The 71,695-nt window shown below is 50.8% G+C and overlaps 1 protein-coding gene across 1 annotated transcript; it reads right to left on the bottom strand.

Moving 5' to 3' along the window:
• Positions 1-48,051: 48,051 nt before the first annotated feature.
• Positions 48,052-53,911, bottom strand: LOC144157941 (putative exonuclease GOR). Its single transcript, XM_077688654.1, has 3 exons — positions 53,692-53,911; positions 49,189-49,391; positions 48,052-49,092 (listed from the first exon to the last, which is right to left on the bottom strand). The coding sequence occupies exons 1-3, from the start codon at positions 53,909-53,911 to the stop codon at positions 48,052-48,054; spliced, it is 1,464 nt and encodes a 487-aa protein (XP_077544780.1).
• Between the last annotated feature and the right edge of the window lie 17,784 nt (positions 53,912-71,695).

Genomic DNA, 71,695 nt, shown 5'->3' with positions numbered 1-71,695 from the left:
AAACAAAAGCGCAGAAGGAGATGCAAACACAGATGCCAGTCGAAGTAATTCGCTCCTCAAAAAAAAAGAAGAAAAAAAGGGAAGAAACAGGCGCAAATACGATGTAGCAATATAACAGTTGTTCATAGATCTCGTCAGGCTCCCGCTTTCAAAACACGTAAGCAGACCTAAATGCTCGAGGAATTTTTTCCAGACATTGTAAGGGACGGTTACTCCAAGAATAAAGAATCAGCACTGCCAAACAGAGGTGCTTTTACGGGCCAGTTGCTCCCTGCTCCACCCCGACAACTTTCCCTACGGTTGAGAGAACAACAAAAGCGAAAGCCCCTCTTTAACTCTAATAACAGAAGGTGACCATAACCAGGGATTAACGAACCGATGAGTGCACGACGACCGTACAGGCAGGTCAGGGTATGTATCTCAACGCTGAGGGCTGGAGTATGTTAAGTACAGAAAGTAATGCAGGCTAACCATTGTAACCGATGGAGACTTCTAGAAACACACTGCGACGCCTAGAGCAGCTTCTGACTCTTTCGGGGGCAGATGCAGATAGCTAAGCCATGGCCCCGACGACGTACGCCCCGCCATACACTCATTTGATTCGGAAATGGCTTGTGAGCCGGGGAATTTATTTATTTATTTATTTATTTATTTATTTATTTATTTATTTATTTCCTCGACCACCTACAGCGCCTGATTCCTGTTCGGAGCCCACGAGAGAGACGACCGACCCGTTCTGCAGCAAGAATGGACCTCTTTATTCCAGAGAGCCCCAGATCACGCGCTCCACGTTAGGCGCTCTCGCTCACACGTGTCAGAGTGGTCAGCGGCCCCTACATCTCCCCTCTTAGACTCTAACAAAGGGGTACACACGAACTCTATAAGTTCAGTCTTTGCGGTGGCCGGACCACTCGGCCAGATCTCGTGCGATAGCTGCCTGGAGACCGTGCCGAATCAGGAACAGAAACTGTCCGCGAAGTTAGCGATCTTCCCGTACTCTCTTCCTCTTCGTGTCCCGTCCACTCTTCTTCCTCGTGTGACGCGGAGTGCTGCGTCGCGTTGGTCTGGAACCGTACCAAGTGGCGGCGGTTTCTTTGCACGACGCCCCTTGGTGTTTCGCCCACGAATGAGCGAGGCCTTTGAGCTGGGCTGAGGAGTGTCGCCGGGCAGTTTAGATCCTCCACCCATACACGGTCACCTGCTGTTAAAAGCGTAAACGGACTAGCGCGGTGTCGAGAGTTGAACGCCTTGGCTTGTTGGGCTTTATAGGCAGCACCCCTCTTCTTGAACTCCCGATGACGTGGAGTGTGTGGACTCGGGCGTTCTGGAAGACTCGGAAGTCGCGTCTGAAGATTGCGTCCCATCAGAAGCTGGGCTGGGGAAAATCCGGATGGTCCCGGTGTATCACGATAGAACAGGAGTGCCAGGTACGGGTCATCGCTTTTTTCCAGAAGGTTCTTTACCGTCCGGACCATGCGTTCCGCCTCGCCATTGCTTTGCGGGTACCGCGGGCTGCTGGTTATATGGCGAAAACCGTACGTTTTAGCAAACTTGGCAAACTGGTTTGATGAAAATTGGGGTCCATTGTCCGTCAGAACGACATCAGGAATCCCGTGCCGCGCGAAGCAACTCTTGACCGCGTTTACCACTGCTACGCTAGTCATGGAAGTGAGGGACACTACTTTAGGAAACCGCGAGTAGTAATCTACGACGACAAGGTGTTCACGGCTTTTGCAGTGGAATAGGTCGATCGCAAGATGTTGCCATGGACGATCCGGTGTCGCTGTAGGCATGAGTGGTTCGGGGTTCTCCACTCTGTTGGTTGTGCACTGTTCGCAGCTTGTAACCATGTCTTCAATGTGCATGGTGCACCCAGGCCACCAGACACTCTCCTGGTCGTTCCTTGCACCGGTGAAGTCCTCGATGTCCGTCACGAAGGAGGGCCAGCAAATTGGCTCGCAACGACCGAGGGATAACTAGGCGGCGGTCCAAAAGTATAATTCCATTGAAAGTGCTCAATCTTACCCTTTCCTTTCAAAATGGCACGAGGTGAACTTGAACCTTGCCAGCCATTTTCTATTGCCAGTCTTGCCAGCTCTGCCAGTCTAGCCAGCCATGTTCTATGAAACCACTGACTGAGAGGCATTCGTCGTCGTGGAGCTGGGCTTGTCGAATCTCTTCAAGGCGGCTTGCTACTGGTGCTGAGAAGCCTTTGTAGACATTCCCAATAAAGAGTTCAACAGCATTTACTAATTTGGGGGGAGCGGTATCGCAGGGAGCTCTGGACAGCATGTCTGCAGTTGCCAGCAACTTCCCCGGCATGTACGTTACTTGAAATTGATAGCGCATCAACTTTATGCGCATGCTCTGAGTCCTTGGTGGCAGCTTTATGTCCGAGAAAAGCTACAAGGGGTTGATGATCAGACTCCACCGTGAAGAGGAGACCACGCAGGTATTGGTCGAACCGCGTTATAGCCAATGTTATCGCCAGTGTCTCCTTCTCTGTCTGGCTGTAGCGGGCTTCTGTTGGAGCCAAAGATCTTGAAGCGAAGGCGACAGCGCGTCGAGCACCACAGGGTTGACTTTGGAGAAGCACGGTGCCGATACCATACGAACTTGCATCCGCCGAGACCACGGTTAGAAACGACGGGTCATATAGAGCTATGCAACAGTCTGAGCTGAGCATCTCTTTGACCTTCTTAAACGCGGTATCTTGATCCACACACCACATCCAGTGACTGTTTTTGTTAAGCAAAGATCAGATGGGCGCCGACAATCCCGAGAAAACGGAGAGAATTGACTCCAAACTCACATTTCTTCCTGTTTAGTGTGACCCCGGCCTCGTGTAGGCGCTTAATGGTGGCTTCAAGTCTTTTCTCGTGTTCCTGACGGTCTTTCCCAAATACCAAAATGTCGTCGGTCATGTTGACACCTCCCGGAAGACCCTCCAGGATTTGAGACATCAGGCGCTAGAAGAATTCCGGAGCGGAAGCAATACCGAAAGGAAGGCGACAATAGTAATACCCACCGAAGGGTGTGATGAAAGTATTCAGCTCTTCACTTTCAGGGAAAAGCTTCACCTGATGGAATCCCGATGTGGCGTCTAACTTGGAGAAGACGTGTGCGTCCTTCAGCTGACCTAACAAAGAGTCCACAGTTGGAAGAACGTAGCGTTCACGTTGGAATTCTGGTTTAGCTTGGTGAGGTCTACACAAACCCTGTAGCCACCTGTCGACGTTGGTACAACAACGAGACCGCCGCACTAGTTCACTGTAGCCGCACCACGGCGTTGGTTTGCGTACCTTGCGGATGACGCCTTGACTCTCCATCTCGTCGAGTTGAGTTTTGACCACTGGAAGTAATGGAATTGGAATCCTCCGTGGGGTGCACAAAGCGAAGGGCTGTGCATCCAGTACAAGGCGGGTCTTGTACGGTTCTGGAAGTACACCCAACCCTTGAAATATTCGATGCTATGGAGGAGGCATAGTAGAAGATGTCGCGTCGACGAACTTCACGTCACCCAGGTCTTCTAGGGTGGCAAGCCCAAGTAGCGGGGTGTTCTGACCTCGCATGACGTAAAGTCGTTGAGTGGTCGACTTGTCGTTCCAGTTGAGGGTCGTGGAAAACGTCCCGAGCACTGGCAGACGCTCTTTGCTTGGACCGGTGAGCTCCGCTTCTGCTCGATCAAGAACTTTGGGAACGGCAGGAAAAGTTCAAGGGACAACTGTCACTTCGGCGCCAGAGTCTATTTTGAATTTGGCGGGTATGCCATTCACGCGCACCACCGCGTGGAGTTCCACCGAGCCTAGCTTGGCTTTTCCTTGCTTTGCTCGGCAGACATCGGCGAAGTGACCCTGCCTCTTGCAGTAGTTGCGCGCGGCCCGCCACGACGGTAACTTTTCTCGAGGATAAGGCTGGCGACCGCAATATTTGCAGCTTGCAGAAAGCGGCGACAAGCGGCGATGCTTGTCATTGTTAGCTGCGTCGACATTCAGGTTTTCTGGCGTGCTAAGTGACCGCGCCACGCGTTCCTTTTGGGGGTCCTCGTGCAAGCGAGCCTGATATAGCTCTTCTTCTGCGTCAGCTTCGTGCTGCGGCAAAGCTGGTCTGAAAGTTGTTCACCTAACAGGCCAACAACAAATCTGTCTCGAAACAAGCGCCTTTCCACCTCTGAGTTGCTGTAGCGGCACCCCTTGACCAGGTTCTGAAGCTCCGCGTAGAAAGCATCTACTGACTCACCAGGCTGCTGCGTTCGGCGGTGGAAGCGTCTACTCTCGTAGATCTCGTTGACGGGATGAACGAAATGACGGGTCAATGTCTGCTTGACTGTGGCGAAGGGTTGCGACTCCGGTGCCGATAGTCACAGCGAAGTAAGCAAGGTGCGCGTCTGCGGTCCCATGACATAGAGTAACGTTCGAACCTTTCGTTAGTCACCCGCAGAGTCGAGGCCAGACGCGAAGACATAATATTCGAATGTGGCGATCCACGTAAGCCATTCTCCCGGATTTGCGAACACAAATAGGGCCGGCGCTTGTAGTCCGGAGGCGCCGACATGGACGACGGGAACATCTGGGTCGCTAGGCATGACTGAACGCTTCTGACACCATGTTCGGAGCCTACGAGAGAGACGACGGACCCGTTCAGCAGCAAGAATGGAACTCTTTATTCCAGACAGCCCCAGAGCACGCTCTTTATGTCAGGTGTCAGAGTGGCCAGCGGCCCCTACAATTCCGGGCATTTCAGTGCAGTGGGTGCAGCGTTACACAGACATCAAACACCCCGCAAGGGGCGCCTTGAGCAATCTTGGTGACGGTATTGGCGACACCGCGGGCCCCGAGCCCACATATATAATTTGTGATCAACAGTGACAATGTTTTAAGGTGAAGGGTAGAAACCTCAAACGGTGGCCGTCGGAGTCCAGGTCATGCTCCGGCAGATGGGCTCCCTGTCTGTTTACCAGACAGGAAGCTCCGGGACCTCTCTAGCTAACAGGGTCAGGCTCGAGAAGAAAGTACCCCCGTTCCCTGCTGTATACTATAGCGTATGGTATATTCTAAACCACCCCAACCAAACGATCGAGCCCTGCAGAGGGCTCGCACCGAAGTAATTGCTTTTCCACCACTTTCTGCTGAATTGTTTACAAGACCTGACAACTTCTCTCGTTTTCTCAAGCTCCGTCAAGGTCAAGCTCCGGCAGATGGGCTCCCTGTCTGTTTACCAGACAGGAAGCTCCGGGACCTCTCTAGCTAACAGGGTCAGGCTCGAGAAGAAAGTACCCCCGTTCCCTGCTGTATACTATAGCGTACGGTATATTCTAAATCACCCCAACCAAACGATCGAGCCCTGCAGAGGGCTCGCACCGAAGTAATTGCTTTTCCACCACTTTCTGCTGAATTGTTTACAAGACCTAACAACTTCTCTCGTTTTGTGATAATACAGTCCGTTGAGAAAGGTGCACCAATCACCAGTAAATCAGTCTTTTTGGTAGCTAAGTTCATAGAGAGTGTAGTTGGTGCAAACAACAAGGCGAAGAAGCTAACATCAGGAGACATTCTCGTTGAAGTGCAAACCAAAGAACAATCTAATAAACTCTTGATTCAGACGGAGATGCATGATATCAAAGTATCTGTCATCCACACCGAAGCTTAAACAGCTCTCAAGGTGTAATTTCTGAACATGACCTCTTGAAAGAGACCGATTCTGACATCCTAGATGGCATGCGTGACCAAGGGGTTACAGCAGTCAGGAATATAATGGTAAGGCGTGAGGGAAATGAAATACGCACGAAGCATGTGAATCTAACTTTTGATCGGAGCACTCTTCCCCAATCAGTCACTCCAGGAATCTTGCATTGCGAAGTTCGACAATACATCCCCAACCCCCGCCGATGCTTCAAGTGCCAACAGTACGGGCACAGTACAACCTCCTGTCGCGCACATCTGACGTGCCCCAAGTGTGCAGCGCACGATCACCCGTCCGAAAACTGTACATCTGATGAGCTGAAATGTCCCAACTGTGAACAACCGCCCGCAGACTATTCCCGAAAATGCGAAAAGTTCGAAGTCGAAAAAGAAATATTCAATCTCAAAGTACCACAAAACATCTCCTACCAGGAAGCGCGGAGAAAACATGCCATGTTTTCTCCTAGGTATGCCAACGCCGCTCGCCGGGGGGCGGAGCCGCGTCTGGTGTCGGTGGCGACCCAGTACAGCAGTGCTGACTTGGTCCCATCCTCGCCCCCCTCCCCCGCTGTTCTGCCCTGGGCATCCCAAAACGTCGTCACACTGCCTGTGACTGCAGCAGCAGTGCCGACAAAGACTTTTGGAGATGGTGCGGCCACTCCGGTGTCTGATGCACTCACCCTCAGTGTTCCTGAGAGGTTGGGGGACATGGACTCGGGGGGCCGGCTCCACCCTCCACGTTTGCTGTGCCGCGTTCTGCGCCTCCAGCGCGCGCGGCCAACAAAGACACCAACCCTCTCGGAGTACGCCCGAAAGAGCCTGACCCATCAGCTGCTCATGGGGCGCCCGTTGAGGAAATGGACGTAACGCCGTCCCCGGTGGTATCACAGCTGTCGAGGGAGCGGCGCTCCTCAGTTAAGCGTAGAAAACAAATAACAAAAGCAACAGGTTCACCACGCAATAAATTACAAAACTGTAAACAAACAAGCACAATCCTCCCAAAAACGAAATTTATGTTGCAAAACATTATACAGTGAAATTTTATGGGCCTGTTGAAAAATCTTGACGACATTTACGAAATATTGTCAGAACACAAGCCAGAGGTAATTTGCCTCCAGGAAACACATCTGAACGGAAAACACACACACTTTCTGATACAGTACATCGTGTTTCGAAAGGATAGAGATGGCAGCACTTACTCCTCCGGAGGTGTTGCCTCAGTCGTTCAAAAGTCGATTGCTTGTCGTCAAATAAGCCTGCAAACTAACCTTGAAGCAGTTGCCATGAGGGCGATTATCTTTAATAAGCTAATAACTGGTTGTTATTTGTATATACCCCCAGATTACAATCTCCAGGCTAATGAATTTGAAACTTTAGTTGACCAACCCCCCAAACCTTTCATACTGATGAGTGATTTTAAGGCTCATCATCAACTCTGAGGTTCTGTCCGTGCCGATACACGATGAAGACTTATAGAAAAATTCTTGCTCTCTTCTGGCAACTGCTTATTTAACAAAAAACAGCTGACTGATTACAACACAACCCACAACAATTACTCCGCGATCGATCTCGCAATAGGCTCCCCAACTCTCTTTCCATAAGTAGAGTGGAGCGTAACACCAAATCCGTACGGTAGTGACCATTTTTCTGTTGCATTAACCGCAATAGATAGCCCCACAATTCCAACACACACACAACGATTTCGTGAAGAGGAAGCAGACTGGAAAAAATTCAGGGTGATATCCCAACTGTCGTATGCCTCAATAGAAAAGTTAGATATTGATGAAGCGACAGATATAATTACTACCCACATAATAGAGGCAGCACATACCTCAGTTCCCCAAACGTCTGGTAGAAACAACAACAAACGGAGGCCTCGGTGGAACGAGACGTGTAAGATAGCTCGCAAACAACAAAATAAAGCCTGGGCAGCCCTCAGAAGGTATCCAACTACTGAAAATCTCATTGCCTTCAAGCGCGCAAAGGCAAAGGGCCGCCGAATTAGACCAGACGCGAAAACTCACAGCTGGAAAACATTTCTTTCTTTCATCAACGCTTACACTGATACTCACAAAATTTGGAAAAGAATTAGTGCACTACAAGGAAGAAACACGAACATTCTACCACTTGTTAGCACAGCTGGGGACACGCTTGAAGTTCAAGCTAACGCCCTTGGGCAACACTTTGGGAGTGTCTCCAGCTCTGCTCACCACACTGCACAATTCTTGGAACACAAAAATTTAATGGGACAGCAGCCTCTGCGGAAAAAGAAAGACCGCATGGGCTACAACTGCCCGTTCACCAAACATGAGTCCGCAGTTGCACTTTCAACCCATAGAAAAACTGCTCAAGGGGCCGACAAAATAACTTATGAAATGTTAAAACATCTCCATGAAGAAACTCAAGAAGCAATGCTTTTTTATTCAATAAAATATGGCAAGCAGGACGCCTTCCCATATCTTGGAAAGAATCCATTGTAGTACCAATATTAAAAGTGAAGGATACATGTTTACCTGCCAGGTACAAGCCGATTGCATTAAGAAGCTGCTTATTCAAGCTTTTGGAGAAAATGATAAACAGACACCTTGTTTATTTTTTAGAGCATGACGGGATTTTAGACATGTGTCAAGCGGGCTTTCGCTCGGGAAGGTGTACAAAAGATGCCCTTGTGGCCTTTGAGGCATACGGCCATGACGCCTTCGTGCATAAACAACACTGTATGTCTATTTTCTTGGACCTAGAAAAGGCCAATGATACTACGTGGCGTTACGGCATTCTGCTCGATCTTTGTTCATTCGGAATCTGTGGCAATATGTTAAATGTCATACAAGACTATCTGACCCACAGGGCATTCGGAGTGAGAATTGGCCACGTCTTATCACGCGCTTTCATCCAAGAAAACGGTGTCCCTCAGGGAGGTGTCTTGAGTTGTTCACTTTTCATCGTCAAAATGAATTCTTTAAAGTACAATCTATCCCGCTGTCTTTTTTACTCTGTATATGTGGATGATGTTCAAATTAGTTTTAAATCTTGCAATATGTCCATTTGAGAAAGACAACTCCAACTTGGAGTGAACAGCCTCCTAAGGTGGGCAAATGCGAACGGTTTTAGATATAGTTGTGACAAAAGCAGCTGCGTACTTTTTACCAAGCTATGGGAAGACCCATGTGTGATTCTTGAAGGGAAGCCCATCCCTATAGCTAAAGAGCACAAATTTTTGGAGTGCTGCTGGATGAAAAATTATCCTTTATTCCTCACATAAAACAATTACAAATAAAATGCACGAAAGCACTAAATATTCTAAAGATTCTGTCACGTCAGTCATATGGCACGGACAGAGCATGCTTATTGAAAATTTTCAACAGCCTCGTAAGATAAAGGCTTGATTATGGTAGCCTAGTGTATGGTAGCCTACTGGATTATGGTAGCCTACTGGACCCTGTCTATCATTTAGGCCTGCGGTTGGCGACGGGTGCTTTTCGTACGAGCCCGATCAAAAGTTTGTATGTAGAATCTGACATGTGGTCCTTGGAAAACCAGCGTGCTTACACCTCCTTGTTATATGCTGTAAAAACAACGTCAGTCATAAAGCACCCATCCAATATCTTAATTCATGAGACATCCACTGTATCTTTGTTCGTTAAGCGGCCGTCACTTCCGCAGCCCTATGTAATAACAGTAAATACTGTAGCCTCCAACTTGGACATTTCCTTCAAAGACACGTACAAAAACTCTTTAGCTGGTGTTATAGCCCCATGGAAGCTATCACGTGTTGCATGCGACTTGTCTTTTTCCAGCATAAACAAAAACAAAGCACCTAGTGCCTTAATTCAACAGCACTTTTTAAGTCTTCAGCATCAATATCAATGTGCAGAGTTCTATACAGACACGTGCAAAACATATTGTGCAGTGTCATGTGCCGCACTTGGACCCGACCTCTGCGCTTCAAAAATTCTAAATCCTTGCAGTAGCATTTTCACAGGTGAAGCCCAAGCCATTGCACTGGCTATAGAACACATAATACAGAACAAAATAGTTTGCTCGGTCATATACACTGATTCTGTCAGTGTGGTGACAGCCCTGTCCTTAGCGAAGCCGCATAAGGAGGCAGTCTTCAATTCGCTCACACACGCTATCATGACAGCATATTCGATGGGGCTCAAAATTACTGTCTTCTGGGTTCCTGGTCATTGTAGAATAGCAGGAAATGAGGCTGCTGATAGGGAGGCAGCTATCGCTGCTCTTCGTAGAGATGTGGACATAATGTCAGTGCCTTACTGTGACCTGAAATCGCTCATCAAAAGAAAACTCCGGAAACGCTGGCAGAAACACTGGGACAAGCAAACAGAAAACAAACTCCATACAATTAAACCACATATAAGTAGACACATAACCAAAAAACTACACAGGTCTGTAAAAGTTTCTCTGTGTGATTTAAGGATAGGGCACACGCATGGCACACATGGATACCTCTTAAATGGAACCCCACGACCGACATGTGACAATTGTGGAGGAGATCTTTGAGTACTCCATATCCTTATCGAATGTAAGTCACTCGAAACAATCAGACAAAGACACTTCACTAGTATATACATACAACACATACCACTACACCCTGCACACTTTCTATGGGATGGTGGAATAATCAGTTTCAAGAAATTTTTAGACTACTTCGCCGAGGTTGATTTTTAATGAAAGTTTCTTATAGCACATGACCCCAGCTTGTCTGTCAGTAATGAGGACACTGCTGAGGCACTTTTCCGTGACACTTAGAGGCCTCATCCTTTTGGTCCTAGGCAAAACCTTCCCGAGGCACTTCTAGTCCAAAGCTTTTTATAGTCTAACAACTAGTTTCATTCACTTTTTATTGACAATTATTGGCCCTATACACCAATTTTATATAACCAACTTTTAACGAAAGCATGCAGCATATAACTCACCTGCGACATTAATACACCCTTGGTTTGGCGCTCTTTGGCCTAGACGCCCTTGCGCCATTAAGCGCAATCATCAATCAATCAATCAATCAGAGACATCAAACATGATACAGAGTATGAAATCCTTCATGACAAAAAGCAATCAAGTAAAACGTTGTACCTATGCAGTACGTCCAATTTACTAAACACGATCATTACAAACCATAACAAGGCAAAAGACAGCAACACAAAAAGGAATTGACAGCATTTTTTCAGCAACAACTGGGATAAAGCATTATGGAACAAAATATATTGTTCAATCCATGTGTGGTTTTCGCGACAAAAGAAGTTTGTATTGGTTTTTATTTGACATCGGTATTCGGAAATTTTCACGAGGAGTTATGCACGGCACAATACATTGTTGGTTTTTTTTATGTATGTATACTCTCTATACAAATCTGGGGCACCATTTGAAATATTGTAACGCTACATAACTTCTTGAATGTTGTGCACAGTGGATACAGGGCTCGGACCGCCGCTGAGCGTCGAGTCCGAGCCCTGGATACGCGAAAAGCACCTCGTTCTTCTCTTCGTCGCCCCGGCATTTTAGCCGGCGGGATTGGCCTGTGACATAGTCAATGCCATCTACTGTGAACAACATTCAACAAGTTATGTAGCGTTACAATATTATAGATCTTTTTATTTTAAGAATTTCGCCAGTCCTAAAACAGAGGACATACAAGATGTTTGGATCATTTAGTAAAATTATAGTTTTCACATAAAAAACGCGCAAATGAATGAATAAATTTATTGTCAAGGTAAAGGAAAGGAAAGATCACCAGCACGCATAAATTGTCACTCCTAGGGGTGGACACCGGAACGCCTGCTGGTGTGGGAGTTGGTGTAAAGGATGACAGATTCGTAGAGAGGAGAGATAGAGGATGGAGGTGACATATTTACAGAACACAGGGGAGAGGAGGGCATATTTCTAAGTTAACACACACTCACACACACACACACACAGGGGAAAAAAGGAAAAGTCCACACAGTCACTGGGCCAGGGAGTCAAATGCCAGGCGGAGCCCTGAGGCACCAGGTAGCCGCCCAGTGCTTCGTGGACGCTGACCCTCTCCCTGGTGTTGCCCGGCGGCCATAGCAGCTCGTCTAGAGGCCGAGCCCTTCCCCCCAGGGCGGCCAGCAGTTCCGGCCTCCCTGCCGCATACTCGGGGCACTCGAAGAGCAGGTGCGGCAGGGACTCGACAGGTGCGGGGTGGTGCCGGCAGGCAGGGCTGTCGGCCAGCCCCAGGCGGTGCTTTTGTTCCGGCGTCCACACAGCCCCCACGAGGAGGCGCAGGATTGCCGAACGCTGCTGTCGGGGCAGCCGTGCGGCCCGCACAGGTGGTGGGGCCTCTCCAGCGGCCAGCCGTGGGTCCGGGTGCTGTGTCCGCACGTGCCGCTGTATAAGCAGGGGGGAATCGTCCGCCGCTGCCTGGCCATCTGTGGCCGAGGGGGTCAGCTCGTGGGCCTCGGCGGCCAGCTCGTCCGCCCACTCGTTGCCCTCGAGCGCGATGTGGCCGGGCACCCACTGCAGCCGCAGCCGGGCACCCCTGTCTGCCAGCCGCTCCGCGTTCTCGCGCACGCCCCGAACCAGAGGGGAGTGCGGGTCGCCCTCCTGGATGCGCAACAGAGCCACCCGGGAGTCGCACAGCAGGGCGCAGCGCTCGGGTGCGGGCTCCAGCTCCAGCAGCAGGTCCACGCCCAGCTGAGCCCCCATAAGCTCTGCCGTGGCCGAGGATGCGGCGTAGTGCAGCCGGGCCTGCCGGGTGGCCTCCCCCAGCACGGCGGCCGCTGTAGCCGAGCCCTACCGCTGCCGCACAGAGCCATCCGATTAGGCCAGGGTGTGGCCCTCCAGGTCTTACCAGACGACGGCCCGGGCCAGCTGCAGCAACCCGCAGTGGGGCGTTCGCCGCTTGCCGCGCAGGCCCGGAATCTCCAGGTGCAGCTCGGCCGCCAGGTCCGGAGGGCGGCTGGAGGGCCCCATGTCTGTGGTGCCCACCACCTGCTCGTACCGGGCCAGCATGCGCCCCATGCGCGAGTGCCGGTGGGTGCGCAGCCGCTGCAGCGGGGGGCCACCCCCCTGGCTCGGCGCAGCCGGTCGATGTGGCCCAGGGCCCTCTGTTCGGCCGTCATCTCCAGCGTCCACATCCCTGCCTCAGCCAGCGTCCTGTCGCACTGCGAGTTTCGGGGCATGCCCAGACAGGCGCGGACGCCCTTTCGATGGTCGCCCTCCAGCTGCCGCCAGTTGGGTCTCCACAGGGTGACCAGCGGCACCGCGTACATCAGTAGCCCCAGGGCCGAGGCGCAGTACAGCCGCAGGGTTGTCTGCTGGGAGCAGCCTTTGTCTCGGGCGACCATCTTCCACACAGCCGAGGTGGCCAGCTGTGCCTGGCACGGAGCTCCTTGGCGGCCTGGCGGAAGTCCACCCTGTGGTCCAGGACGAGCCCCAGGAAGCGCACCCGGGTCTTCCACTCGAGCTCCTCGCCGTCTATGTGGAGTTTCCTCGTCCATCCGCGGGCGGCTGCGCTCGGGTGCACAAGCATGGCCTCTGTCTTTGCAGCCGACAGCTTCAGGCCGACACCTTCGAGCTTGTACCGCACCGCATCCATGTCTCCTTACAGCTGCTGCACGACCGCCCTTCCGTCTCCTTTCGGTCCCAGCACCCACAGGGTAATGTCGTCGGCGTACACCGACATGTGTACCCTGTGCCCCCCCCCTCTAGGCAGGCAGCCTGGCAGGGTGCCATCACCAGGTTGCAGAGGAAGGGGCTGATGGCGGAGCCCTGTGGGGTGCCGATATCCAATGGCTGAGGTGCAGACAAGACGTTCCCCACCTGCACCTGCGCCATTCGGCCCGTCAGGAACGCCTCCACGAAGCCCCTCAGCTTCCTCGCAATGCCATCCTCCTCCATGGCAAAGGATATGGCGGGGCGCTGCAGGTTGTCGAAAGCGCCCTTCACATCTAGCAGCACCAGGGCAGCCACCTGCATGGTGGCACGGGCGTGCTCCAGGGCCGCCACCACGTCAGTGATGGAGTCGGTCGCCACTCGGTGCTTCCCAAACACCGTGAGCTGCTCCGGGATCGCCTACTCAACCACGATGGCCTCCATTTTGCGCAGCGCCACCCGCTCCAGCAGCTTGCACCCGCAGTAGGTGAGAGCCACGGGGCGATATGCCGTGACCGCCCCAAGGCCGTTCCCCGGCTTGAGGATGGGCCTCAGGATGGCGAGCAGCCACTCGGGCGGCAGCTGCCCCGTCTCCCAGATACGGTTGTAGGCCACCAGGAGCCTGCCGAACCCCACCTCGTCCAGGTTGCGTATCATTCGGTAGGTGAGGCCGTCTGCCCCTGGCGCCAACTTGCGCTTGCAGCTTCGGAGGGCACCCCGAAGTTCGCCCTCCGTGATGGGGGCGTCGTTGAGCGGGTGACGTCCCTCGGGCTCCTCTAGCGCAGCCGCGGCCTTGGTTCCGTCTGGTGCTGTGGCAGGAAGTGCTCCGCAAAGAGTTCGGCCAGCTCCCCAAAGCGTGCCTGCTTGAGGATGGCCAGGGCGGCCAGCGGTTGCGGTTTATCCGGGGCTTCAAGATGGAGCGGAAGATGCCCCAGAGTCGACGGCAGCGCGGGTCTGCCTCCGAGCTGACACACAGCTCGGCCCACCGTTGTCGGTTCAGGCGGTGGGGATGTCGTCGGCAGGCAGCATCCACGCGACGGTACTCCATCCAGTCTTTCCTGTCCCCCTAGCGCTGCGCCTTCCGCCCCGGCCAGTTCCATACCACCCGCAGCTGCAGCAGCTTCAGGTCTAGCGTGGTGGTGGTGGTCCCCTCGGCGACGGTGTAGCTCCGCGTGGCTCGCCTGGAGCAGCGAACCAAGCCGTGGAACATCTCTGCTCTCTCCCCGAGCTCCTCCTCAGCAAGGCAGCGCCGGAACTGGTCCCAGTGGGTGATGTGTTTCAGTGTGGGTCGTCTGGCCGGCCTCCCAGGTGGTGCAATGTGCAGCGTATAATGGTTGGAGCCCCACGTGCTTGGCTCCCACCTCCAGGTGGCGTCAACCCCGGCGGACACCAGGCTGAGGCCGATGGCAGTGCGACTGCCACGCCTAAAGGTGCACTCACCGGTGTTCACCGCAGTGAGGTTGAGGTGCAGCATGGTGTCCCACAGCTGCTCTCCCCGCGTGTCGATCCGACTATCTCCTGAAGCAGTGTGGTGGGCGTTGAAATCACCACAGAGGAGATGACGGTCTGCGCAGAGACACCAGCTGATCCAAGAGGCCCGAGTCCCAGCTCTGGCATGGACGCACATAGACAGTGCACACAGTCATGTCACCACCCGTGCCTAGCCGTAATGTCACTGCCACGCACTCTTGCGCAGTTGTCACCCCACTGGGGTTCAGCACCGCGTACTGCACGCAGCCGCACACGAACACGGACGCGCGCGAGGGTCCTGGGGGATGGGCTGGCTCGCTGCACGCCACCAACGAGTAGTGCGCGTTGTCGCAAGCCGTGGGACTGTGGTAGCGTGTATATCCAGGAAGCCAGGAGCAATGCCATCTCAGTTCCCGCCCTGGAAATTAGCGTCTACTCGTATGGGTTTAGGCATCCCAGGGATGACATCTAAGAAGATAACGCCTCAAGCTGAACTGCTCAAAGTGGCGTCGGACTATAAGCACAGGTTGCATTCCACCAGGGTTCATCTTTTCTTTGATGGGTCTTCGCTGCCGCAAAGTTCCTCCTCTGGACTATTCGTCCCGTCGACTGGTAAACTCTTTTCCTACCGTTTAGACAGACCAACGTCCTCGACATCAGCTGAACTACACTCCCTCAAAGAGGCAATCCGCTACATCCTACGTCAAGAGCCCAACGAATGGACAATATTCACCGACTCTAAACCTGCCCTTCAGTGCCTCCTTAAGAGCGGCAAGCACTTCACATATGAACTTGCCGTTCAAGATATTCTCTATCTACATCGCCTTGCAATAGGCGCTGGGCACAATATTGTTTTTCAATGGGTGCCTGGTCACTGTGGGATAACGGGAAACCAAAAAGCTGATGACGCTGCCTCTGCAGGCCACACCTGCCGAAATATACGAAGAACATTTTTTACCAAACACGACGCTTCCACCTTGGCCACACGTTACGCCCTTTCAGAGAGAAACAGAATGTGGTCAGATCCTACCCACCACAAGTTTCTCTACTCCCTTGACCCTCAGCTGTCGTCAAGACTTCCTCACAAGCTCCCCGTCATCTAGAAACATTATTTCATCGGCTCCGACTTAATGCAGCTTACACCAACAGCTACCGTTTCCGCATTGGACTATCTACCGCCTCCAGGTGCAACAACTGTGCATCGGAAGACACAATTGAGCATCTTTTACTCTACTGTCCTGCCTACAAGGACTCTAGATCAACTTTGCTACAGAACATTGCACGCATAGGTTATACGCAAGGACCAGTGACCTTAAAAACCATTTTAGCGCCCTGGCCGTCTTCTTCTCAGCAACGCCTAGCCCTAAAATTTCTGTTTTCGTACCTCAGCGACTCTGGCTTAATAAAAAAACTTTAAATCTCTTCACTCTGAGACTTTCGCTCTTGCCCTTTTACTTAATTTAGTTGGTCCCTCTCTCAGCTTGCATCTCTTTTCTACCCTCCTCTCTCTTGGGCCTTTCTTCCTTTTCCCCCTCCCCTAACAGAGTAGCATGAAGGCGATTTTGTACGCCGGCTAAACACTCTGTTTTCTAATTAAGAGCTTCTCTCTCTCTCTCTCCAGGAAGCCTCAGCCCCAAGCCTTCCCCCGCACGCACGTAGCTCTCCTGCAGTGCTACCACGTCGGGCCCGTGCTGCAGCAGATATGCGCTCAGTTCTGCGTGACGGGGCGAAGCGCGTTCACGTTGCACTGCAGCACAGTGGGCACTTGAGGCTGCTTGCGGTGGCTCCTAGCCATGTCGGTGCTCGGGGTGCTGCTGTCCCTGCGCAGCCTGGGCGCACAGCGGACGCAGGTGTGGGTCAGCAGGCAGCAGCTCCTCCAGGGTGCGAAGCACGAGCGCCAGGCCCTCCTGCTGCTACCGTCGACTCCGTCGTCCTCGTTTCGGACGCGCAGATGCTGCCTGGATACTGCCGGGAGCTGCCTGGACGTTGCTCTGCTGCTGGACCACCACTCCACGTCACTGTTGCCGTCGCTGCTGTCCGGGTGCTGCTGCGTCGTAACCGCTGTGGCAGAAGCCAGCAGCCGCTCGCAGTGCTGCCCGAACTGCGACGCGAGAGGCAGGTGCCTGCACCCGCGCTAGCGCTGCACATACGCGGCACTCTTCCTGCCAGCGTGGGCACGAATGGTCCAGCACCGCATGAGGACCCCCGCAGTTGGAGCAGGAGGGCTTCTCGGCCCTGAAGGCTGCCCTCATATGGGGGCCTCCACATCGCCAGCACCTCCTCTCGCGATTGCAGCTCGCGGTGGCGTGATCGAGCCGCACACATTTGCCGCACTACAGCGGTCTTGGTTTGCAAGGCCTTACTAATCGTCGCCGCTTGTACAGCGCAACTTCCGCAGGGGGTATTGGCGCCACGAAGCGCAGATACACCGCAGTCCCCTGCGAACAGCCGACTGCACAGCCACAGGCGTCTCGAGGCAGGCGACGTGTCCTCGGTCGTGATCGTCTCGTCGTCGAGCACTATGACGCCCTACTGCGCGACGCTGGCTCTCGGGGGCTCACCTCCATGCCGCAGATGTTGATTTTGGTCAGGAATGCCTCCAGAGCGTCTGGTGTGGCCGCGTCCGCTGCTACGACATTGCGGCGAGCGTTTACGTGAACATCGATGACCCGAGGAAACTGCGTGAGCTGCCTGGCGATGGCGTCCCTCTTCTGCTCCGCGAACGCCGTAGAGGAGACATTCGTACGAAAGAGGACCATGCCGAGGGCTGTGGGACGGGCTGGGAGCTTGGTCCCATCGTTCCTCATCTTGCGGTGGCCTTCCTGCGCTGCGAGCGCGACACAGACAGCTGCCAGGACCCTTCATTGCCTTGTTTGTTTTCGAGGCTTCCGCCACTGGCCGCCAGGGGTGGAAGCTGCGCTGCTGCCGCGTCCACGCCCGTGGAGCCCTTGGCGCGCTCTGGCCCCAGACCAGCACTGCCGGCCGCAGCGGGGGGGGGGGCGGGGCAGGGGGTCAAAGTGCGCCCCGGCCAGCCTGCTGCTTCTCCCCTCGGAGGCTGTTCCACGCGGCCGGCTGTGAGGCGTGGTTGGTGCGTTCCGAATAGCGTACCTGTAGCTGGGCCGGCTAAGCGCAGTAGTGGCAGTAGGCTGGCTCTCGTGCTCGTCCCCACGTGGCGCAGTAGTCGTCTCGCTCGCTATGGGGACAACGATAGGGTCCTCCCGCAGCGACGGCGAATGCTGGCCGTCGTCGGGCCTCTTCAGGTCCGGCAACGGCTCCTCAGATGGCGCCTGCGTCATCCGCTCTGCCGCAAGGAGGGACCGAATGGCCGCCGCTATGGCGGAGTCATAGAGTTTCATACAAATAACTTGTATGAAACTCTATGGGCGGTGTCCCTCCCCGATCCGTCGAATATGGCGTCGCCCGTCTCCCCGCCGGCGCACCGACTGCAACGCTCTTGCTCGGAGTGAACGGCGTCCAGTTCGTCCATTACGAACGCGGCAAGCGCCATGGAAAGCTGGCCACGCTCACCCCGAGTCGTCCGACGCCCGTGCAGTGCTCGCAGGTGCTCAAGCTGCCGACGAAGCGTCTCGAGTGTCGCCACCACTGCGGCGTTGGCCTGCTGCAGCTTGGCGACCACCGCCGCGTCGTCGGCGATAGTTGGGGAGCACTCGATCGCGGCCTCGACATCTGAGGGGCTTGAGCCACTTGAGCTCACCTCGCTGTCCGGGAAGTGCTCGATCGCGGCCAGTGTCGCTGGTGTCGCCGGACTGGCGTCTCTGCTGGCGCTAGAGTTCCTGTATATAGCACAGGAACTCTAGCTGGCGCGTCGTTGTGTCTCGTCGTGCCCCTCGTCAGGCTTCACGCTCGCTGGTGAGCCCGAACCCGTGCGAGTTGTCCAAACTCATCGCTCACCAAACGTAAGCTCCGAGGGGGCAAGAAGCGCTATTTCTTCTCGATAAAAAAAAAAGTTTGCGGGAGCACATGAATGGCACGACCGTCATGCGTGGCCCCCTGGTGTCTGTTTCACGCGCGGCACGCTTCTGGCGTTTTTCCAGTAAAGCCCGCTTATGTCTAACACGGATATATAGAATCATTGCCTATATCGAACCCTTGTAGAATTCTGATAAAAATTACATGCATTTTAAGCTTTTTATATCAAACATGATTTTGCCAACAATGGATATATCGAACTCTCCCGCGCCGAATTTTTCGCTCTCCTTAGGCATGCGGCAAGCTTTCCCGCAATACAGCACCGCGTAGCGGTCGCGCCGGTGTCGCTTGCGACTCCCGCGCGAGCTCGCGCGCGTCCAAACCGGCCGTGGCAGAGTAGACCAGCTCCACGCATGCATGCTGTTTGCGCCGAAAGCGCCACATTGGGCGCTGTGGGCTGCGGTGTCACCGATATTCAAGTCCGCGCCACCAGCTTCCCGCAATTGCTTCGCCGTTTTCGTTTGTATCCATGCTTGTCTGAGTTTGTCTCCGCTCTGTCGTGATGGCTGCCGTGGCCAGCGGGGCAGCGGTCTTGTGCTTGTCGACTGTTTAGATACCATGGAGCAAGCAGTCACGAGCAACGCGTTGCGCTCCAAGAAGCAGGCTACACTCACGAAGTTCTTCCGCCCCAATAAATGATTGTTTTCTTTCCGAGAAAGTGCCGTATTCATGGTGAACTGCAGGGTGGTAAGAGCTGAGCGTTAGCTCGTGACTCCGACGACAGGATTGCTCTCAGGTAAGTTTTTAAGTGCGAATGCACTTTATAAGCGACCCCAAACCATCCACCGCCGGCGGCGGAGGCGGCGTCCGCAGTGCTCCTCTATATTTAAAAAAGAAACAGCATCCGGCGCCAGGTTTCGATCCGAGGACTTTGCGGCCGCAGCGCGACGCTCTACCGACTAAGCCACGGACGCCACTTTTTTTTTTCTTTACTGCATGGAAAACTTCCTACGAAAGTTAGGAGTCATCCAAGAAGATGCACATCACTGCAGCTAAAATAAGCCGTCCGTTAAAACTCTGGCAAGCAGACGCACGCATCCAACAGATGCAGCCATTCTGGTGGGTCACTTTGCGCCGCATAAATGCTCCGCACCAACGCAGTTTGCTCCCGAAAATGGACTTCGTTGGGCGAGGGGGTTCCGCGTGCCTGTCCGTCATGCGGCACTTCCACAAGCTATACAATCCGATCACAACAAACATATCATAGGGCACTCCAGTAACATCTCTAAAAGGCAAGAACCGAATTGTATAAGGGGTAATGTGCATGTCCTTTTTAAGAGTTCGTTGCAACACATCCCAGAAAAACACCGCATCCCGGCACAAAACAAAACAATGATCAATGGTTTCAGGTTGATTGCATAAACGGCAATTGTCAGACCAAGGAATAGACATTCCTTTCTCGCGCAACCATGTTTTCACTGGGAGTGTTGATGTATGCAGCTTAAAGAAAAACGTTTTTGCATTTGGAGGAAGACACATACGTGTGACCCGCTTCAAAACACTGTCCTTATGGTGGCCAATGTAAGGCTGGCGATAAACCGGCACTGGGAACAGACTCTCTAATAAAGTGTTCGTCAAAGCCTTCCTGGAAAGGGTAAACAGATATTGCTGGGAAAACCTCGCAGTAAGGAAATTGAAGGTGTCAACCACCTCCTTTAAAAACCCCCATGGCGGTTTCGTACTGACTTCACCAGTGGAGACAAGCAAAAACGGTAAATGAAAACTTATGCGCTGTTGAATAACGTTGAGCAGAAGTGGATGATGCGTCACCTTATAGAAGAAAAACCGAGATACAAGCTGGTGTACAAACAAATGTATCAGCCCAGCACCCCCAGACACTAATGGAAGAAACAAATTGTCCCTACGCATAGGTTCCCATTGGGACCCCCACACAAATGTTGCAAAAACTCTATGTAGAGCTTGCACTTTAGAACGCGCACAGTGGAGTACTTGCAGCACATAAACAAGCTTTGCGACAAGGAAGACATTACAAACGTGCGCACGCGCAAACACAGAAAGTTCTCGCCCCATCCATGCCTGAGAGGCTCGCTTGACTTTTTGGAGTGCCAATGACCAATGAGGCCCGGTGTTTCGTATTTGGTGCAAAGGTACACCTAGGTATTGAAGTACGTCCTTATCCCAAGAAATGCCACCAAATAAGGATTTACTCCCAAAGCTGACAGACGATGAGTGCGCTCTGGTTTCTGGGCCTATTACACTCGAAGAAGTTAAGGCTGCCATATCTGACCTCAAGACAAACAAGACCCCGGGGCCCGATGGTTTGAGCGGAGAGTTTTATCAAAAGTTCTCTGATATCCTTGCTCCCGTTCTGTTAGACATATTCACAGCAGCATACGACCATGATGTTTTGCCGCCAACCTTTTATTTAGGACACACAGTTTTAATTCCGAAAACGCAAGATGAACAAAAGCTGAAATCGGTTGACGGCTATCGGCCAAGCCACGGACGCCACGCTGATATCAGTGTGACTAACGCGCCTTATATCTTTAACGCATTCAAACTACGTCGTCAGCGGCGTGCGTTGGCGACTCAGCGGCGTTATAGCGGCTTGATAACTGCGTGGTGTACACGTGATACTACAAACCCGATGGAAGAGATGGAAGAGAAGGCGGCGAGGCGGTGGGCTGCGGGGGCCGAGCGCAAGCGCCGCAAGCGGGCCGACAACCGTGCATTCGCACTTTCATATTCTCCCCCTCGGAGAAATGCGGGGGAATTTTTTTGTGCTTCACTTTCTCATATCGAATTTTTCCTATATCGAACTATTTTAGAATCCTCGCACTGTTCGATATAAGCGGGCTTTACTGTAGTTCAATTACACCTGCCTTAGTTTCCGAATCCCAGCCGCACAAGCGTACTCTAAACCTGAACGCACATTTACAAATAAAAAAGTTTCCTTAAATTTTGGAGGGGCTTGCTTGAAGACCAACTACACTCAAAATTACAACCACGTGAAAACGTTATTTTCATATAGTCTGCCTAAAAATACTGCGAGATACAAAATATCACAGCTGAAATGCGCGTATCCGCGGCGCAAACGACCATCAAAAATCGAAGATTTTGAAACCGAAATTGAGAAGAGCGCGGCCATTACGGTCAGGCCGAAGTGACCTTCTAGCCGGCCCAGCCGGCGAGCCAGCGGCCGCACGCGGCCGGCCGACCGAAGCGAACGTGCGCGCAACCCTTCGGTCTCGCAGCAGTCCCGCCTCATCGGGGCTTGACCGGTTCTCCTGGCTGGCCGTAGGAAAAAGCGCAAGGCGGCCCGCAGTGTCGCTTCTGCTTCGTGGCTCTTTGCGCGATCCGTCGGCCGGCGCAGCGTAAGCCTGCGATGGAGCTATTTTAATCGTTTTTAAATAGTTAACAACGCATTTCGCGGGGCTGCCAGTCATGTCCTAGTTGGTTTGGTGGTACGTACTGTACGTTAAAACTAAAGTTGTCAGAGGTGAAATGTGAGGGCAGTTGGCCTTTAAGTTGCCTCTTAATAAGATCAACACGCGGCTCTCTTTTTGAACCGACGTATTCGATGCCGCCAGTCCAAGGAAGGGTGCTCGTAAATAAACCGCAGTCACCACGTGCATCAACTACAGAAATAGCAGGCGTAAATTTACTTCGTCCGTTTCGGCACAAGATGTAGCCAGGGATCTTTTCTATCTTTCTCTTTTGTGGTCCAACGCTTTTCTTTATCATCAGTGATTACCGGACCGCGTATTTCCAAACGCTTCGCGGCAAAGAGCACCCACGTGACATGTGTGATGTCACTGTGGGCGCTATTCGTTTGAGCGCCTCCTAAAACGAGGCACCATCCCTGCTCTGTAGCCTCGACGTAGAGTACTGAGTACTGGCGCTCACGGCTTAGATTCGAGCCCCAGCAGGTCTGCCTCTCAGGTTTTTTAATTGCTTAATTTTTTTTCTAAATTTATTTTTTTATACTGAAATCTACCCGTTGTTTTTGTTAATAATGGTGGTATGGTATGTTTTTGGTCGCTTAGGGTTTGGGACGTAGCCAATTACGACGTTGTATTACCGTTCTCCATCGCACGGACAGACATCACGTGGGTGCTCTGTGCTGCGAAGCGTTTGGAAATACGTTGCCGACCTTGCATCATGGCTCTGCGGAATTCCCTAATTATATTATTCAAGTTCTTGAACAGTCCACCTAGTTGAATATGCGCATTTTTGGTGCGGACAACAACAATCAGCGGTAGCAGCACGGCAAAAGAGGACGACGAGAAGTGGCCGCTGGAGGTCAGCCATTATACGAGGCTCCACCCATTTTCTCCTTGAGGCCTGACCTTTTTCGAGGATTTACGTGGCCCCGATTTCAGCGTCCTCAATTGGATTGCGTTCAGACATGGCTGCAGCCTCTTCATGCAGATCTTTTTCTACTCCAGCCCTATTCAGATAATTTGTCGCCTGTCGACATCAGCTTGGACAGCATTTTTACCCTGCATGCGAAATTATTGCCGGCACGATTAGTCAATAATTTACTTGAAGATCAATTGGCTACCCTTCATACTGATGTCGTCATTGCCACAGATACCTCGCAAAGTGATGAGAAGGCTGGGGTAGGAATATATTCTCAGTCTTTAGATTGGTCCTTCTCTATCAGGCTGCCAGACTATACCCCGATCTTTCAGGCAGAATTATTGGCGATAATCTTAGCCCTTAATAAACTACAGCACAGATTTGCGGGGGTGGTTATCCTTTCGGATTCTCTCTCCGTGTGCACTGCTCTAACAAATGATAAAGATTCTTCCATTCTCAGGTCATTCCGTTCATTCATTCCTTACCAGCTTCGCGAGATCCGGTTAGTGTGGGTAATCTTCAATTAACTGGCAAATGAACTGGCAGGGATAATCTTCAATGAACTGGCAGACCAATTAGCCAGTTTGGCTCTTGGGGGTCCTGCCGTCGTGAATTGCCCAATTGACAGTTTTCTTTTGGGGGCGAGGTTCAGGCGCCTGCAAGTTTTACGAATTAATCGGCAGATGCCCTTCGTTCATGCTCTTACTATATTCACCTCTCCCACTTATGGAAGCCTAAATTCTGCGAATCTCGTAAATGTGAGGTGTCAATCACAAAATTTCACTGCAGAATCCCCCTTTAAATTTTTATCTACACAAAGCTGGTCAGGCTTTACTCCTCAAAACCCTTTTCTGCAAGGCCCCGAAACTATAGAACACTTTCTTTTAAATTGCCGCAGCTTTTCCTCGATGCGACGTACGCACCTTGAATACACGCCTAATAGGCTGAATCTCCCTTTATCTTTAACCGTTATTCTTTGCCTGGGTGCTTCCGTCATAGGATATTGCCACAGAGATGTCGTGATCGCCTTTCATTCCTTTGTTGCGGCGACAGGCCGGATGCCCTGCTAGATAGCTATGTCTTCATTCGCAATTTTTTTCCTGACAATCCTGGGCCCGCTTGCTCGAAGCCAAATAAGACAGTCTTATTCGCAGTCTAATCTTATTGGCAGTCTTATTCGGGGTCTTATGTTCCCTAGGCTATAAGACGCTTTCTGGAAACTTATAAGACAGCGAATAAGACTGTAAATAAGAACGCAATAAGACTGTGAATAAGCCTGCTCTGAGCAGTCTTATTCACATCTTATGCTGACTTGGTCGGTCGTTTCATCATACAGATCGGCCTCCATACCGTGAAAAATGAGTGCAGTAGCCGTACAAGTGGCGAACGATACCAAGCGGCGGCCGTTCGACCGTCTGCTTGGAACAAATAAATGCCTGTTCCGAGGAGATTGACGCAGTTGGAAACGCCGTCGCGAGAGGGGGTGGAAAGCGACAGACAACGCAGGCGCCGGAAGCCGCAAGGCCTACCTACTTTGAAGTGGCACCGATGGCTGCACTTTTCTTTCTTTTCTTTCCTCCGTGGCAGCCAACCACCGTTTTCAAATTTCGCTGTGCGCTATGGGCATGTGCTTGTTTTTCCCGGGTGGCGCGGCTTTTTTTCTCCCTCAGGTCAAACAAAGATGGACACGAGTGATAGTCTGCGGCCCGATATTAGTCCCGACCAGACATCGGGCGGCCAAGTGTGCGGTGTGAATCTGTGATCGTCTGCTATGTCGGCTGTCACCACAGTAGCTACAAAAAGGTGGCACGGAAAGGACGGAACATTTGTTTTGTTTTATAAAATCATGCCCATTAACGCAGGAACAACAAATAGGCGTTCAAAATAGAACTACAATGTGACAAAAAAATTACACACAACATCAAAACGCTAGCAGCCTGTAGTACCTCTGCCCGTGAGCGTCAAATAAAATCACGTTTTCAACGAGAAGCTGCGCAGACTGGCGTCTTTACATCCTTCTCTTCGAAAGTGGCGGTTATGGAGCGCATTCTGCTTGAGCAAATGGGATCCGGAGGCGACACGTAAAAGCAGCATGCATAATACCAACATTCGGCTATATTCTTCAGCGCGATTGTTTACTTCGGCAGCCCTCGCTAACTTGCTGCCGGCTAGGCAGCGGGTTGTTGCGATCGTGTGACGTGTCGCCGTTCCAGTCGGCGTGAGCCGCTGGAGTGCTCGTTGCATCCGAGTCTACGACGATGAATCCGAAGCCAATTCGCAACTTTCTCATTTACGGTGAGGTGAAACGCACGACTCGTGTTGCGACAACGTCAGACGACGTCGCTTTGGGTTTCCAGTGGGTTTCTCGGGCCCACACTTCGAGCAGAAGATCTTTGTTTTACGCGGCCGGGCGACCGAGGCCTGGCCGCGTGAGTTGGCGTACCAAGGATGGCGGATCATTGTAACGTATGTGTCACAAGGACCAAATACGGCGTCTGATGGTCAGCATTTCTTGAATTTATCCAATCATGGTTGAAAATAAACGCATGCCCAATGCCGGCGACGGCAACCAGCAGTTTTGCGGCGTATTCCCCGCTTTTCCCTAGGGGCCCCTCTCGTGCTCATCTAGGTACCCGCTGTCCCTATAGTCTTGGATTGATTGATTTGATTTGATTGATTGTGGGGTTTAACGCGCCGACGCAACGCAGGCGATGAGGCGCGCCGTAGTGGAGGGCTCCGGATTAATTTAGACCACCTGGGGATCTTTAACGTGCGCCGAAATCTCGTACACACGGGCGTTTTTGCTTTTCGCCTCCATCAGAAAAGCGGCCGCCGCGGCCGGGAATCGAACCCGCGACCTCGTGCTCAGCAGCGCAACGCCTTAGCCACTGAGCCACCGCGGCGGGTCCCTATAGTCTTCAATAAGACCGCTCTGTAGACTGGCCTAAGTGCTTTCGAGCAAGCGCACTAGTCCGAATCTTATTCGTGATCTTATTGAAGTCCGTGAATAAGACTAGACTGTGCATAAGACTGCCAATAAGAACGCGTGTTCGTGCAAGCGGGCCCTGTTCTATCCAAATATTTAATTTTCTACTCTCAATATTTTTCTCGTATTTCGTTTTTTTTCTCTCTAAAATAAACCGGGTCACAGCCTAATTATTGCAGGCAGCTTCTTGGCCAATCCCCCGCGTGTACGCGCCATGACTTAAGGAACCAACCAACCAACCAATTCTCTGTTCTCGCCACAAGTGTTCACCGTTCCAGCTGCCAAGAATCCGCTCCCGGTAACGTGAAGAACCCGAATTCCAAATACAAGAGCCGGCCCTCGTCCGGGCTGCAGGTAGGTGAGCCCGTCCTCTTTTACACCATGGGGGGACCGAAGAATAGCAAAGTCAAATTCCGAGCGACCTGCGTAACTCGTACCTCCATCATGAAGGACTCATCATCACCACATCTCTCTCTCCAAAGCGTAAATGGCGCTCCAGAGGACAATTCGCACCTTGTCGGCCAACACGGCGTAATATAAATGGTGAAGTCAAAGTTTGGCTTCATAAAATTCGGTCGCAGTCAGAAGAAGCGGGCCTTCTTCCATGACGACAAAGTAAACACTCGCTCGGGAAGCCAATCGACAATCTCTTGGACGTATTCACTGTTGAAGATAAGGAGGGCTTCAACGCCAAGCTTAGCAAGAAGACAAAGTCAAGTTGGAGGCCACAACGGTGTACCTTAGCAGGGGCATCGACCACAGTGGCGCTACAGACTACGAAGATTTCCATAACATTGAAATTTTTATGCCCGACGATGAATCCTACATCCAGTGAAACCCGATGAGTATCATAGCCCCGAAGCTGGCTACAGTGCGTTTCCTGTTGACAACTCCGACTGGGATGCAAGCGCGGTTAAGGCAGGCTCCTGGGACTCGTCGGTTACGGGGAAAAAGAATGCAAGGCTCTCGCCGTCATACTGTGAATCCAAGCAGATTTTGTCCAGGGAGCGGGGCTTCTTCTACCCTATGACTGGGACTCTCGCAACGATCAAGTTTGGACCAGGCCGTTGTTTAAGGGCTATCGCGGCCGCTTAGTAGACGTTTTGCGACAAGACAGTAGTTGATAATCATCTCCATGAAGTGGCTGATGGGGAAGAAGTTAGCTTCGATGTTGTACAAGCCGAAGACAATACTTGGATCCCAACGCTTGTTTGTATTGGAGACAGGCCTATGCTGTTGCCGGTTGTCGGCAAGAATGAAGGGGATTTTAACACAGTCACTCCGCCGGTGGTAAGAAGTACCCAAACCTACGTGCGGTTTCCACAAGCACAAAAAGAATCGTTCACCTGTAAAACTCCTTCAGGCGTGTCATCCCTTTCGGCAGGCGAAGATGAAGACGTACTCCATCGACTGCCCGAATGGTGGCGGTCGAGATCATTGCGCAGAAGGAAAGGCTCCGAGCCATCCTCCACGACGTTGGTGTCCAAACCGTTGACGAATACCCTTTACCACCCCAGTACTCTAGCCCAGAGGTCCTTGCACCTGCCCTAGTGAGCACCAGTACCCAGACATGTACAACAGAATAAATCAACTCCGAAGGATTGTTCATCAATTGATGTGTTTTTAAACTGATTGCAATGAACGCTTCCTTTAGAACTACTCAGATGGCAGGACGTTAGATAGTGTTGTCACTTCCTATAGTTTGCTTAAGTTTTTTTTTTGAGGAGAGCTGTTAGAAAGCCACTGAGAAACAGTTGCTGTTCAGAGCCGAAATACGAAGTTTTATATCGTAAAATATTTCATCTGCTATCACATGTGTATTTGAAATGGGAGAAAGTGTTCTTGTAACTTTTTGTTCTGGGAACTGTCAAGCTTTCAAAGTGAATTCCGAAGTGAAGCTGTACTGTAGCTGAGTTTCAGTCTGCAAAGACCCCAGCGCTCATGCAAACTACTTTGTAAAGTGAGGCAAATGAAGTGTGAATGCTTTGTGTTTATACAAATGCGAGGAAACAGAACTTCAATAAAAAAATCGCGCCAATCCACCCTGTGAATGTGGTAAGGAAAGCAAAGCTGTAAACGGCACCCATAACGATTACTCATGCGACGTCACTTAAAATCACTCACATCGCTCTACAAATAGTAAAACCAGAGAGAAGTGAAATGCACTTAACCACACCATTTATTACTTCAAAGAGATATTCTTGGTAAGGTTAAATCAATGCATGATGCATGAACGGTGTTTGGTTGAGTTGTATTGTGTAGCACAAGAGTGGAAACTTTTTTTATAAAATCAAAGTAAGCTCCAACCCGGTGATAGACGATCTGACTTCTCCGTCTCTGCGCCGCGGACGGAGGCGACGAGACTTGCGGCTGAGAAGGAGGAGGAAGAAATACTTATGTTCAGATTTCTGAACGGCCCAGAGTGCAGCCCTGGGGAGTGATTCCTTCTTCTGCGGGGCCCATATGCAGTCCGCGCGGCCTGTGTTCTGTCCACCCGCTGAAGCTGGGTAGGTAGAGAGGGCTTGGACAGCAGCATCTCCCATTGCTCTTGTTGGGTAGTTGACGAAAAGAGAGGAGTGTGCTCAGAGCTAAAGTCGCACACCCCGATTACGGGGCGGAGTATTCCTACTTCTCAGAAAAGTTTACATTCAGCGTCGTAGCGATTCGGATGCATTACGTGAAGACGCGTAGGCTGTGGGAAGGAGCCCGGATTGTATGAGCCGTAGGGTAGTTTGTTGTTCTCTGGAAAGGTCAGGGTAAGGTGAAGGTACGGTCTGTCTCAGAAGGCGATAATGCCGGATTATCTCCCTGGACGTGACAAGCGGGTGACTGTCCTCGTGCAGCTCCATAGCACGGGAGGTAAAAGCGCAGGCTTGTTGGGTGGGCGTATTTGTTGCCCTCCATTGAAGCGTGAGGCGGTGTCCAGATGAGCTGAATGGAACCGTTTGGGGAGTGGTTTTTTAGCACGCCCAGTGCAGGTCAGGACACCCAACCCGACTGGTAATTCCAGTAGGCTTGCTGGGAATCGGTGACTACCCTCCGACCCCCGGTTGCGTGAGAGCCAAGGTGATGGCTGCCTCTTCTGCTGCCGTCATTTTTTTGGGTCCTAAGCGAGGTACACGCAAGGAGGTTGGTTCTGGAGGTAGCCACGATGATGGCGTGTTGCTGCCCTCGATGTTTGGAGAAATCTGTGTAGATAACTGCATGAGCCCCACCGAGGGTGGTGTTTAGCGCTTGCGCCCGTGCTTTTCGTTGACCCTCGTCATGTGAGGGGTTCATATTTCTAAGCAAAGGGAGCATGTTTAGTTTTAGTCGCCAAGAGTCTCGGAGTACGTCAAACGGAGTGACATTCTGGGCTGCCCAGCCAATCTGGGGAAGCATGCGGTTACCCACCGCAGTTCTGAGTCGGACCTTCTGGTTAGAAAGATGGCCTTCTATCAGCTCTTCCACCATTTTGTGGAGCCCGTGCTAAGCAGCCTCAGTGTGGACGCACTCATGAGAAGACCAATGGCCTGCTCAACCGCCTTTCTAATCATTATATAAAGCATCTCTATGTCTTCCTCGTCGAGAGGAAGATAGGGGTTTGTCGTAAGTAACTCTCGAGAGGACAAAAGCTTCAATTAATCGAAAGGTACCGGATTCTTTTAGGCCTAGCATCTTGGTGGCAACTCGCCTGACCATGTGTATGATTAGATTAATGCTGTTTTTGAGGCGCTGCAAGGAGACGTCACTCTTGGTGTTGGCCTGGAAATGTAGGCCCAGGATCTTGATGCTGGGGTTTGGAGTGATGGCCTGGTCGTCAAGGAGTATTTGAATGTATTCCTTGATTTGGCGTGAGGGCGGACGACAAGGAGCTGTGATTTTTTACGTGAACACTGGAGGCCACAGGCTTTAGCACATTGGCGTACTAAAAGTGAGATTCCATGGATTGGTGTGAGCTTCCTTTAATTTTTGTAACTCTTAGCACATGAGCAAGGTGCGCACAGGGCCGCTAGACGGGCGTGAGTGGTCGTGTGACGCTTTCACGTGGCATTCAGCGAGAAGGCAGGGGGTAAACCCGTAGATGTGCTTGGCCAGTACACCATTTGTCTTCCCGAGTTCGCGTGGGCTCGTAGCTAAATCGGTAAGACAACGTGCTCTCGCTTTGTTAGTCTATTTGTTCCAGGTTCGATTCCCGGCGGTCCCTGTAATTTCTTTTAAAGCAAAGCTTTCTACCTCTACCCCCCAAGGGTTCTTTCGCGACCGTTGGTGTCACCAGAAAACTCCAGCGAACAAATAAAAGAAATTACAGGGACCGCCGGGAATCGAACCTGGAACAAATAGACTAACAAAGCGAGAGCACGTTGTCTTACCGATTTAGCTACGAGCCCACGCGAACTCGGGAAGACAAATGGTGTACTGGCCAAGCACATCTACGGGTTTACCCCCTGCCTTCTCGCTGAATGCCACGTGAAAGCGTCACACGACCACTCACGCCCGTCTAGCGGCCCTGTGCGCACCTTGCTCATGTGCTAAGAGTTACAAAAATTAAAGGAAGCTCACACCAATCCATGGAATCTCACTTTTAGTACGCCAATGTGCTAAAGCCTGTGGCCTCCAGTGTTCACGTAAAAAATCACAGCTCCTTGTCGTCCGCCCTCACGCCAAATCAAGGAATACATTCAAATACTCCTTGACGACCAGGCCATCACTCCAAACCCCAGCATCAAGATCCTGGGCCTACATTTCCAGGCCAACACCAAGAGTGACGTCTCCTTGCAGCGCCTCAAAAACAGCATTAATCTAATCATACACATGGTCAGGCGAGTTGCCACCAAGAAGCTAGGCCTAAAAGAATCCGGTACCTTTCGATTAATTGAAGCTTTTGTCCTCTCGAGAGTTACTTACGACAAACCCCTATCTTCCTCTCGACGAGGAAGACATAGAGATGCTTTATATAATGATTAGAAAGGCGGTTGAGCAGGCCATTGGTCTTCTCATGAGTGCGTCCACACTGAGGCTGCTTAGCACGGGCTCCACAAAATGGTGGAAGAGCTGATAGAAGGCCATCTTTCTAACCAGAAGGTCCGACTCAGAACTGCGGTGGGTAACCGCATGCTTCCCCAGATTGGCTGGGCAGCCCAGAATGTCACTCCGTTTGACGTACTCCGAGACTCTTGGCGACTAAAACTAAACATGCTCCCTTTGCTTAGAAATATGAACCCCTCACATGACGAGGGTCAACGAAAAGCACGGGCGCAAGCGCTAAACACCACCCTCGGTGGGGCTCATGCAGTTATCTACACAGATTTCTCCAAACATCGAGGGCAGCAACACGCCATCATCGTGGCTACCTCCAGAACCAACCTCCTTGCGTGTACCTCGCTTAGGACCCAAAAAAATGACGGCAGCAGAAGAGGCAGCCATCACCTTGGCTCTCACTCAACCGGGGGTCGGAGGGTAGTCACCGATTCCCAGCAAGCCTACTGGAATTACCAGTCGGGTTGGGTGTCCTGACCTGCACTGGGCGTGCTAAAAAACCACTCCCCAAACGGTTCCATTCAGCTCATCTGGACACCGCCTCACGCTTCAATGGAGGGCAACAAATACGCCCACCCAACAAGCCTGCGCTTTTACCTCCAGTGCTATGGAGCTGCACGAGGACAGTCACCCGCTTGTCACGTCCAGGGAGATAATCCGGCATTATCGCCTTCTGAGACAGACCGTACCTTCACCTTACCCTGACCTTTCCAGAGAACAACAAACTACCCTACGGCTCATACAATCCGGGCTCCTTCCCACAGCCTACGCGTCTTCACGTAATGCATCCGAATCGCTACGACGCTGAATGTAAACTTTTCTGAGAAGTAGGAATACTCCGCCCCGTAATCGGGGTGTGCGACTTTAGCTCTGAGCACACTCCTCTCTTTTCGTCAACTACCCAACAAGAGCAATGGGAGATGCTGCTGTCCAAGCCCTCTCTACCTACCCAGCTTCAGCGGGTGGACAGAACACAGGCCGCGCGGACTGCATATGGGCCCCGCAGAAGAAGGAATCACTCCCCAGGGCTGCACTCTGGGCCGTTCAGAAATCTGAACATAAGTATTTCTTCCTCCTCCTTCTCAGCCGCAAGTCTCGTCGCCTCCGTCCGCGGCGCAGAGACGGAGAAGTCAGATCGTCTATCACCGGGTTGGAGCTTACTTTGATTTTATAAAAAAAAGTTTCCACTCTTGTGCTACACAATACAACTCAACCAAACACCGTTCATGCATCATGCATTGATTTAACCTTACCAAGAATATCTCTTTGAAGTAATAAATGGTGTGGTTAAGTGCATTTCACTTCTCTCTGGTTTTACTATTTGTAGAGCGATGTGAGTGATTTTAAGTGACGTCGCATGAGTAATCGTTATGGGTGCCGTTTACAGCTTTGCTTTCCTTACCACATTCACAGGGTGGATTGGCGCGATTTTTTATTTGTTCGCTGGAGTTTTCTGGTGACACCAACGGTCGCGAAAGAACCCTTGGGGGGTAGAGGTAGAAAGCTTTGCTTTAAAATACCTTGACAGCTAAGTGCCCTTTCTTGATGGGCATTGGGAAAGCGCTAAACTCAAATTGTATGTTTCTTTTATGCTCCCAGCAGTTTCATGGTGTGATGAATGTGCTAGTTTGTTTTTGGTATGTATGGTATATCTTTGAAGTTTTGTGACTGAAGTGGTGTGGGTAACATACAGAGTACCTACTCTAGCATGTTGGCTGTTGATCAGAATCATTTTGACATTATTGCTTATAAAATAAAGGTCTCGCGTATCCAAAAGGCTTCGTCCTCTTAGGTGCATTGCGTTGCAATCCGTTTCCGCCTCCTCCTCTTTAATAGCTTCGATCTGTGTGCATGCCTGTTGCGCTGCTGCCCTTTTCAACCATTGTGCATTTCAAGCGGTGTAGATGACGGTGGAGTTTCTGCCTGCCGTTTCGCTCGTTTTGCTGCGTTGTTCCGCGCCTTTACTGGTATTAGGTGTACTTGGTGTGCAGCCGAGATTCGGTACTGCCACATTAGCGACTGCCCACGATCTGAAAGGTTTAGCCTCTACGGTGTTTCCGACTACTACTTCCACGCAGAGTGGCCTCGATCGCGGGAGGGAGTTGCTACCAAAATATAGAGCACGCGCTATCGAGCACGTCGCCACAAATTTACATGGCAAATGGTTATTCGCACCGTATGGTTCTTTGTGTTGCATGTAGGCCAATCCATCTGAGGAGCGGACATGATTTCTAGCTGTGTTTACTCTGCCTTTTTTGCGCCGACGAGCTGAGCCCCGTTAAACTTGTTTTACAGCGAAGCGGTTTATGCTTGATCTTGCTCCGGTGGCGTTAGCAAACAGAATACAAAAAAAATGCGCCGCCTGTAAAGGCTGCGCCATTGCAGATATGGTATTATAACAGTGAAACCGGCTTTCGTCTGCTTTCGCCTGCTTGATGAAGTGAATATTGGGCTTCCAGAAGCCCTAGGATTTAAGGGTATGAGAGAGGAAGTTAACTTCAAAGCTGTCGAGGGGACGAAAAGAAGATTAGAATGCTGATGGACGAAAAGCAGAGAGGGGAATATTGCTTAGGACAGTTACCACCTGTAACAGGAAAAAAAAGTATTTCGGGCCTAATAAGCTGTAGCTTAAGCTCCAGCTAGCACAAAAAAAATCGCGCCAATCCACCCCGTGAATGTGGTTGGAAAGCAAAGCTGTAAACGGCACCCATAACGATTACTCATGCGACGTCACTTAAAATCACTCACATCGCTCTACAAATACTAAAACCAGAGAGAAGTGAAATGCACTTAACCACACCATTTATTACTTCAAAGAGATATTCTTGGTAAGGTTAAATCAGTGCATGATGCATGAACGGTGTTTGGTTGAGTTGTATTGGTGTAGCACAAAAGTGAAAACTTTTTTTTATAAAATCAAAGTAAGCTCCAACCCGGTGTTAGAGGATCTGACTTCTCCGTCTCTGCGCCGTGGACGGAGGCGACGAGACTTGCGGCTGAGAAGGAGGAGGAAGAAATACTTCTGTTCAGATTTCTGAACGGCCCAGAGTGCAGCCTTGGGGAGTGATTCCCTCTTCTGCAGGGCCCATATGCATTCCGCGCGGCCTGTGTTCTGTCCACCCGCTGCAGCTGGGTAGGTAGAGAGGGCCTGGACAGCAGCATCTCCCATTGCTCTTGTTGGGTAGTTGACGGATAGAGAGGAGGGTGCTCAGGGCTAAAGTCGCACACCCCGATTACGGGGCGGAGTATTCCTACTGCTGAGAAAAATTTACATTCAGCGTCGAAGCGATTCGGATGCATTACGTGAAGACGTGTAGGCTGTGGGAAGGAGCCCGGATTGTATGAGCCGTAGGGTAGTTTGTTTTTCTCGGGAAAGGTCAGGGTAAGGCGAAGGTACGGTCTGTCTCAGAAGGCGATAATGCTGGGTTATCTCCAAAAACGTGACAAGCCGGTGACTGTCCTCGTGCAGCTCCATAGCACGGGAGGTAATAGCGCAGGCTTGTTGGAAGGGGGTATTCTTTGCCCTCCATTGAAGCGTGAGGGGGTGTCCAGATGAGCTGAATGGAACCGTTTGGGGTGTGGTTTTTTTAGCACGCGCAGTGCAGGTCAGGACACCCAACCCGACTGGTAATTCCAGTAGGCTTGCTGGGAATCGGTGACGTCCCTCCAAACCCATGGTTGAGTGAGAGCCAAGGTGATGGCTGCATCTTCGGCTGCCGTCTTTTCTTGGGTCCTAAGCGAGGTACAGGCAAGGAGGTTGGGTCTGGAGGTAGCCACGATGATGGCGTGTTGCTGCCCTCGATGTTTGGATGCGTCTGTGTGGATAACTGCATGATCCCCACCGAGTGTGGTGTTTAACGCTTGATCCCGGGCTTTTCGGTGCCCCGTGTCATGTGACGGGTTCATATTTGTAAGCGAAGCGAGCATCCTTAGTTTCAGTCTCCAAGAGTTGGGAGTACGTCAAGCGGAGTGACATTCTGGGCTGCCCAGCCAATCTGGTGAAGCATGCGGTTACCCACTCCAGTTCTGATTCGGGCCTTCTGGTAAGAAAGATGACCTTATATCAGGTCTTCCACCGTGTTGTAGAGCCCCGTGCTAAGCAGCCTCTGTGTGGACGCACTCATAAGAAGACCAATGGCCTGCTCGACCACCTTTCTAATCATTATATAAAGCACCTCTATGTCCTCCTTGTCGAGAAGAAGACAGGGGGTTGACGTAAGTGACTCTCGAGAAGACAAAAGCTTCAATTAATCATAAAGTAGCGGATTCCTTTAGGCCTCGTTTCTCGGTGGCAACTCGCCTGATCATGTGTATGATTTGATTAATGCTGTTTTTGAATCACTCCAAGGAGACGTCACTCTTGGCATTAGCCTGGAGATGTAGGCCCATGATCTTGATGCTGGGGCTTGGAATGATGGCGTGGCCATCAAGGAGTATTTGAATGTATTCCTTGATTTGGCGTGAGGGCGGACGACAAGGAGCCGTGATTTTTTACGTGAACACTGGAGACACATTGGCGTATTAGAAGTGAGATGCCATGCATAGGTGTGAGCTTCCTTTAATTTTGTAACTCTTAGCACATGAGCAAGGTGCGCACAGGGCCGCTAGATGGGCGTAAGTGGTGGCGTGACGCTTTCACGTGATATTCAGCAAGAACGCATGGGGAAAACCCGCAGATGTGCTTGGTGAGTACACCACCTGTCTTTCCCGTCTTCGCGTGTGCTCGTAGCTAAATCGGTAAGACAACGGGCTCTCGCTTTGTTAGTCCATTAGTTCCAGGTTCGATTCCCGGCGGTGCCAGTAAATTCTTTTATTTGTTCGCTTGAGTTTTCTGGTGACACCAACGGTCGCGAAAGAACCCTTGGAGGGTAGAGGTAAAAAGCTTTGCTTTAAAACATTACAAAACATGTATGTTGTGTACATCCTAAACTAAAAAAATAGCTACAAAACGACTCGGAAAAAACACCCGCCGGTTTGAGGACGTCTTATATGTCATGCTAATGTCCGGCTGCCTCATCCTTCTCTAGACGATTTAAATCTGGTTTTGTAAACGTCGAGAAAAACCTGGTTTAGAATAGGGATTACGAAGGACGTGTGAAAATTTCTTTGGGTGTATTACTGAATCGGTGTATAAGGCGTCTTGTAAACGCCTGCAAAATTTCGATTTAAATCTGGTAGTTGGGATACCATTGATAGAGAGTTTTAGCACAGTCCTTCAATGCTCTGGTTTTAGTTTGGCGTTTTTACGTTCCGCTCAGCAGGTACGCGAAGCGGGAGGGCGACTGCGCATCCGCACTCCGCTTAGCGGCTAAGCGGGCTACCGGAGCGAGCAACACGGTCCGCTAAAACGTAGCCTGAGCGGAAAGTCGCGGCCATGGAGGAAACAATACTCAGGAGAGGCCCCTAGCATCCCAATGCATTGCGAAAAGTGTGGAGGAAGTGATGTCATTTTTCTTGAGCCCATGGACAATGTTGCTTACTTGTTTATAACTGTGGCGGCCAAGTTTGGGCGAATAAAACCGACAAATTTTTAAGGCGCTTGGTATGTGGCTGCCTCGCTACGCTTGCAAACTAGCGCAGTCGCTGCGACAAACGTTTTAAAGCAAAGCTTTCTACCTCTACCCCCCAAGGGTTCTTTCGCGACCGTTGGTGTCACCAGAAAACTCCAGCGAACAAATAAAAGAAATTACAGGGACCGCCGGGAATCGAACCTGGAACAAATAGACTAACAAAGCGAGAGCACGTTGTCTTACCGATTTAGCTACGAGCCCACGCGAACTCGGGAAGACAAATGGTGTACTGGCCAAGCACATCTACGGGTTTACCCCCTGCCTTCTCGCTGAATGCCACGTGAAAGCGTCACACGACCACTCACGCCCGTCTAGCGGCCCTGTGCGCACCTTGCTCATGTGCTAAGAGTTACAAAAATTAAAGGAAGCTCACACCAATCCATGGAATCTCACTTTTAGTACGCCAATGTGCTAAAGCCTGTGGCCTCCAGTGTTCACGTAAAAAATCACAGCTCCTTGTCGTCCGCCCTCACGCCAAATCAAGGAATACATTCAAATACTCCTTGACGACCAGGCCATCACTCCAAACCCCAGCATCAAGATCCTGGGCCTACATTTCCAGGCCAACACCAAGAGTGACGTCTCCTTGCAGCGCCTCAAAAACAGCATTAATCTAATCATACACATGGTCAGGCGAGTTGCCACCAAGAAGCTAGGCCTAAAAGAATCCGGTACCTTTCGATTAATTGAAGCTTTTGTCCTCTCGAGAGTTACTTACGACAAACCCCTATCTTCCTCTCGACGAGGAAGACATAGAGATGCTTTATATAATGATTAGAAAGGCGGTTGAGCAGGCCATTGGTCTTCTCATGAGTGCGTCCACACTGAGGCTGCTTAGCACGGGCTCCACAAAATGGTGGAAGAGCTGATAGAAGGCCATCTTTCTAACCAGAAGGTCCGACTCAGAACTGCGGTGGGTAACCGCATGCTTCCCCAGATTGGCTGGGCAGCCCAGAATGTCACTCCGTTTGACGTACTCCGAGACTCTTGGCGACTAAAACTAAACATGCTCCCTTTGCTTAGAAATATGAACCCCTCACATGACGAGGGTCAACGAAAAGCACGGGCGCAAGCGCTAAACACCACCCTCGGTGGGGCTCATGCAGTTATCTACACAGATTTCTCCAAACATCGAGGGCAGCGACACGCCATCATCGTGGCTACCTCCAGAACCAACCTCCTTGCGTGTACCTCGCTTAGGACCCAAAAAAATGACGGCAGCAGAAGAGGCAGCCATCACCTTGGCTCTCACTCAACCGGGGGTCGGAGGGTAGTCACCGATTCCCAGCAAGCCTACTGGAATTACCAGTCGGGTTGGGTGTCCTGACCTGCACTGGGCGTGCTAAAAAACCACTCCCCAAACGGTTCCATTCAGCTCATCTGGACACCGCCTCACGCTTCAATGGAGGGCAACAAATACGCCCACCCAACAAGCCTGCGCTTTTACCTCCCGTGCTATGGAGCTGCACGAGGACAGTCACCCGCTTGTCACGTCCAGGGAGATAATCCGGCATTATCGCCTTCTGAGACAGACCGTACCTTCACCTTACCCTGACCTTTCCAGAGAACAACAAACTACCCTACGGCTCATACAATCCGGGCTCCTTCCCACAGCCTACGTGTCTTCACGTAATGCATCCGAATCGCTACGACGCTGAATGTAAACTTTTCTGAGAAGTAGGAATACTCCGCCCCGTAATCGGGGTGTGCGACTTTAGCTCTGAGCACACTCCTCTCTTTTCGTCAACTACCCAACAAGAGCAATGGGAGATGCTGCTGTCCAAGCCCTCTCTACCTACCCAGCTTCAGCGGGTGGACAGAACACAGGCCGCGCGGACTGCATATGGGCCCCGCAGAAGAAGGAATCACTCCCCAGGGCTGCACTCTGGGCCGTTCAGAAATCTGAACATAAGTATTTCTTCCTCCTCCTTCTCAGCCGCAAGTCTCGTCGCCTCCGTCCGCGGCGCAGAGACGGAGAAGTCAGATCGTCTATCACCGGGTTGGAGCTTACTTTGATTTTATAAAAAAAAGTTTCCACTCTTGTGCTACACAATACAACTCAACCAAACACCGTTCATGCATCATGCATTGATTTAACCTTACCAAGAATATCTCTTTGAAGTAATAAATGGTGTGGTTAAGTGCATTTCACTTCTCTCTGGTTTTACTATTTGTAGAGCGATGTGAGTGATTTTAAGTGACGTCGCATGAGTAATCGTTATGGGTGCCGTTTACAGCTTTGCTTTCCTTACCACATTCACAGGGTGGATTGGCGCGATTTTTTTAGACTAGGCCAGTTTGAAAACTCCGCCGTCGGAGGCGGCCTTAACTCATACCCCGCAGCGGCGCTTACGTCGCGTTGAGATCGGCGGAGCGAGCCGCTGCCGCCGCCGGCGACGTGCCGGGAAAATTCCCTTCGCTCAGCGTTGGCGAGAGCCACAGTTCGTTCTTTGCTCACTGTGTTTCTTCGTTGTGAAGTGAAGTGAAATTTATCGCTGCTGAGACGTAGCGCGCAAAGTCCGCAGTGATGTACCACCCCAAACAATGCTCCCGTCGTGTGCGTTCGCCATCCCGCGAGCCTGTCGCTATGGCGACGACAAACGCTACTTTGCCAGGCTTAAGAGCTGAAAAATCGTCCTTCTATCTCAAAAGCGAAGGCCGTTTTTCGATTGAAACTTTGGTTGAGGGTTAGAATGGGCAAATTGAAGGCGAAATCAACAGCTTAGAACATGACATCGCACCAAGGAATTAGCGACGAAGCTGTTTTCGCTTCGAAGCGGGAGGGCAGGGCGACGCCATGTTAGTAATATCAAACCGGAGATAGCAAAGGATGATGGGATAGAGTGCTGGGCTCCGTGGGCTCAAGTCATGGAGGGACTCGGCTTCACAAATGTGACGTCAGGGCCTCTCCTAACCTTTTCTTTCCTCCATGGTCGCGGCCCTCTCCGCTAAGGGGGCGGTGCGATGCGGGTGCCCTCTCGCGGGCGTGCGGCGACTCTGCTTATTCTAAGATGGCTGTCACGCCTGCGAGGAGCGCCGCAGCTTCAGGCTCTTGTTTGATGCGCAAACCGCGAAAGCGGTTCTGCATCGACGAGGGCTTGTGCTTGCTGCGATACGTAGCGACTGCGAGCCCATTTGGAAACTACACAGAACTATTCTAGTTCACTGTAACAAAACGCCGAGTTTGATAGTTGCCATTGAAAAGGATTCGAATTGACCTGGGATGCAACTTTGTTGGCTATTGCGTGGCTCTCATAAAGTCGAAAATTTATTTTCATTCACTGTAACTGACCAGTAACACAATACGATTACACGTGTCAATACTTAAAAAACAAGTAAGCTATACGTACTGGTATTACTTTGTTAAAGTGGCGAAATGGGTTTCGGTTCTGTTTCATTACGCCAAACTTGACCAGACGGCGCTGCTAATCCGAAAGGTCCGGTCCGGTGCGCATTACGCGTACCTAAAACGAGAAAATCGCTCACCGCTCCGCTGCAGCATAGCGTTGCTACCCGAAGCGGAGCGGAGCGTAAAAAAATCGCGCCAATCCACCCTGTGAATGTGGTAAGGAAAGCAAAGCTGTAAACGGCACCCATAACGATTACTCATGCGACGTCACTTAAAATCACTCACATCGCTCTACAAATAGTAAAACCAGAGAGAAGTGAAATGCACTTAACCACACCATTTATTACTTCAAAGAGATATTCTTGGTAAGGTTAAATCAATGCATGATGCATGAACGGTGTTTGGTTGAGTTGTATTGTGTAGCACAAGAGTGGAAACTTTTTTTTATAAAATCAAAGTAAGCTCCAACCCGGTGATAGACGATCTGACTTCTCCGTCTCTGCGCCGCGGACGGAGGCGACGAGACTTGCGGCTGAGAAGGAGGAGGAAGAAATACTTATGTTCAGATTTCTGAACGGCCCAGAGTGCAGCCCTGGGGAGTGATTCCTTCTTCTGCGGGGCCCATATGCAGTCCGCGCGGCCTGTGTTCTGTCCACCCGCTGAAGCTGGGTAGGTAGAGAGGGCTTGGACAGCAGCATCTCCCATTGCTCTTGTTGGGTAGTTGACGAAAAGAGAGGAGTGTGCTCAGAGCTAAAGTCGCACACCCCGATTACGGGGCGGAGTATTCCTACTTCTCAGAAAAGTTTACATTCAGCGTCGTAGCGATTCGGATGCATTACGTGAAGACACGTAGGCTGTGGGAAGGAGCCCGGATTGTATGAGCCGTAGGGTAGTTTGTTGTTCTCTGGAAAGGTCAGGGTAAGGTGAAGGTACGGTCTGTCTCAGAAGGCGATAATGCCGGATTATCTCCCTGGACGTGACAAGCGGGTGACTGTCCTCGTGCAGCTCCATAGCACGGGAGGTAAAAGCGCAGGCTTGTTGGGTGGGCGTATTTGTTGCCCTCCATTGAAGCGTGAGGCGGTGTCCAGATGAGCTGAATGGAACCGTTTGGGGAGTGGTTTTTTAGCACGCCCAGTGCAGGTCAGGACACCCAACCCGACTGGTAATTCCAGTAGGCTTGCTGGGAATCGGTGACTACCCTCCGACCCCCGGTTGAGTGAGAGCCAAGGTGATGGCTGCCTCTTCTGCTGCCGTCATTTTTTTGGGTCCTAAGCGAGGTACACGCAAGGAGGTTGGTTCTGGAGGTAGCCACGATGATGGCGTGTCGCTGCCCTCGATGTTTGGAGAAATCTGTGTAGATAACTGCATGAGCCCCACCGAGGGTGGTGTTTAGCGCTTGCGCCCGTGCTTTTCGTTGACCCTCGTCATGTGAGGGGTTCATATTTCTAAGCAAAGGGAGCATGTTTAGTTTTAGTCGCCAAGAGTCTCGGAGTACGTCAAACGGAGTGACATTCTGGGCTGCCCAGCCAATCTGGGGAAGCATGCGGTTACCCACCGCAGTTCTGAGTCGGACCTTCTGGTTAGAAAGATGGCCTTCTATCAGCTCTTCCACCATTTTGTGGAGCCCGTGCTAAGCAGCCTCAGTGTGGACGCACTCATGAGAAGACCAATGGCCTGCTCAACCGCCTTTCTAATCATTATATAAAGCATCTCTATGTCTTCCTCGTCGAGAGGAAGATAGGGGTTTGTCGTAAGTAACTCTCGAGAGGACAAAAGCTTCAATTAATCGAAAGGTACCGGATTCTTTTAGGCCTAGCTTCTTGGTGGCAACTCGCCTGACCATGTGTATGATTAGATTAATGCTGTTTTTGAGGCGCTGCAAGGAGACGTCACTCTTGGTGTTGGCCTGGAAATGTAGGCCCAGGATCTTGATGCTGGGGTTTGGAGTGATGGCCTGGTCGTCAAGGAGTATTTGAATGTATTCCTTGATTTGGCGTGAGGGCGGACGACAAGGAGCTGTGATTTTTTACGTGAACACTGGAGGCCACAGGCTTTAGCACATTGGCGTACTAAAAGTGAGATTCCATGGATTGGTGTGAGCTTCCTTTAATTTTTGTAACTCTTAGCACATGAGCAAGGTGCGCACAGGGCCGCTAGACGGGCGTGAGTGGTCGTGTGACGCTTTCACGTGGCATTCAGCGAGAAGGCAGGGGGTAAACCCGTAGATGTGCTTGGCCAGTACACCATTTGTCTTCCCGAGTTCGCGTGGGCTCGTAGCTAAATCGGTAAGACAACGTGCTCTCGCTTTGTTAGTCTATTTGTTCCAGGTTCGATTCCCGGCGGTCCCTGTAATTTCTTTTATTTGTTCGCTGGAGTTTTCTGGTGACACCAACGGTCGCGAAAGAACCCTTGGGGGGTAGAGGTAGAAAGCTTTGCTTTAAAACGGCAAACTAAAACTCTGTATTGGAGCGTTTTGTTGGCTTACTACAGCTGCACTTTGGTAGCCTGATAGAAGACCATCCCGTGCCCTTTCTTCTCGCTCTGCACGACGTTGTCAAGTAAAATAACAGAAACAGTGCACCGCACGCCATGCGTGCGTTGCACAATATTCGGAATAATAAAAATGCAATCACTCCAAACATTTTATTGATTTCAGTACAACGTGATTGCAAACTCTGTAATGTAATGCTTTGATTCTGATTCCGATTGCTTAGTGTGGAATGACAAAATTTCTTCACAAAATCCCGGCCTGTCTAGCATCACTCGGTCGCTGACTTGGCAGCGGCTACGATTTTATTGGGGCATTAATCTGCAAACGAACAACGTAAAAAAAGGTAGATTCAGAACACTGCGGTGCAAAAAAATTACACCATCTTCCCGTAGGGGAACCCTGACTAGTATACAAAGCAGCCATGGGGTCGATTCAAGTGCCCATTAGTTTTCAGTTCATCGTTTTCATTAGGTTGAGGTACGTAGCTACCGTTATATTTACAGTTTGGTTTCCATGGTAACTACCACACTTTTCACTTACCGGAAGTACGAAATGAGAAATTGCGTTGAGCCCATGGTTGTTTCGCATACTACTCAGGGTTCCCCTACGGCAAGATAGTGTAATTTTATTAGATGCGACGGGGCTATGTCCCTCTCTTGTCATTGTTGTGCCGTCAACACCCCCAGTGCGCATTCTCGGCTTGCTGAACGCCCGGTGGGGTCTCACTCTTTAATGGCTCCTGGAGCGACAGTGTTACCGGTGTCTTCCTGGGCCGGCCCGAGATGAGCCGAGCGTGCGCAGTGGGAGTGTGGACGACGCCACGACAAGCGAGGGACATAGCCCCGCCCATGAGACGCTGGAGCGACAGTGTTGCCGGTGTCTTCCTGGGCCGGCATGAGACGAGCACGCTTCCCCTTAAAGGGCTCCTGGAGCGGCAGTGTTGCCGGTGTCTTCCTGGGCCGGCGGATGGATGGGCGACGGACGACGGACGACGGAGCCGAGAGCACAGATGCTTTGCACCTAAAACACGAGAACTCGAACCTGCCAAGTACAACTTTGGAAACGGCTCCGGAACGCGCTGGAACCGCACCAAGAAAAGAGGAACGATGCATGCAAATTCAGCCGTGAAACGTCGCATACGACACAGAAGTTCTTAAACCGGAGTCAAGTAGAAATACACAAGACACTCCCACTGAGTGCGAACGACCACAGTATTTCTGACAAGCCGGCGCCGGGGGCACCTGAACAGTATGTGCTCCACCCGCCTCACCCAGTAGACATGTCGATGCATAAACGTCCGTTGGTGCCCCGCGTGCACCGCGTCTGTGATGCGTGGCTGCTCTCTCCTTCCTGCCGGTACTTGTCGAGACATGCACCAGTGATGCGCCCCCATATGTGAAATGTGCAGTGCTCGCTTTGGCTGCTCGCGCAAACGGGGCGCGTCGCAACTGATTAACGTGCACGTACAGGCGGGGATACAATATTCCAGGCCACGCGAGCTCTGGGCGAAAATCGTCCCTGCGCACTCTGAAGGCACGGCGCCTGCAGTTGAAACTGACCTGCCGTGGATGCGAGTCCTTGCTTGCCAATGTTCTCGCTTTCAGCAGCCGCGCTCCGTAAGTTACCGCGGGGCGACGCATTTGTAGCATCCCTTTCGCCGCGACGACCAGTCCACGGGCAGATGGACCAGTTCACCGGCCTTTGCGCATGTTTTGTTCATGTTCTAATTAATCATTCCTTGCAAAAGGTTTTTGTGTTTTTGCTGTACAGTTGCGTAAAAAACAGCGAACATCAAAAAAATCGCGCCAATCCACCCTGTGAATGTGGTAAGGAAAGCAAAGCTGTAAACGGCACCCATAACGATTACTCATGCGACGTCACTTAAAATCACTCACATCGCTCTACAAATAGTAAAACCAGAGAGAAGTGAAATGCACTTAACCACACCATTTATTACTTCAAAGAGATATTCTTGGTAAGGTTAAATCAATGCATGATGCATGAACGGTGTTTGGTTGAGTTGTATTGTGTAGCACAAGAGTGGAAACTTTTTTTTATAAAATCAAAGTAAGCTCCAACCCGGTGATAGACGATCTGACTTCTCCGTCTCTGCGCCGCGGACGGAGGCGACGAGACTTGCGGCTGAGAAGGAGGAGGAAGAAATACTTATGTTCAGATTTCTGAACGGCCCAGAGTGCAGCCCTGGGGAGTGATTCCTTCTTCTGCGGGGCCCATATGCAGTCCGCGCGGCCTGTGTTCTGTCCACCCGCTGAAGCTGGGTAGGTAGAGAGGGCTTGGACAGCAGCATCTCCCATTGCTCTTGTTGGGTAGTTGACGAAAAGAGAGGAGTGTGCTCAGAGCTAAAGTCGCACACCCCGATTACGGGGCGGAGTATTCCTACTTCTCAGAAAAGTTTACATTCAGCGTCGTAGCGATTCGGATGCATTACGTGAAGACACGTAGGCTGTGGGAAGGAGCCCGGATTGTATGAGCCGTAGGGTAGTTTGTTGTTCTCTGGAAAGGTCAGGGTAAGGTGAAGGTACGGTCTGTCTCAGAAGGCGATAATGCCGGATTATCTCCCTGGACGTGACAAGCGGGTGACTGTCCTCGTGCAGCTCCATAGCACGGGAGGTAAAAGCGCAGGCTTGTTGGGTGGGCGTATTTGTTGCCCTCCATTGAAGCGTGAGGCGGTGTCCAGATGAGCTGAATGGAACCGTTTGGGGAGTGGTTTTTTAGCACGCCCAGTGCAGGTCAGGACACCCAACCCGACTGGTAATTCCAGTAGGCTTGCTGGGAATCGGTGACTACCCTCCGACCCCCGGTTGAGTGAGAGCCAAGGTGATGGCTGCCTCTTCTGCTGCCGTCATTTTTTTGGGTCCTAAGCGAGGTACACGCAAGGAGGTTGGTTCTGGAGGTAGCCACGATGATGGCGTGTCGCTGCCCTCGATGTTTGGAGAAATCTGTGTAGATAACTGCATGAGCCCCACCGAGGGTGGTGTTTAGCGCTTGCGCCCGTGCTTTTCGTTGACCCTCGTCATGTGAGGGGTTCATATTTCTAAGCAAAGGGAGCATGTTTAGTTTTAGTCGCCAAGAGTCTCGGAGTACGTCAAACGGAGTGACATTCTGGGCTGCCCAGCCAATCTGGGGAAGCATGCGGTTACCCACCGCAGTTCTGAGTCGGACCTTCTGGTTAGAAAGATGGCCTTCTATCAGCTCTTCCACCATTTTGTGGAGCCCGTGCTAAGCAGCCTCAGTGTGGACGCACTCATGAGAAGACCAATGGCCTGCTCAACCGCCTTTCTAATCATTATATAAAGCATCTCTATGTCTTCCTCGTCGAGAGGAAGATAGGGGTTTGTCGTAAGTAACTCTCGAGAGGACAAAAGCTTCAATTAATCGAAAGGTACCGGATTCTTTTAGGCCTAGCTTCTTGGTGGCAACTCGCCTGACCATGTGTATGATTAGATTAATGCTGTTTTTGAGGCGCTGCAAGGAGACGTCACTCTTGGTGTTGGCCTGGAAATGTAGGCCCAGGATCTTGATGCTGGGGTTTGGAGTGATGGCCTGGTCGTCAAGGAGTATTTGAATGTATTCCTTGATTTGGCGTGAGGGCGGACGACAAGGAGCTGTGATTTTTTACGTGAACACTGGAGGCCACAGGCTTTAGCACATTGGCGTACTAAAAGTGAGATTCCATGGATTGGTGTGAGCTTCCTTTAATTTTTGTAACTCTTAGCACATGAGCAAGGTGCGCACAGGGCCGCTAGACGGGCGTGAGTGGTCGTGTGACGCTTTCACGTGGCATTCAGCGAGAAGGCAGGGGGTAAACCCGTAGATGTGCTTGGCCAGTACACCATTTGTCTTCCCGAGTTCGCGTGGGCTCGTAGCTAAATCGGTAAGACAACGTGCTCTCGCTTTGTTAGTCTATTTGTTCCAGGTTCGATTCCCGGCGGTCCCTGTAATTTCTTTTATTTGTTCGCTGGAGTTTTCTGGTGACACCAACGGTCGCGAAAGAACCCTTGGGGGGTAGAGGTAGAAAGCTTTGCTTTAAAAGATTGTTCTGGATAACGATAGGACAGCACGTAGGGGACACATCAGCAAAGGGTGGCGATCGTATGCAGGGCCGCTGATATGTAATCGCAGCGCGCCGTGTCGGTCGCGACAGCAGGCCACGTGCCTCCAGAGGGCGCAGCGACAGTTTTCACCAAGCCTCGCGTGGTCCGGAATAGGGGACCGGTAAAACGCTTCAAGGCTCATGGGTACGGCGTCTGCTCCCGCCACTTCCGGTTAGAGAGCTCTCCTGGCCACCCAAATGCCGGTGACTTTCACGCGCGTGTGTGCGCGTGTGTACTATGGATAGTGCACACACAGTCTTGTACATGTCACGTCGCATGTATTTCGTAGTGAATTAACAGCGTAGTTTTCTCGGCATCACTTGCATCGTCCTTGGCGTTATCTGTGTGCGTGTCAGCTGTGGGTCGCGATGGTAGCAACTACCTTATGTTAAAAATGTTTATGTTTATGTTACCACTTAAAATGTGATAACCCGAAACAGTTTTGCTGATAGCGCCCTAGAACGTTTTAAATCAGGATTTTGAGATCTACCAGCCATACATGTCCCGCCAAAGGAATGGGATGGCAACCATTACAGTGACACGTGTAGTAACATACTTTTAACTGCACATGACATAAAAAGAGAAATTAAAAAACTTTTCCCCGGCTAGAGAAACAATAATGTGCAACTTTTCCTATTCCTTCATGCGTTTGTTGAATCACGCGTTGAAATCGACGGAGTTGTTTGGTCACGCATCGCCTCCGCTAACGGATGCCGGAGGCGCGCCTCCGCCGCCCCCGCCGACAGCTGATCGCGGAGACCATCGGACACGTAAGGTAGTGTCACGTTTATTCACTACACGGCACCACTATTCAGACTTTAATAAATTTTAGTGAGAACTTAGAATTATTTCCGCTTGTTTGTTTAGAAATTCCTTGCGGTTACCTAAGTATAGAAAACGCTGGCTTTCGTACGAGCTAGAGGGCACGCACTTCAGAGAAATCGGTTGTCTGTCCACTTAACCATGGCACTGCGCGCGTCTACTCCGAGGCTCCTGAGCCCGCCCGCCGGCGTTATCCGGCACAATGGGGCTGATATCCTGCTCCACCACCACGCATACACGCTCTTGCGGTTTTGCTAATCACGAAAACAAACCTGGCGAATTTGATCCTCGTACGGTTTTCCACATCATTCAGTAGGGATACTTAGCTGTAGGATCAGGAGCCACGCGTAAGGAGTGACAGGTGGCCAGTCGATGGGCACGTGACCAAACACAAAATACTCCAAAGATGATCGACACGTTCTTTATTTAGGCCAACATGATTGTCCCTACAGGGCTTTTCGGACCACCACTTCCACCGCACCTAGTCGCGATCAAGGTATAAGAGAACTCAGTCCAACCCTGCTGAGTGTGGCATCTTCCTCGGCAAAATTTACCAAATGATCGAAGACGTGCGAGGAACCGCGAAGCCAGCCGTATTCACTCGCTTCGTAGCTCGCGGAGGGAGCCCAGCGGCATGCGTCCTTTTTCTGGTTCCTCGAGTGCCCCAAACGATTCTGATTTCACTCCTCCCCCCGAAACAGAACACTTGTCGATGTCGTCATCCAACTGGGACGGCTGCGTTGGATACCCCTCGGCACCCCCTCTCAACCTGTTGCGCATCTCCTGATCACGCGACGCTTTCCAGAGCATGAGCTCCATACAAGCCTTGGCGTCCTCGACGCTGTCGTGTCCCAGAGGCCCGTTCGGCACCCCGCGGTTCAGGTAGGCGGCGACCAGCGACCGAAGTGACCGTCGGTAAGGCAGGCCCCGGTAGTGGGGGAAGGCGATTGAGGTGTCCACTACCGTATCATGAACCAGCCGGAGAACCCGCAGATCGTTCTCCAGTCCGTGTCCAACTAACACCGTGGAGGTGTTCAAAAGACGAAAGAGCACAGCCTGGACATCTTGCAGCGTTGTGCGCACGTTGCGTAGGTGATCGGCGGTAATGCCGCTGAAGGGCGTGTTGTAATCAAGCACTCTGCTACCGGGCCTCACGTAGGAGTCGTACACAGTGGCGCCGTCGCAGTCCACCACGCTCACCCTTGCCACCTCAAAACCACGGATGGTGAAGCACATTTCACAGTCCAATGCGAACACTTCGCGGGCGCCGCCATTCCGCCGACGTGTGCGCACGAAGGCCAGCTCCGCCGTGTCCCACTTGTCTCGAGCCCCGAGTGGACATACATGGTAGTACGAACTGTTACATCCTGGGTGATCGGCCGGCGCCCCGCAACAGCTGAAACCGATGGCAGAGCACCGTCCGGTGTGGAAGAAACAGGCGCTCTTGGCGTAGTAGTCACCACTGCGCGTAATCACGAAGGACGCACGGCAGCGGCTGCACGTCTTGCGGCTTGAGTAGATCGCGTCACCCTCCACACATACTACGCGGCCGGGATTTTCCGGGCAGAGTCGCGGGTAGCCACAGTGAAATAGTTCCTGAGGGGTGAGCACGTAGGGGAGTAGAAGGTTGTAGAGGTCCTGAGTGCGAGGTGGAAGACACCAAGTGCCTTCCCCTGGAACCGCACTCGACAAGGTAGCCGAGCGGATTGTGTTAGACCTATCAACAATGCTCACCAGGTACTTTTTGTTTCCTTTAGAGTACATGCCTTGAATAGAGCCGTCATGTCTCTGAAAGGTGTCTGCCTGCAGCGGGCACAGGCGCCGGTCCTTTATATCCCTCTGCTTCTGCAAGTCGTTTGTTACCTCTTCCCTTTCCTTGCTTCTTCTGGAGGGCCTGGACTTGGCAGTGCCGCCCTTCTTGTTATTCTTGAAGAAGACTAATAGGACCAGAGCACCGAGGAAAGTATAAAAAATGAATACTGATGAACAGCCAGTGAAGAACACCAGCTGTTCCGCCATCCCTCCGTTTGGGTTTCTGATGGTGATGATGATGATGCCCTCAAAGTTTTTGGCTCGTGCCCATAAGGGGGTTGGCCAGGGCTACATCACGTATTGAAATTTGCTATAGCTTTAAAATATTAATCTATTTCCGGTATGAAAGAAGCTGCAAAATAATGTTCGCTATGATTAAAACCCAATTACCCATTAATTAGTATCCTTCAGCAATTCAAGCAACTTGAAGCAGAAAGGGGGTGTGTACGTGTGTGCGTGTGCGCGTGCGAGCGTTCGTGCCCGTGTGCATGCGCGTGTGCGTGTGTGTGTCTGTGTGCGTGTATGTGTGGGGGGTAACCAGTCGGTTGACTAGTTACCTCATAAAAGGACCATACCCGCCCAGGAAATTGACCAGAAGATTGAAATTATAACCGCATTCATTAGGTCGTCTTCTTTTTATATATGGAAAGAAGGAAACAAAATCAAAAAGGAAGAAAAACAAGTGCTTGTGTTCTTAACCCTTTCAACCATAATTTTTTAAAGCAATAAATTGTTTTCTGTGTGTTATGCTAAATTTTAGGGCTCCCATACGCCGACCTGCGAAAAAAAAATGCTGGTAGTGCCAGTATCACCTTTAGGACATCTGGATCTTAAAAATGTTATATCGAGCAAAACTTTTTTTGCGTGTTTTCCAAAATTTCATGACCACATGAGCCTACAAACGGAAAATGAGCTTCGTGGAGCACAAATGTTTATATTTTCAAGATTAGGAATGAAGCTAGAACCTTTGTTTTTTTAGCCTCGATATCGTAATTCTGTATTCACTAGTAACGTCCAGCTCTGCTAAAACGCAACAATGTTGATGTGCATCACAATAGGCATCCCTGAAAGATTCCCCCCCCCCCCCAAAAAAAAATAGCAGTTTTGGTTTGGTTCTGTATGCGCTAGGGGGAATTTTATGTGGTGGCGTCAATCACACCACCAGGGCCGAAATGGTTAACGCATGAAACTTGCCTAGTAGCCATCCAGACGCCTCAATTTAATACCGGCGGTGCACATGCAGTACATACTCGCGACAAAAGCGAAACTCACCTCCGTATAGGTTGTATTCACTGGCATGGTGCGCATGGCGGCCACCATGTGTGTCGCCTTAGCAACAGGGACGTGCGGGCCAGGGAATGGTGGCGCACGCCTTAGGCCGTCCCCACAAGCTCAAAAGCATTACCTCAACGTGAAATACTGCTTCGCGCAACGTTCTAGAGCCTACCTGCCGCGAGACACCAGCGAAGGCACCGGCACATGGCAGCAGCTAATTACCTGCTGCCGCGTTTTGCTATCGGCAACTGATTGCTCACCTGTCAGCGAGTGCATTCTCTTTCGGCCTCTTGCCGTCTCCCATCTAACAATGCGAGCCCCAACGCTAGTGCGCACTGCTACACTGCCGCCATATCTCAACCGGCGAGCGCCTCAGCATTCACAATTTATTCGTAAGCATTATTTGGCTTTTGTACTAAGCGACTCTGCCGTGGGTAGGGAGCAGGCGCGCACGTATTCATCTCCGTGTTCGCAGGCAACTGCGCTTCAGCGTAGGCATTCCGTGCGTCGCGCCGCTTCCTTTCACAACCGCGGCTCCATTCTCCACTGGTGGTGCGGAGTTCTTTACGGCAAGTAGAACATCACAAGACGCCACAGCCGAGAATCGGGTGGTAAGCGCAGACGACGGACACCAGGGCCTGATGCACTTTATAAGCGACCCCAAACCATCCACCGCCGGCGGCGGCGGCGGCGGCGTCGGCGTCCGCAGTGCTCCTCTATATTTAATAAAGAAACAGCATCCGGCGCCAGGTTTCGATCCGAGGACTTTGCGGCCGCAGCGCGACGCTCTACCGACCAAGCCACGGACACTACGCTGATATCAGTGTTAGTGACGCGCCTTATATCTTTAACGCATTCAAACTACGTCGTCAGCGGCGTGCGTTGGCGACTCAGCGGCGTTATAGCGGCTTGATAACTGCGTGGTGTACACGTGATACCACAAACCCGATGGAAGAGATGGAAGAGAAGGCGGCGAGGCGGTGGGCTGCGGGGGCCGAGCGCAAGCGCCGCAAGCGGGCCGACAACCGTGCATTCGCACTTTCACATTCTCCCCCTCGGGGAAATGCGGGGGAATTTTTTTTCTGCGAGATCCGGACGCATGCGCTGGTACGGTGGACACGGTCATGGCGGTTTTCAGTGTTGCCAAGAGAAGAAATCTGCCGTTAAACGTTTTATGTGGTGGTGGTGGTGGAAAGTTTATATATCCGCAGCTTTTTAGAAAGAGGCGCCGTTTGGGAGCATCGGCACATAGTCAACGGCCCCGTGGGCGCTAGCGGCGAGTTCGCCCAGCCGGATCACACACTCTTGTACTTGTGGGTCGTATCTGAGCAGCGTAGCCTTCCATTGCTCTAGCGTGGTAAGGGGTAGGGGCACAGTAGCATGGAGGGTGGTTTGGAGGAGCACGCGCCCACTATGTGGTGGATAGAAGCGAAAAGCGCACCACACCACGTGCACGTGTGAGTATGGCGTGGGGAAGTGGAGGTGGCCCAATGTGGAATCATGCGATTCACGTGCGGCTGATTGTTACAACGGCAGGCGATCCCTCCCTTCCGCCGGAGGTGGTGAGGCACCACCCGAGGCATGCATCCCGGCGGCAGAAATCTCGGGCTACCTCATTAACCAGCTCGTTAGCCGGAAGGGGCGGAATGGGCCGGTGTCTATATTTGGGGTGGACATTGTGCAGGCGGAGTCGGTGCTGTCTGCAGCATACGTGTGGGGATGGGGATGCACGATCAGTCGCAAAGTTGCGAAGATCCGCATCCGAGTCGGAAATTATTGTGGTGGCCGGGCTAGCTGTAAGGCCCAGGGAAATGGCGACCTCTTCACCAACTTTACGGTGAGGCGTAGAGACAGAGCATGAAGTAACAGAGTCTTCTCGGGAGTTCACGACTACGGCGACGCAGGCTGCGCGGTCGGGATATTCCGCTGCGTCGACGTACAGGGTAGCGGGGGGCGAAGCGTGGGCCTTGTGTAAGCCCTTGGCCCGGGCAAGGTGGCGTTCTTGGTGGAAGGTAGGATTCATGTTTCGTGGGATGGGGGCCACTGTGTAGCGGGATCGGAGAGAGTCAAAAAGAAAAGTTGCAGCGGCCCCTTTCCATGGGGGCAATTTCCCGTGCAAGCCGGGTGAACTTCCCAAGCGTTGTACTCCCACACAAGGGCCGAGCGCCAGGCCGGGGAGTCGCTTGTACCTGTTTTACCGGTAGGTGCCTGCGCCACAAAGGCAGACGAATGCACATGGTGCCTCCCTTAGCCATGGTGGACGCTCAACTCGCAACCCCCTGTGGCAGGACATGCCCCCAAACTCTCTCACCCCCCGCAATGGGGCAACACGGCATGATGGCCGGGGACCCCGCCAGATGGACAAGGGTCAGAGGCCCCACGCGAGGGTAAAGCAGCTTTCCAGACATGAAATCCCCCTTTCAAGGGTCCACACTCGACCAGGCACGCCTTTACCCATTAAAGAAACCGGTGGGTGCCCGTCGGTACGAGGATTCGAACCCAGTACCTCCCGAATACGAGGCTACTGCTGTACGTCTGAGCCATCGCTGCGGTCTTTTTTAGGTCTCTGTGGTTTCTGAGGTCTTGAGGTCTCTGAGCTCTTGAGGTCTTTTGCGGTCTCTGAGCCATTGCTGCGTTTTTTTACCTTATCTCCGTGCTGCTTAGCAAACGAGATACCCAGTTTTGTTATGATGGACCGACCCGTCGGAGTAGAGGCCAGACGGTGGAGTTGCCCAACACGCTGGGCTTCAACCAGCTCCTCGAAAGTATTGTATGTCCCGGTTTTAAGAAGCTTGTTAGTAGAGGTGTGACGGGGGAGACAAATGGCCAGCTTGACCGCCTGGCGGATGATGCATTTAAAGCGTACAATTTCGGTCTGGGTAGACTTCAGAAAGGGGGTGGCGTATGTGATGCGACTAATAATGAATGCTTACAACAAGTGAAGCAGGTTAGCTTCTTTGAGGACATGGTTGCGGTTTGATATAGGGGCGATAGGTCTGCCAATCCGCTCCGCTGTGTTTTCGAGGGTGCGGATAGTTTCGGTGTTAGCCCCATTTTCTTGAATTGGGAGTCCGGGAATGCGGATGAAGGGCAGGTGCGGAATGATGTTGCCTTTTAATGTGACCATAATATCAGGGGCACAGGCATCACGATGGCGACGCGTTCTCGAGTGGTAGAAGAAGAGCTCCGACTTATGCAGTGAGCAGAGCCGCCGTTCGAGGGCGTAACTGGCGATGATGTTCACAGCTTGCTGAAGGCGGTCTTGAATGTCACCACCGCCGCCACCAGCTGTCCAAACGGTGATGTCATCCGCGTAGGTGCTGTGGTGCAGGCCCGGGATGCGTTCCCAGAGGCGAGGGAGCTGTACCATAGCCACTTTGAAGTGGGCATGGGAGCGGCGTAACTGCCAGCATGGCTGACACGTCGCGCCTTTCTTTCGTGCAGCTTTTCGTCTCGTTGCTGTCCTGCTTTAACCACGAAGCGGCCACAGCCTTCCCGTCGAGGGAATTTCTGGGCGCACCACAAAGCGACGACCGTGTTTTCCATCGTCCAAGTGCAAGCTGCGCAGGCTCAAGGACTTTCATCGCTGGCATTACAACAGCAACATCGCCGGAGTCTGCCCTATCTGCGCTGGACTTAAAGAGCCCCTTGATGTGGAACCACTTCAGTGGGCATGGGAGCGGCGTAACTGCCAGCATGGCTGACACGTCGTGCCTTTCTTTCGTGCAGGTCAGTAAATCTTACTCCCTGTACGCCAAGTGGTCTAGTAACCGGCTCTTGTTGCTGTTCCCCTATGCCCAAGCGTTGTGGTCGATGTTTTTGAGGAATGCGTTGATGTGCTCAGTATGATGTTACTTTGCTGTGGAGATGTCGAGCCCAACCCTGGTCCCGCAAAACAAACACCAAACGCTAAAAATACTTCGACCCCTGCAACAGACGTGCAGACAGAAATACTACAATATCTGCGGGATCTCAAACGCCAGTCAGAAACTTTAACAAAGGGGCAAACTGAGCTCACGCAAGGTCAAGCTGCCCTTTTGAAGGGCTTGAACGATGTCAGAATTGCGCAAGATGCCCTGGAAAATGAAATTCTAGCCGTTAACGAACGTTTAGCAAAAATTGAGGCCCGGACAAACGATCTGGACACCATTGAAGAAAACCTTCAGTCTGTGCAAGACTCAATTGGAAACGTAATACAACAGAGCGATGATTTCAGTAACCGTCTAGACGAGCTAGAAGACAGAAGTCGACGAAATAACCTAATTTTTTATGGAATTACGGGTGCTAAGGAGGCGTGGGAGGAAACGGAAGAAAAGATTGTTAACATATTCAGAGAACACCTAGATCCCCCAATTGACCATAACCTAATCGAGCGTGCGCATCGCCTCGGCGGCTCTTATCGTGAACAGAATTGCCGGCCAGTTATTGTTAAATTTGCAAATTTCAAAATAAGAGAGAAGGTTTTTGCACAGCGAACAAAACTTAAGGACTGCAGTATATCGGTTGGGGAAGACTTTTCACCTGGTACCAGGCACATTCGGAAAAAACTAATAGCATTTGGGAAAGCACTGCCGGAATCGCCAGAATTTAAGCTACGATACACAAAGCTTAGCGTTGGCAGCACAACTTACGTTTATGACAAGCAGAGCGATAGCGTGAAGGAGTTATCTCAGAACACCGTGCATCGTGCTTTCACTCAAGGGAATGCAAGTTCTGGTGCAGGGCCGGCATCTAATACTCGGGCACGTGCCAATCAACAGATAAGAATCTCTGGGCCGCAGCTGCCAAATACTCAGACATAACAATTACCCAGGGGCGGTGGGGCGAAGTGCCCCCTTTCATCGCCGATTTCAGTCCTTTTTGGTAATGTAAGAAGTGTCATGCGCAAGCGGGATGAATTTAATTCTGTCGTAAGTTCATGCGACGCCGACTTAATCTTTTTAACTGAGACATGGCTCAGTGCAAAAGTGCGTAGCAGCGAGATTTTTCAGGGGAATAAAGAATATGAAGTCTACCGCTGCGACAGGGAGGGTAGGATTGGTGGCGGTACGTTGATAGCAGTCTCTAAGAGCATTCCGTCTACTCATATAAACGTGACTTCCAACTTGGAAAGTGTATGGGTCTGTGCTACATTTAAAAGCAAAAAAATAATTTTTGGTGCCTGTTACCGTCCTCCAGATGCTTCCTCAGCCTTTGTTGATGATCTTCATTACCTTGTTAATAGTATTGTGCCGTTGTAATTCTTTGCCAATTGTTTTGTTGGGAGATTTCAATTTTCCGAACATCTGTTGGTCCGGTTTATACCCTGTGCTTGATCCCTTTTCATCCGCCGGCCAAAACTTCCTAAATTTATGCTCGTGTTTTAACTTTACTCAAGTAGTTAAGCAACCCACACGATGTACCGGTACCTGCTCTAACACATTAGAGTTAATTTTGTCAACGCACCCTGAACTTGTAAGTAGTCTTCGTACCTGCCCGGGTTCAGTGATCACAACATGTTGCATTTTTTTCTTGATGTCACCATCTCGCGTAGTGTTGACGCCATAAAAAAAATCCGCGATTACGGTAAGGCAGTTTTCGAGAAAATAAACCAGAAGATGTGTAGTTATTTTGATACATATTTAATAGAATTTGAACAGCGCAGTGTACAGGAGAATTGGGACCTCTTTCAGAACAAGGTGAATGAATTAACCGATGCGCATGACCCTATAAAATTTATTCGCTCGAACCCGGGAGCACCTTGGTTTAACAACACCTTGAAACGCCTATGCAATAAAAAGAAATGGTTGTTCCGCTCCCCAAAGCTATGTAACACGATCGATCGATGGGAGGTATACCGCAAAGCGGAACTGGAATATAACAAGGCCGTTTGTGAAGCTAAAAAGCATTATATAACTGCTACTTTACCAAACTTGTTGTTGTTATATCGCGGCCGAAGCCGCAGAAGAACGACGAAGCGAGCACTGTCGTCGACGATCACTAACCAAAAACTGAACTTTTATTCAGAGGCATGCATATATATACAGAGGTCACCTGGTGGCAAGTAGAGACAACATAAACCGAATCGAAACCGAAACTGAAACACTACATATTCCCCTCAAAAGACCAATGTTAGTAATTGTTAGTGGATTAGTATTAGTACGAAAATACACAATATTTACAAATATTTACAACCACACATGGCATGTGCGCTTCACAATAATGTCTGATGTACAACTATGCAGCATACATTCGACGACTGCTATATAACAAAAAAAACACAATTGCAGAACCACTGAAACGTCTCAACAAAGTCCACGTAGCACTCAAGTTGTGTCACTGCACCAGTCTACACACAAACACCAGCTACACACGGTCCCCGTATCGATCCGGAGGTCTTCTGTTCCTCGGTGGCTGGACCCGACGTTGAGGTACTGGGTGCTTCGACGCAGCTGGCGCTGAAGCTTGTAGCGTGGGCGCAGCTGGCGAAGCTTCGGACTGCGCTATTGAGGAGCGATCCTCGGGTCGCTCAGGCGCCAAAGGCGGGGTTTGCAGGTTCGAAGACAGCGTCATGATGCGGATTCCACGCGGCTGATGGCGCAGGTACCTTAGATAACTTCGAAGCGTTCCAAGTTCGTCCATCGTCAAGCCGGAACGTTGATGGGCCTTGTTGGTGGACAACCCTCTGTGGGTGGCTAAACGCGAGGTGGCCCTTAGCAGATATTCCGGGTTTCTTAATTCGCACAAAATCACCAACTGACACTGTTGTCTTCTTCGCGGCCCTGCGACGGTCTGTGTACTCTTTGCTGTACCCTTGTTTGCTCTGCACGCGTTGGCGTAGACGACAGAGTTCGGAAGCAGGATCGCTGAAGAAAGTTGGTGATGGGTGGCCCACAACGTCAAGACGTGTTCTCGGTAGCCGCCCGTGTAGGAGAACGGATGGTGCAACACCCGTAGTGGCATGTGGCGTGCAGCGATATATAGCCAAATAGTCTGTTACCGCTTGACGAAGCGGACGTTGCTCTAACATTGCAACCTGTACGAAATCCTTGAAGGCACGGTTGAACCGCTCTACAAGTCCGTTCGCTTGAGGGTAGTAAATGGAAGAGTGCACGAGACGGATGGCGCGATCATTGAGGAACTTTGTGAACTCCGCAGAGGCAAACTGGGGCCCATTGTCGCATACTATCACGTCCGGGTAACCCTCACGGGAGAACACCGAAAGCAAAAAGTTTATGACGGTGCGGGATGATACTTCACTGCAGAATTGAACTTCTGGCCATTTCGAAAAGTAGTCGATGAGTGTAATGGCGTATCTGCAGTCGTGCGGTGCTCTCTGCAGAGGGCCGACGATGTCAACGGCCAGCTTCTCCCATGAGCGTTCTGGCAAGGGTACTGGCTTCAAAGGAGTAGCAGCAGTCTTTGCACTTTTGTCAGCCATCTGACATATTCTGCAGTTCTGGATGGAAAGTTCCACCTGTCTATCCATGCCTGGCCACCAGAACCTTTCTCTTAGTCGAGCTTTTGTCCAAACTATACGCCTCGAGCGCGGCCTGTAGGGGCGCCACTGAAATCCCCCTAGCGGCCCGTTTCGAAAGCAGGCGCGGGAGTCCGCGCCCCGCTCCCCAGTGCCGCCGCTGCTTTTGCGGCACGTTCACTACTGAGATTTACCGTTTGTGGGCGTTTGAAATTCATGTTTGTGTGGAGCAGTCACTCTGTTCGCAAATGGGGTGTGTTTACGAGAGTGTAAATGTTTCCGACGCTATCTTATGGTATTTTCGGTCTGTATAAGCGCCAGGTGTGTGTCACAGGCCAGCGTCGCGGAACCGGCGTATGATGGAGCTGATTGTAGTTACACCGACCTGAATTTACTAGCCGTGTCTCCACCGGTTCCTCAGATGTTCATGCTTCGGCTATACACTACGATTTAAATCGGTTTTGTGCGCTTACATAATCAGCGGAGCACTCATACCTGACAGCACACCAGTTACGTTTGCTAATATTATACCTCAGATATTGATCACCACCATTTACAAGCCAGTCTGTGTTAATTTCGGGAAAATTCAACAAAAGTCCGATGGACAATGCATAATTATACTCGGGGATCAGCACACGACAGAGTCGTCTTGTCGTGAGGTGCGCGCCCGGAGACCTTCATTTGCTACATATATCCTCTGCGAGCAGCGCGGAGACGGGCTTACAATATAATCCGCGTCCGCGACTAAATCCTTCTTCGAAATATCGCCATATGGCACAGGGAGCCTGGAGAATAAACCAGAAGCTGAAATCAGAGGGCCTCACATACCTCACTCTTCGAACGACACATTTCATCGCTGGTTGAAGAGCGTACCCTGTATACTTCCAAAAATGCGTCCGCCGTACGATCAGCTCTTCGTTGAAGTAGAAAAACAAAAGTAAAGTGAACGCGAGATTTATGTGTGGGATTACTAACAGGTTCATTGCAATTGCTTGATTCCGCTCCGCATTTGTACACGGCGTCCCGCTCCCCGCTCCCCCCCCCCTATTTCTCGCAGTGCATTTCGCGTATAGTTGGTCTAGTGAAAACTACCTGGCTTAAGTTTAGACGAACGTCTTTAGCATGCCAGAAGCTGCACTGTGTTTTTTTTTTTTTTTCATTTCCGTTAGAGCTATTATGTTTTTAAATTCCGCATTGGCACAGCATTTATTTTTCTGTGGTTTCATTTCCTTGGTTCTTGCTATATGGCGTGTGTGGACACATATTTAAGGACGCACAGGCTTGGAATATAATTTTACATTTTCGCATATTCTTATAAAAGACATAAGTTATTGTCCGGGATTGCGTAATCACATCCCCGAAACATTTTTCTTGGGTGTATATAGGCGAAACGAAGCCCCATTCGTTGTCCACGCTGCAAAATGAAGCCAACCTCTGATTGTGCCAGTATTAGGTCTAAACGAGGCGTCAGTAGAATTGATTTGTCCCTGATGCTTTGGAGGTGGCATGGGTGATATGTTGCTGCCGTCGCCCACGCCCGGAAGAGCGGCAACGAAGAGCGCGGAACCGCGTCCCCGGGTAGCTCTTGCAGGCGATCGCGTACTCTGCGAAGACGCAGCTGCTTTTTAAGTGACCTAAACGTACTCTTTGCCTATAGTCGTCACCATAACAAGTTATTTTAGGGCGCGGAAAGGCGAAAAGAAGCGAAATAGAACCAAAACACTGCACGAGCCCCTATCAGTCACGCAGCGCAAATCCCGTCAACGCCGCGGAGAAACGGCGACAGGCGGCGCAGCGATCGCGAAGCTCGAGGCGTATTCCCGGGTGAGCTTCGTGGGCAGCAGCGATTACTTGCGGCGTCAGAGACAAAGGAACGACGATTCGTTTTTCGCGCAGGAGCAAGTTGTCAACGACCGACAATTCTCCGCGCACCAAGAAGAAAGGCTGAAGTTCACTTGAGAGCGTTTTATGTGCAGGCCAAGATGTGGCGACATAAGTCGCGACTTGCTTCAAGTTGCAGTCTTCACGAAGGGCCTGTTGAAACTTCTCCTTGGTGAGGCAAGGTAATTCAACAAAGGACACAACCTCCTCGAATGACGCATCTTCCTGCGGAGACGGAACTGGAAGGCGAGAAAGGGCATCCGCTACCTGGTTTTCGGACCCTTTCCGATACTCTACAGTATAGTTATAGCGAAGTAGCCGTTCCGACCAGCGTGCGATGCGAAGGGGGCGGCGGCCAGTACCTTGCGAAGAGAGGAGAGAGACCAAGGCCTGGTGGTCTGTGCGCAACGTGAAATGCCGTCCCCACAAGTACGTATGCCAGTGCTCGCATGCCCAAACGCACGCAAGCGCTTCACGCTCTCCCACTCCGTATTTCCTCTCCGCAGGTGAAAGCGTTCGCGAAGCACAGGAAACAGTTCGCAACCTGTGGCCATCGACCTGCTGGAGAACAGCACCTAGTCCGCAGTCGGACGCATCAGTGGAGAGTATAAGACCGGAAGGGACGCATCGAACATCTGCAGAACTTGGCTGGACGAGAGCAGAAACTTTATTTTGGCGAAACTGGCATCTACCGCATCAGTCCAAATGAATGGTTGGTTCTTTCGGAGAAGAGCTCGCATAGGTTCTACCACATCAGCAAGACTGGGAACAAACTTGGCGTAATACTCGACCAGACCAAGAAAAGAACGGAGACTAGTAGCATCAGTTGGCGCAGGAGTATTTATAATGGAATAAACTTTTTCCGGCAGTGGAGAAATGCCTTGCGCTGTGATCTTGTGTCCCAAGAAGGAAAGTTCCTGTACGCCAAATACGCACTTGTCGTTTAACTTGAGCCCGGCTTCCTTAATGCGCCGTAGTACAGCGATCAGGTTGGTCAAGTGTTCTTTTTCATTTTTCCCAAACACAATGACGTCATCAATATAGAAGAGAACACCAGAGCATCCTTGAAGGATTTTGGACATCATTTGTTGAAATGCAGCGGGGGCGGACGCCAACCCGAAGCACACGCGTTTAAAGCGAAAGAGACCATCGTGAGTAATGAAAGCGGTCAAATCACGGCTTTCAGGATCGAGCAAAACCTGGTGGTAGGCTGATGCGAGGTCAAGCTTCGAAAAATGAGTTGCCCCAACTAGACTGTGGAGGAGTTCTTCGGTGTGTGGAAGATGAAAGCTATCAGTCACTACGGCCTTATTAGGCTCCCGTAAGTCGACACAAACACGAATGCCTCCATCCTTCTTTTGAACAACAACAATCGGAGAGACCCATTCTGACGCATTAATGCGCTCTATCACATCCAACTGCTCGAGCCGACGAAGTTCTTCCGATACCGGAGCTCGGAGTGAAAGGGGAAGGCGGCGAAGTTTTGCTACAGTAGACGGAACTGAGAGCCGAACTTTGACACGATGCACAAAACCCTTGGCTAGGCCGAGGCTGGAGTCGAAAAAGCACGCAAACTCATTGCACAACTCTGCTGGAAGGCATGCAGTTGAAACTGTCTCCTGGCCTGGGGCTTGTACGTCGGTAGCACTGGTAGTTGACGCGGTAGTCTCAAGGCAGCGGAGGGACGAGCCGTCAATCTGGAGCTGAAGGGCCTTAATGGCGTCAATACCTAGCAGCGATGTGCCTTGCGAAACAACGTAGAACAGAATGGACGCTTCGCGTTCCTTGTATACGACCTTCGATAAAAAGCATCCTCGCACGGGGATAGCTTGTTTCGAGTAATCTAGCAGCTTCACACGGTTCGCGAGCAGCAGCGCATGCCCGGCAAAATGCCTATCGAAAAGATCACCCGCCAGAATGGAAACAGAGGAGCCCGAGTCGATAAGAAATGTTAACGGCGCATGCCCGACTGTTACCTCGACGTGAATACCGGCGCGGCTGGATGCGGTCACCGACAGAATGCTCACAGCTTCGTCGGGCAAATTCTGGTCGCTAAGCTCGTGAACACGAACGCCCTGTTGCTTCTTTTTGCAAACTGAACTAAAGTGCCCAATGAGCCCACAATTATAGCAACGCTGACCTTTCGCTGGGCAGCGGGATGACGCGGCACGATGCTGGCGCGAACCACAACGGTAGCAATAAGAAGAAGAGGTGGGTGGGCGCGTACAGGAAGCAGGTTGGTGGGTGTCGGGATGCGGGCGCGTTTCGGTACGAGGTGCAGGTAGAGGCGTGTCGCTAGGCGAAGGACGGGGGCAGTGTTCATTTCGACTGCGGTCGTGCGGCGTTGAGCGAGAGCTTTTTGATATACGCTGCACGGTGCCTGAAGCAATTTCTCGAAGGTGCTCACTAGCCTGTTCGATTTGTGACGCTAATTGTATTGCTCGGAAGAACGAGAGGGTGGAGCCCTCAAGAAGAAGGCGTTCTCGAATGTGCTGGGACGAGACCCCTTCCACGAACTGGTCACGAAGCGAGTCTTCAGGTGAAGCAAAAGAACACGCAGCGGCGAGCGCACGTAGTGCGGCAACGTACTCCTGAACAGACTCCCCTGGGTGCTGAATGCGACGGCGAAAGCGGTGCCTTTCTACGACGACATTGCTTGAGGTTGTGAAATGTTGCGTTAAAGTCGCTACAGCTTCGTCGTAAACAGAAGGCTGAACGGCGGCGGCCTTACTTGCTTCAGTAAGTTTGTCGTCGGCGGCCTTGCTAGCTTCAGGAAGTTTGTCGTCGGCGGTTGACTCACCGGTCTGGGAGGCATCCGTTGGAAGCGGTAGACTGGAGAAGACACGTTGACCCTCAACGCCGAGGCTGTGTAACAGCAGGGCCTTGCGACGTTCGGGCGGGAATTCGGACGCTCCGGATGCCAGTAGGTAGTTTTCGAAAATTTGGTGCCATTGCGTCCACGGAAGAGGAGGGCGGCCGGGTTCAGGCAGGAACGGGGGCGGCGGAGCAAGCCCGATGCAGATCATGGCGTCGAAAAAGTGCAGGCGTGGTTACGCCCCCCGAAAAAGACGCATCCTCGTCGCCATTGTTATATCGCGGCGGAAGCCGCAGAAGAACGACGAAGCGACCACTGTCGTCGACGATCACCAACCAAAAACTGAACTTTTATTCAGAGGCATGCATATATATAGAGAGGTCACCTGGTGGCAAGTAAAGACAACATAAACCGAATCGAAACCGAAACTGAAACACTACAGTTGTCAAATGACCCCAAAAAGTTCTGGAATACTGTAAACCCGAAAAAAGACAACACAATTTCCTTGCTGAACGATGATGGTGAGCCTGATCTGCCCGCAGAGGGTGCTTTATTGTTAAATGACGTTTTCTCCCGTGCATTTTGCCTGCCATTGAATGTCCCTGTAGTTGGTGATGCTTTTGAGTATGAATTTATTCTTATGTTTCCTGTGGTTATTGAGCCCTGTGGTATTATGAAGATAATCGAGTCCCTCAAAATGTCATCGTCCTGCGGTATTGATAATATAAATTCTAAGTTTCTGAAGCAGACTAAAGTGTACTCTTCTCTCTTTCTAAGTAAGCTATTTGAACAATCACTTCACCATGGCATCTTACCACGACAGTGGAAAGTAGGAAAAGTAGTCCCGCAGTATAAATCTGAAAATAGGCACTCGCCACAGAACTATAGACCAATTTCATTGACCTGTATACCATGTAAAATTATGGAACACGTACTGTACACTGAAATTTTCAACTTTTTAGAATCAAACGGCTTTTTTTCTTCCGCTCAACATGGTTTCCGTCGTTCATTCTCATGTGAAACCCAGTTAATTCTTTTCACTCATTCCTTGCACGGCATACTTGATAAAGGTTCACAAGCAGATTGCATTTTTCTTGATTTCCGGAAGGCGTTTGACAAGGTTAACCACACATTACTAATGATAAAACTCCGTAGATTAAATTTAGACACCAAGATATTAACATGGCTTGAATGCTTTCTTACTAACCGTGAACAGTATGTAACTCTTGATGACCATGATTCCCCTCTAATTGAAGTGACATCTGGTGTACCGCAAGGTTCTGTATTAGGTCCATTACTCTTCCTTGTTTGCATTAATGATTTACCCTGCTGTGGCTCCTCTCACATGCATTTATATGCAGACGACTGCGTCATTTATCGCTAAATCCATAATGACCATGACAAGTTGAATCTACAGCAAGATTTAGACAATATTATGTCATGGTGCGAAAATTGAAAGATGGAGCTAAATTCAGATAAATGTAAATTAATGCGCGTCTCAGGTCTGAAGGAGGACCCCCCAATATATAAGCTAAACAATATTCACTTAGAAAGCGTAAAATCTTACCGTTATCTTGGTGTGCACCTAACCTCCACATTATCGTGGAAACCACATATCGAGACCATAACAAGCAGTGCGAACCGCATGCTAGGTTTCGTGCGAAGGAATTTTAGCAGAGCCCCCATTTCATTAAAACTACTTTTGTACAAAACGTTAGTTCGACCCAAACTTGAGTATACTGCCGCTGTATGGGATCCATGTCAAGCTAATCTTCATCAAACTATTGAACTTGTACAAAACAACGCATGTCGTTTCATCCTATCAAATTATAACCGCACTGCCAGTGTCTCATCCACGAAATCTACACTGTCTTTACCTTGTCTATCGCTTCGTCGGAAAGTTTTTCGCCTTAGTCTCTTTTTCAAGATATATAATCATGCCTCACTTAAACACAATCTTATCTCGCTGCCTGCGTACCGCTCTGCTCGTATAGATCACCAACATAAAGTCGCGATAACACAATGTCACACGAATACCTACTTTTATTCATTTCTTCCAAATACGGCAAATTACTGGAATCGTCTCCCCAGGGACATTGCGCAGATATCTGACTTTACTCTTTTTCGTCAGACTTTATGTGCTTTTTTCTTGGGCGACGATGCCGCATGACTAATTTTCATACTATTATATTACGAGCGCGGATTAGCATGGCTTATGCTATCTTTGGGGTTGTTTTTGCAGTGCTGCTGTTCTGTCAATTTTTTGTATTACCAGTGCAACATGTCAGCCCACGTGTTATTTGTATGTGTGTTTTGTTAGTGCCGCAGTTATGTTCCCTTACATTTTCTCTTTTTTCTGTACCCCACTCCCCTCTACAATGCGTAAGCGCTTGAGGGTATGTGAAATAAATAAATAAATAAATAAATAAATAAATAAATAAATAAATAAATAAATAAATAAATAAATAAATAAATAAATAAATAAATAAATAAATAAATAAATAAATAAATAAAAAGGGAAAATGTCTGACCCCTGAGGTGTGCCCTTACTTTCCAACGGCATGGGGTCCGATTCAAGGCCTTGGACCGAGAGGGATGCTGTACGACCAGTAAGATTCTGATGGAGGCGAAAAGCAAAAACGCCCGTGTGTGCGAGATTTCGGCGCACGTTAAAGATCCCCAGGTGGTCAAAATTAAACCGGAGCCCTCCACTACGGCGCGCCTCATCGCCAGCGTTGCGTCGGCGCGTTAAACCCTACAATCAATCAATACGACCAGTAAGAAAATTGGCAATGTACTGGTAGGTGCGGGGACCCACGCAAAGTTGGTTAAGTCCATTCAGTATACTTTGATGGGTGACATTATCAAATGCCTTGGTCAAATCGACGCCCATGATGACTTTCGTGTCTTGTTGGGAGATAAGGGGGTTATCCAAAATTTTATGCTTAAGCTGCAGCATAACGTCCTGAGCAGAGAGCTTAGGAAGAAAGCTCAGCATGGTGTGAGTGAACAGACTCTGATCATCCATATCGGCTTGCAGACGGGCCAGGATGACGTGTTCAAGTAACTTGCCCTAACAAGAGGTTAAGGAAATGGGTCTGAGGTGGGTCATAGCCAATTCCTTGCCCGGTTGGGGGATAAGCGAGATCTTTGCTGTTTTCCAGGAGGTGGAAAGACGCCGCGTTGCCCACACTGCGTTAATGTAGTCTGTGAGCGCCTGCTCTGCATCTCCAGTGAGGTTCCGAAGTATCTTGTTGGTGATGCCGTCAGGACCCGGGGCTGATCGGATGTTGACATGAGTGAGAGCAGCCCTTACTTCGGCAACAGTGATGGGGCGAACTAAGATCTCGTTAGGGCCACCGGTGTAATCTGGGGGAGAAACAGAGCCAGCAGACGGAATATAAAGCTCCTGAAGCTATCGAAGAAGCTCCTGCTCGGAACCCGAATTAACTTGTGGAGGAGGGGGATCATCTCATTCTTGGTGTGTTCTTATATTTTTTTCTTGATTTAACAGGCCGCGGATAATATTCCATGTCTGTGGAACATTCATGTTGCTTTCCATGGGGTCGCAAAGGGCATTCTAATGCTGGTTTGTTAAGTTTGTTGCATGCTTGCTAATGCGATGGTTGAGCTCAGCCAGGCGGCGACGGAGAGGGCGGTTGTGCTTCTGCCTCTGAAGGCTTCTGCCCTCTTTGGCTTCCCATAGGTGGAGGAGACGAGAATCAAGCACATCAAGCTGAGCTTGTTCAGGGACTGTTTTGGTAGCACCATCCTGTTGTTTGAGGAATTTGGCCTTCCAGTCATCCAAATCTTCGAACTGATCAGGTAAGTTTGCCTCGCAGAGGGATCAAAACGTCCTAGTCAATCAGCTTGTGGGAACGGGTACTCAGCAGTGGGGGTCCCTCCGAAATAAGGGTTTTAACATAGTGATCATGCACTTTCGCAATCATGACCAGTGTTGCACCAGACTGAGTTGGTGATGTTATGTGTGATGGTAAGATCAAGAGTGGTGTCTCTCTGGACGCTCTTACCTTGCCGCGTAGGGTGTGCCAGGTCCGTGAGGAGGCGCATTTGATGTGAGAGGATCGTAGAGAGCACCTTATGGCCTTTGCGGGAAACATGCGGATACCCCCATTGAGGGTGCAGGGCGTTGAAATCGCCGGCAATAAGCAGCGGCTGGCCCTGAGCGTAGGATCAGGCCTTCTGCAGAAGTAACTTATTCTGCGACTGTTTGACAGTACTATAAATGCTTAGTATGTGGAGGCATTGTTGGTTATTCTTCCTGGGGGCAGGGAAGATTTCGATTAAAACATATTCCGGGCCCAAAGCGATGAGGTTTTCTTGGCATGCCAGGATGTTACGTCGCACAAGGGTAGTCGTACCTCTCGATGCAGCAGCATCTGTGTCTAACTTGACAGTGAAAAGCTCGATAACCGGGTAATTTCCAGAAACATCTGTCTCTTGCAGGGCAATCATGTCAGGGGTTGGGAGGGATTAGTGGCGCAGGTCATAAAGGTGCTGTTGGAGATTGACGCGCTTCGACCTAAAACCGCGACAATATAGCCCGACAACGGGCTATAGGTGGGCGGGGGGAGGGGGGGTAGCCGGGGAGGATGAGACTGCAGAAGAGTCGGCGATAGTAACGGAAACTATAGGAGGTGAGCGGAATACGAATGCTGATGCGTAGGGCGTGGGGCTGCGGTTTTGGTGGGGGCTGGTGCGTCTTTGGGAAGAACTTTGGCTAAGTGCGCGTTCAGGTTGGCAACCTTATTTCGGGTGGTGGCAACGGATGCTTTAATGTCCGCGAATTGACTGGCGAGAGCAGTATGCTCCTTACAACGGGCAGTGTTGGCAGCATCGAATTTTTGCTCAAGAGCCCGAAGATCGGCAACCGTTGAGTAGGTTTCAGAGGTGGCGTCACCACCCAAGCAGCCGAGGCCGATAGCCAATGATTGGAAACCCCATGGGTCCCTATTGGCTTCCGAGCCGTCGGCCACTCATCGGTAACTTGGCTGAAAGATTGAGTGAGCGCCAAGCAAACGGCGAACGGGAGTAACGTCACACGGAAGGCTCATCGGAAGCCGAGCTTTAGCTGACGGATAAAAGCGCATTTTGGCCTTGAGCTTGCCGAGCCCGTGACAGCGACGGTTAGAACGGGTGAATAGGCCACAACGCAGCAAAAAGTAGTTACCTAACAGCCACAGCACCGGGCGGCGGGCCATGAAACAAAGCGTACTTAAACTAAAGTGCACCGTATTCAAAAAAGCGTGAGAGAGTGTTACACGTTCAGTAGGAATGGGTCATTTGTGTGTCCTGACGCAACGGTGACCGTGGAACTACTTCAGCGTTGTGCCTTTGCGCTTTCTTTGAACCCGCGGCGGGTCTGGTAAACGGGCGCGTTGCACCGACGGCTCCGTCTCTTTTGTGGCATTGGAAACTGTGGTAGTACTCCTGTACGTGTCTGTGAGGTGCGTTTTGTTGTCGGTGGCTGTGTGAAGTATACCTGACTGGTGGAATAACATCGTTTGCCTGCTGTGGCCGCCGCTGAAAACGTAAGTCACCATTTCATTCCTTGCGCGGTGCCGTTTATAACAACTGCCGCCCGTGAGTGTTGCTTAGCGTTGTTGGTTCTTGCGAATAAAAAAAGCGGTCACATACATGTACTTCCATGTGCGTGACGGCAGTTCTAGCTATCCTTTTTCTGGCTGTGTGTTTTCCGAACAAGCGGCCATGCTCCCAGTGCATGTTCACGACGTTCAGCATGCGTTGAAGCAAGACTCGTGTGGAGTAAAGAGTTGCGGATGCTCTAAGCTGACTTACTTACACTCTAGCTATAAATGAAGCTTCCGTTTCATTATTTTCTTGAGCCAAGTAAAGATATTGTCGAGCGACAAAGTAATTACACTGCCGCTGGGCTTCTCCGTCGGTTCCGTTCGCATCTGGTGCGTCGGACGAGGCAGACATGTGAGCGACGGCGACAGCAACACCGTAACCAGTTTAATACTTTATTTGTGGCTTTGTTTTGCTACCCCTCAAAATATAACGGATTCAAAGGTCACAAGGTTTGTATTCAACCTCCAAGTTGGCATGGATGCCTTGCAAAAAAAAAAACCTGAACGTTCGTGCGTTCCGACCTCATTGTGTAGTGCGTTGCCTTGTAGTCTCTGGGTCCCGCGTTGTTAGCGAACAAAACTTACGCTAATAAAACGTTGGCGGCACGACATTTCAGTCGCGATTAAATGTTTATGGGGTACAGTAGCCACAACAAAATTTCGCGGAACCGCTGCCGTGTTGCTTTGTGTATTGGACTTTTTTTAATTACCTTGCGTGACTGCAAAAAGAGTGAAGCCCATTTTCGGTGAAATTCCAGACTTTTTTCTCAAGAACCGGCCACGTAACTACCGTAGAACGACGTATTGAGAAATGAATAGTGCAGTACGGTTTATGTTTCATAGCGAGTGTTAACAAGCTAGAACTTTAGGCACGGACATATTTTCACACGGACATGTGATAAGGCTGGTGCAAAGTGCTGTATTTAGTAAGCAGCGTGCATTTAGCATTGTAGTGAACTATTTTTTTGCTTATTACAGGCGCTACGACGTAAAGGTGTTTCCCGTGGACAAGTGGCGGATGCAGCCGAGACAAGCTTTCCAAGCTGGCCTATTCTACAATAGTGCTGTTGAACAACATATCGTGATCTTGGCAGGTCGGAGAATAACCGGGGATAATGGTCCTGTTTTCATTTACCTTAATGCTTCTGTTTTGTAGGCATCTCAAGCAGTTAAACGAAGCATAATCGGTTCGCGCTTCATGAGCAGCGCTTTTTAAAATTTTTTCTTGACTAATGTGTGTGCTTGCTTTCGTGTTTGTGTTCGTATTCTTGCCACTGTTAAGCCAGGTTTGTTGTAAATTTGATATGCATAATAAAAAAACTACAGAGAGAGACTCGGCGTGTTGTGTTGCTCAATTGTTTTTGACAAGTCACGTAATTGCTTCGCAAAGTTGATGCAGTTTGTTTATTGTGTCTCGCGGTCCCATTTCTGTTTTATACATGTCATTGTACAAAAAATTATTTAACGAGTGCGCTATAAATAAATAATGCGCACTCATTAAATAATTTCCTGTACAGTGGCATGTATAAAGCAGAAATCGGGCCGCGGGGCAACTCATAAAATAGGCATTGGTCATAAGGACTGGCCACAAAGCCAAAAATGTGCATGGAAATAGCCTGGGGTCCACCTATAGGAAATATCATGGCAACATACTTTCCCAAGCGTTGTCCAATATCGGCCTTCCAGAGCTTGGCCAATTGTTGGCTTGTCACCTCTCCCAAGCGCCAGCCAATGATCGCGGCCGAGGTATTGCCAAGCTCGGACACATTGGCCACTGATGATTTGCCATGCTTGGTATTGGCAGTTTCTGCTGCTTGGGCAGATCTACGTGTAAAGGGAGGCGGGAGGACAGGCTCAGATGCGCTCATTACACGGGGAACAGTCAGTTGAGAGGAGCCCAGGGAGGGAGGAGGAGTACGGATGGATTGCTGCGGTTGTATTTTTATGTCAGCCTGAAGTGGCGACCACACTCTCAAGTAAAGTGCGAAGATAGGCAAGTTCCGAGCAGGAGGGGAGGGGGGGGGGGGGCGGAGGGGGTCGATTGGGTGAGGTATGAAGGACGCGCAAAGCAGGGGAACGGGGAGGCTGCTCGTGGTTAGGGGAGCTACAACTGCCCAGTTCACCTGATACGATGGTCGCTGGTCACTGGATGCATTCGTAGCCGCAGGGGGTGGCTGGGAACAACGGAACTTGGACTTCGACCGGAATCGACGCCGTTGCCCAGTCGATGGGTTGGTAGGCTTGCTATCATGTGCAGAGGAGCCACTTCGGAGCCTGGGAAGAGAGCCAGTCCAATCACGGTTGCGGGGGGGGGGGGGGGGGGGGGGAGGGGGAGGGGAGCAATCAGCAGAAATTGCCAAGCCCAAGCATGGCACATCATCAGTGGCCAATGTGTCCGAGCTTCGCAATACCTCGGCCACCATTATTGGCTGGTGTATGGGAGATGCGACAAGCCAACAATTGGCCAAGCTCTGGAAGGCCGATATTGGACAACGCTTGGGAAAGTATGTTGCCATGATAATGCCTATGGGTGGACACCACGCTATTTTCATGCACATTTTTGGCTTTGTGGCCAGTCCTTATGGCCAATGCCTATTTTATGAGTTGCCTCGTGGCCCGACTTTTGCTTCACACATGCCATTATACAAGACATGTATAAAACAGAAATCGGACCGCAACGCAATGTGCACTGCATCAACATTGCGAAGCAATTACGTGGCTTGCCAAAAACAATTGAGCAACACAACACATCAGGTCTCTTTGCTTATTTTTTTTTCTTGTACATCAAATTTACAACGAGACACCTGGCTTAATAGTGGCAAGAATAAGACAGAAGCTTGTTCAAAACACAGACACGAAAGTAAACACAAACACAATAGTCGAGAAAAAATAAAGCGCTGCTCATGAAGCGCGATATATGCTTCGTTTAACTGCTTGAGATGTCTACAAAACACAAGCATTCAAGTAAATGAAAACAGAACCCTCCTCCTCGGTATTTCGCCGTCCTGCCAACATCACAGGACGTAGTTCAACAGCACTATTGTAGAATAGTCCCGCTTGGAAGGTTTGTTCTCTCTGCTGCATCCGCCACTTGTCCACGGGAAACACCTTTACGTTGCAGCACCTGCAATAAGTACAAAAACCGTTCAATGCAGTGGTAAATGCACACTGCTTACTAAATACAGCATCTAGCACCATCAAACGCAGGCACGTGCGAAAATATTCGGCCTAAACTTTTAGCTTGTTAACGCTCGCTATGAAACATGAAACGTGCTGCACTGTTTATACTTCAATACTGCGTTTTGCGGTAGCAGTTACTTGGATCGTTCTTGAGAAAACAGTCCGGAATTTCACCGAAAATGGGCTTCTCATTTATCGCAGTCGCGCAAG

The sequence above is a fragment of the Haemaphysalis longicornis genome, unplaced genomic scaffold (genome assembly GCF_048455015.1).
Source record: "Haemaphysalis longicornis isolate Haplotype H1 unplaced genomic scaffold, Haemaphysalis longicornis Haplotype H1 scaffold_1, whole genome shotgun sequence".
NCBI lineage: Eukaryota > Metazoa > Arthropoda > Arachnida > Ixodida > Ixodidae > Haemaphysalis > Haemaphysalis longicornis.
The sequence above is the reverse complement of the archived record's forward strand: the minus strand, read 5'-3'. Positions and strand labels throughout refer to the sequence as shown.

Bases quoted from the DNA above. Each gene is read 5' to 3' on its own strand.
- LOC144157941 (XM_077688654.1), bottom strand. From the start codon at position 53,911: ATGGTACAGCTCCCTCGCCTCTGGGAACGCATCCCGGGCCTGCACCAC. The intron at 49,392-53,691 runs GTGATGCCTGTG...TGGTCCTATTAG, and splicing joins CTCGAGAACGCGTCGCCATC to TCTTCTTCAAGAATAACAAG. The intron at 49,093-49,188 runs GTGAGCATTGTT...CCTCGCACTCAG, and splicing joins AAGGAAACAAAAAGTACCTG to GACCTCTACAACCTTCTACT.